This window comes from Globicephala melas, chromosome 3, assembly GCF_963455315.2.
Source record: "Globicephala melas chromosome 3, mGloMel1.2, whole genome shotgun sequence".
Classification (NCBI taxonomy): Eukaryota; Metazoa; Chordata; class Mammalia; order Artiodactyla; family Delphinidae; genus Globicephala; species Globicephala melas.
Window position 1 is genome coordinate 156,285,787 of NC_083316.1, and position 72,089 is coordinate 156,357,875.

Below are 72,089 nucleotides of genomic sequence, written 5' to 3' on the forward strand. Positions count from 1 at the left end.
AATTATAAAATTTATATGGATTCACAAAACACCCTGAATATACAAAGTAATCACACTCCCTGATTTTAAGCATATTACAAAGCTATAGGAATCAAAATAACATGATATTGGCCAAAAAAAGATATACAAATTAATAAAACAGAATTGAGAGCTCAGAAATAAACCCACACAAATATGGACAATTAGTTTATGATGAAGGAGCCAAGAACATAACGATGAAGACAGGATAGTCTCTTTAATAAATGATGTTAGGAAAACTGGACAGCCACATACTAAAAAATAAAACTAGACAACTATCTCACACCATATACAAAAATCAACTCAAAATGGATTAAAGCCTTGAATATAAAACCTAAATTTTAATTTTTAACCAAATATAAATTGAAAATATATGTATCTGTTCTGTCTTGTTTCCTTCTACTTAACATTTTGCTTGTGAAGTTTTCCCCAAAGTTTTTATTTTAATTATAATTTATTTTTTACCTTTATAAAGTTTTATAGCATTAATATACATAAATTATTCAACTTTCAAATGTATTGGACTTTGGAGTGTTTTCTGTTCTTAACTGTTGTGAACAACTTCACTATCAATACTCGTATACATATATCTTGGTACAAATAGACATGAATTTTAAAAAATTATGCCTGTGAGTAGAATTGCTAGGGAGAAGGTACACACATCTTAAAATTTATGATGTGTATTAAATTTCTAAGGTTACCATAAAAAATCAACACACACTTTGATGAATTAAAACAGAAATTTATTCTCTCACAGTTCTATAGGCCAGACATTCTATTTCAAGTTTTTGACAGGGCCAGGCTACATGTAAAGGTCCTAGTTGGCTATCCTTCTTAGACTCTTTCAGCTTCTGATTGTTCCTCATGTTCCTTGGCTTGTGCAGCATAACTCCAATCCGTCTTTTTCTTCACATGGTCTTCATTCTTCTGTACATTTTAATGTGTTCTTTTCTCTTATAAAAACATTACTCATTTGATTTAGAACCCACTCTAAATCCAAGATGATTTCCTCTTAAGATCCCGAAGTAAGCACATATGCTAAGCTCTACTTCCAAAGGTCCCATTCTCATGTTCTGAGGGAACATGAATTTTGGGGGGAAATATTTCAACCCACTATACTAGGTAATATCAAACTAGTTTTCTAAATTGTTTTACTAGTTCAACACATTCTAGCATGAGTTCCTTTTATTTCACAACCTTAAAACATGCATGATTTTTAAAATAATATATTTCTGCCGATATAGTGAGTGTATTTGTATGATATTGTTGCTATTTATTTTGCCTATTTTTGATTACTAGTGAAGTTGTGAAATTCCTCACATGTTTACTGTATGTTTTTATTTCATTGTTTCAGAGTTGCATTTTAAACAGTTTGCCTCTTTTTATGTTTTTTATTTTTTTAAGTTTTTAATTAATTTTTATTGGAGTATACTTACTTTACAAAGTTGTGTTAGTTTCTTGCTGTTCAGCAAAGAGAATCAGTCATACATGTACATATATCCACACTTTTTTAGATTTCCTTCCCATTTAGGTCACCACAGAGCACTGAGTAGAGTTCCCTGTGCTATACAGTAGATTCCCATTAGTTAAATATTTTATACATAGTAGTGCATATATGTCAGTCCCAATCTCCCAGTTCATCCCACCCCCTTCCCCCCCTTGGTAACCATAAATTTGTTCTCTACATCTGTGACTTTATTTCTGCTTTGCAAATAAGTTCATCTCTATCATTTTTCTAGATTTCATATATAAGTGATATTATATATTTGTTTTCTCTTTCTGACTTACTTCACTCTGTATGACAATATCTAGGTCCATCCAAGTCTCTGCAAATGGCACTATTTCATTCATTTTTATGGCTGAGTAATATTCCATTGTATATATGTACCACATCTTCTTTATCCATTCCTCTGTCAGCTGCTTCCATGACCTGGCTATTGTAAATAGTGCTGCAATAAATATCAGGATGCATACATTCTTTCAAATTATGGTTTTCCCAGGATATATGCCTAGGAATGGGATTGCTGGGTCATATGGTAATTCTATTTTTAGTTTTTTTAAAGAAACCTCCCTACTGTTCTCCATAGTACCAATTTACATTCCCACCAACAGTGTTGGAAGGTTCCCTTTTCTCCACGCACTCTCCAGCAATTATCGTTTGTACATTTTTTGATGATGACCATTCTGACTTGTGTGAGGTGATACCTCATTGTAGTTTTGATTTACATTTCTCTAATAGTTAGTGATGTTGACAATTTTTTCATGTGTTTGTTGACCACCTGTATGTCTTATTTGGAGAAATGTCTATTTAGGTCTTCTGCCCATTTTTGGATTGGGTTGTTTGTGTTTCTTTTGATACTGAGCTGCATGGGTTGTTTGTATATGTTGGAGATTAATCCCTTGTCAGTCACTTCATTTACAAATATTTTCTCCCATTCTGAGGGTTGTCTTTTTATTTTGTTTATGGTTTCCTTTGCTGTGCAAAACTTTTTGTTTCATTAGGTCACATTTGTTTATTTTTTTTAATTTTCATTACTGTAGGCAGTGGGTCGAAAAAGATCTTGCTGTGATTTATGTTAAAGATTGCTCTGCCTATATTTTCCTCTAAGAGTTTTATAGTATCCAGCCTTACACAAAGATCTTTAATCCATTTTGAGTTTATTTTTGTGTATGGTGTTAGGGAGTGTTCTAATTTCATTCTTTTACATGTAGCTGTCCGGTTTTCCCAGCACCACTTATTGAAGAGTCTGTATTTCTGTAGTGTATATTCTTGTCTCCTTTGTTGTAGATTAGGTGGCCATAGGTGTGTGGGTTTATCTCTGGATTTTCTATCCTGTTCCATTGATCTATATCCCTGTTTTTGTGCCAGTACCATAATGTTTTGATGACTGTAGCTTTGTAGTATAGTCTGAAGTCTGGGAGCCTGAGCTAATCTCCTTTAAAATGTATGTGTCTATCTATGTGTGACAAATACTGATAGAACTGCAAGGAGAAATAGGTGAATCCACTATCATAGTTGGAGGTTTTAACATGCCTGTCTCAGAAAGGGAAAGGTCCAGCAGGCAGCAAATCAGTAAGGACTTAGTTGAACCCAACAACAGCATCAGTCAACTGGATATAATGGATATCTACTGATTACTTCATACAACAACAGCAGAATACACATTTTTTACAAGCTCATATGGAACATGAAGCAAGACAGACCACATTCTGTGGTGTAAAACACACATAAGCTAGGGCTTCCCTGGTGGCGCAGTGGTTGAGAATCTGCCTGCTAATGCAGGGGACACGGGTTCGAGCTCTGGTCTGGGAAGATCCCACATGCCGTGGAGCAACTAGGCCCGTGAGCCACAACTACTGAGCCTGCGCGTCTGGAGCCTGTGCTCCGCAACAAGAGAGGCCCTGATAGTCAGAGGCCCGTGCACCGTGATGAAGAGTGGCTCCCGCTTGCCACAACTAGAGAAAGCCCTCGCACAGAAACGAAGACTCAACACAGCCAAAACTAAATAAATAAATAATTTTAAAAATATATTTAAAAAAACACACATAAGCTAAAGAAAGAAGTGCATATTAAATCCAAAGTAAGCAGAAGAAAATAAATAATTAGAATCAGAGCAGATGTCAATAAAATTGAAAATAGAAAATCAGTAGGAAAGGTCAATATAACCAAAAGCTGGTTCTTTGGAAAAAAAATCAATAAAACTGATAAGTCTCTACTTAGGCTAACTAAGAAAAAATAGTGATACAGACATTATTAATATCAGAAATGAAAGAGCGTAGGGCATTGCTGTAGAGTCTATGTACTTTAAAAGAAGAATAAAAGAATACTATGGACAACTCTATGACCACAAATTTAATAACTTAGATGAAATGGGCCAATTCACTAAAAGTCACAATTTGTCAAAACTCATAAAAAAAAAGAAATCGGTGGATGAAAGGCTCTTGGTGCTGCAGCCAGGAGTCAGTGCTGTGCCTCTGAGGTGGGAGAGCCAACTTCAGGACACTGATCCACAAGAGACCTCCCAGCTGCACATAATATCAAACAGCAAAAATTTCCGAGAGATCTCCATCTCAACGCCAGCACCCAGCTTCACTCAACGACCAGCAACCTACAGTGCTGGACATCCTATGCCAAACAACTAGCAAGACAGGAACACAACCCCACCCATTAGCAGAGAGGCGGCCCAAAATCATAATAAGTCTACAGACACCCCAAAACACACCACCAGACGTGGACCTGCCCACCAGAAAGACAAGATCTAGCCTCATCCACCAGAACACAGGCACTAGTACCCTCCACCAGGAAGCCTACACAACCCACTGAACCAACCTTAGCCACTGGGGACAGACACAAAAAACAACAGGAACTACGAACCTTCAGCCTGCAAAAAAGGAGACCCCAAACACAGTAGGATAAGCAAAATGAAAAGACAGAAAAACACACCGCAGATGAAGGAGCAAGATAAAAACCCATCAGACCTAACAAATGAAGAGGAAATAGGCAGTCTACCTGAAAAAGAATTCAAAATAATGATAGTAAGGTTGATCCGAAATCTTGGAGATAGAATGGACAATAGAATGGACAAAATGCAAGAATCAGTTAACAAGGACCTAGAAGAACTAAAGATGAAACAAGCAACGATGAACAACACAATAAATGAAATTAAAAGTACTCTAGATGGGATCAATAGCAGAATAACTGAGGCAGAAGAACGGATAAGTGACCTGGAAGATAAAATAGTGGAAATAACTACTGCAGAGCAGAATAAAGAAAAAAGAATGAAAAGAACTGAGGACAGTCTCAGAGACCTCTGGGACAACATTAAACGTACCAACATTCGAATTATAGGGGTTCCAGAAGAAGAAGAGAAAAAGAAAGGGACTGAGAAAATATTTGAAGAGATTATAGTTGAAAACTTCCCTAATATGGGAAAGGAAATAGTTAATCAAGTCCAGGAAGCACAGAGAGTCCCATACAGGATAAATCCAAGGAGAAATACGCCAAGACACATATTAATCAAACTGTCAAAAATTAAATACAAAGAAAACATATTAAAAGCAGCAAGGGAAAAACAACAAATAACACACAAGGGAATCCCCATAAGGTTAACAGCTGATCTTTCAGCAGAAACTCTGCAAGCCAGAAGGGAGTGGCAGGACATATTGAAAGTGTTGAAGGAGAAAAACCTGCAACCAAGATTACTCTACCCAGCAAGGATCTCATTCAGATTTGATGGAGAAATTAAAACCTTTAGAGACAAGCAAAAGCTGAGAGAGTTCAGCACCACCAAACTAGCTCTACAACAACTGCTAAAGGAACTTCTCTAGGCAAGAAACACAAAAGAAGGAAAAGACCTACAATAACAAACCCAAAACAATTAAGAAAATGGGAATGGGAACACACATATCGATAATTACCTTAAATGTAAATGGACTAAATGCTCCCACCAAAAGACACAGATTGGCTGAATGGATACAAAAACAAGACCCATATATTTGCTGTCTGCAAGAGACCCGTATGCTAACACATATATATGGAATTTAAGAAAAAAAAAATGTCATGAAAAACCTAGGGGTGAAACAGGAATAAAGACACAGACTTACTAGAGAATGGACTTGAGGCTATGGGGAGGGGGAAGGGTAAACGGTGACAAAGCAATAAAGAGGCATGGACATGTATACACTACCAAACGTAAGGTAGATAGCTAGTGGGAAGCAGCCGCATAGCACAGGGAGATCAGCTCGGTGCTGTGTGACCGCCTGGAGGGGTGGGATAGGGAGGGTGGGAGGGAGGGTGACGCAAGCGGGAAGAGATATGGGAACATATGTATATATATAACTGATTCATTTTGTTGTGAAGCTGAAACTAACATACCATTGTAAAGCGATTATGCTCCAATAAAGATGTTTAAAAAAAAAAAAAAGAAATCGACAGTCTGAATAGACTTATCTTTGTTACAGAAATTGAATCAATAATAAATAACCTTTCGAACTACAAAGCATCAGACCTAGACAGGTCTGCTGTTGAAGTCTCCCAAACATTTAAGGAATAAATTAGACACGTTCTCTACAATCTCCTTTAGAAGGTAGAAGCAGAGATGATACTTCCGGGGACTTCCCTGGTGATGCAGTGATTAGAAATCCTCCTGCCAATGCAGGGGACATGGGTTCCATCCCTGGTCCGGGAAAATCTCACATGTCATGGAGCAACTAAGCCCATGTGCCACAACTACTGAGCCTGTGCTCTAGAACCCTTGAGCTACAACTACTGAGCTTATGTGCCACAGCTACTGAAGCCCACATGCCTAGGGCCCGAGCTCCACAACAAAAGAAGCCACTGCACTGAGAAGCACACGCACTGCAATGAAGAGTAGCCCCTGTTCACCACAACTAGAGAAAGTCCACACGCAGAAATGAAGACCCAATGCAGCCATAAATAAATAAAATAAATAAATAAATAAATAAATAAAAAGTGATGATACTTCCTACCTGATTCTATGAAGCCAGCATTACCCTAATACCAAAACCAAAGATGCTACAAGAAAAGAAAACTTCATATCTCATGAATATAGATTCAAAAATCCTCAAGAAAGTATTAGCAAATTAAACCCAACAATGTATAAAAAGAATTATACATCATATCCAAGTGAGCTTTTCCCAATTTATGTAAGGCAAGTTCAACTTTTAAAACATAGTTGATGTAATCCATCATACCAACAGGCTAAAAAAGAAAATCACATGATCATATCAATAGATGTGGGGAAAGTATTTGACAAAATCTAACACCCATTCATGATAAAAACTCTCAGTAACTAGGAATACCTTGACTTGCAGAATACCCACAAAAACCTACAGCTAAAATCATACTTTATGGTGAGAAACTTGAAGCTTTCCCAGTAAGATCAGGTATTAGAAAAATGACATCCCCTTTCACAACTTCTTTTCAACATTATACTGGAATTTCTGCTTAATGCAATAAGACAAGATAAGGAAATAAAAAATATCAGGGAAGGAATAAATAAAAATACATTTGCTACAGATGACATGATTGTCTATGTATAAAATCTGAAAGGACTGACAAAGAAAACCTTTTGGGATGAAGAAAGGTTTTTAGCATGGTTACAGGATAGAAGATTGATATAAAATGTCGATTGCTTTTTATATACCAGCAGTCAGCAAGGAAAAATTAAAAACACAGAACCATTTACATAAGTACCCAAAATGATATACATGGGTATAAATCTAACAAAATATGAACAGGAAGCCTACAAAACTCTGATTAAATCAATGAAGAACTAAATAAATGGAGTTGTTCCATGTTTGTGGGTAGGAATACTCAATATTGTCTTGATATTAGTTTCTTTCAACTTATTTTCTAGATTCACTTAAATTTCGATCAAAATCCCACCAAGTAATTTTGTAGATATCAACAAACTAATTCTAAAGTGTATGAGGAGTGACAATAACTTTATGGCAGTGTAACACATTCATCCTTTTTGTTCCCCCTATTAAACAAGTAATTCTACATCTATCTGCAAAGGAATGTGCTCCTGTGGGTATTATGAAATCCAGCACCATATGCCAAGGAACCCAGGAGGAGTCTTGCCCACCTGTGCATCCAATAATAGGCAGACAGAACTCAGTACAGGCTGCAGAACCAGTGGAGTCAGAAAACACCTCAACCACTCTCATTCACAGTTGGGAAAAATTTGGAGAATGCTGACTTGGGAAGATACCTATGGATGAGGCTTTGTGGAAGTCCAACTTTACTGAAGGGATATTCCAGCACAATATGGAGCAAAACATGTATAAGTATATTACACATTTGTATATGTATATATACATATACATAAATATATATATATTTGAATGCTATATATATATATATATATATATTTGAATGCAATGGAGAGAGTAAAAATGAGCTTTGCCAGTAAAAGGGAGCACTTACTATAAGCCAGGCAATCTTCTATGCTTTTTACATTTATTTACTCACCAACTCTAAAAAGAATGATTTGAAGTTGGCACTCTTATTATCCCTCACTTACAGAAAAGGACACTGAGGCAGATGTATGTTAAGTAAGTCATCGTATTCTAGGAGTAGAACTAATTTTGAAACCCAGGAAATGGGGCTTAGAGTCTTTATCCTTCACTGCCGATACTGCCTCTAATTCCAATGACAGGAAAGATAAATCACAACCCAACTACTGATTCTTCTCAAGACACAAGTTCTTAAGCTCCTGCTAAAACCTTAAAGGCCCCAAATGGACTCCATGAATAACCATTTCATAGTATTTATATGCAGAATACTTATCTACTCTTTATCTCAAAGATACACTTCACTCATTTGATCATTATTCTTGAGGTAATTTTAAAGTATCTGAGTAGATAAGTAATGTATGAGGCGATAAAGTATTACTAAAGCAATATGCACATAAAGTTAATCTCTCCCCCCACCCTCTCTCTCCCTCTGTCTCTGTCTCTCTGTCTCTGTCTGTCTGTCTGCCTGTGTGTGTCTCTCTCTCAGATAGGTCTGGTAAAAAAGACATTTTATTTCTCTTCCAAAATACTATATACTGCTTGAGGGGAAAAATTCACAAAATTTTATAACGGATGATACAACCTGAATGCAATAATTCACATACATGTTCAGAAACCTCTAATAAATTGCAATTCCAAGAACATATCACATTCAAAGAAAATTATGTTTGAGGACACAAACCACAAGTCTTACAGGGAGATACAGAGGAGTAGATTGAAAACATCTTGGGCTACAGTCCCAATCTCCCCTGTCACAATCCCTTAGCCAACAAGATACAATCACAAGATCTTAGAAAGCTCACTTACCTTTACATAGTTTTCTTATCTAAAATGATAATAGTCAAACTACTTTACAGATATGTTTTAATATTTTATTAATATGAAAGAAAGCTGGTAAATATAAAAGTTTATAGGTATGTTACATAAAACTTACGTGACATACAAATGGAATGGGAAAATAAGCCCATGAGACTAAGCATTCTAGTCTAGGAAAATTCTGAAGGAAAAAGAAAAACGTCTAATGAGGAGAAATTATCCTTAACATATATCCAAACATACACTAAAAATATAATAACTAAAACATGACCATTGACAAGGCATTTGGGGTTGGGGAGTGTGGATACCTAAATTACTCCATTCACCAAAACTAATTACAAATCAAATACTTAAAAACGTTAAAAACTACAGCCATTATAAGAAAGCATGATCATTGTTCAATACATCTCTCTCTCTCTTTCTCTCTCTCTCTTTTTTTTCCTCATCATCTTGGATTTAGGTAGATCTCACTAGGCAAGTTGCAATTTTTGAAAGCCATATTGTTTTTCAAATCTATATAGAAAGATGACTAACAAAGCCTAAAGAATAATGTCAGTACTAGAGAAATTCAACATGAAAATTGAAAGGCTACCTTGTTTAATATGTTTTTCAAAAATGGCAAGAAAAGATGTAACAAAATAAAAGAAGGTAATGCTTGAAGAGCAGTTCACAGAAAAACAATTATTTACAACGTGACTTAAAAACATCAGAATTGTTCTCACTGATGATTGAGTATATAAAATTAAAATGTAAATATAAAGATATTTGCTTTTTTAGATATGTAAATATTTAAAGGTATGATATATACAGAGATGGGAAAAGTGTGGGGAAATGAGCCCATTAATTCTTGATAGGAATTTAAATTGGTATAGTATCTTCGACAGGATCTTAGAAAAGATAATTAATTGCGAATAACATATATTTTGACATTCTTCATGTTATTTTAACAAAAGAAATATCTATCCTCCATAAAATTACATGTTTAAGTTACATGTTTAAATTACATGTTTTTTTGACCCATTAATTCTGCATATTGAACTATTTCCTGCATTTATTATTTCACAACATGTAATATAAATCCTCCATAATCTTCATTATAGCATTGATTGAAATGGATAATACTCAGAAACAATGTATATGTCCAAAGTTATTGAAATGATTTTATAAACGATTTAATAAATACGCCTTATGAGCTGGAAACAAACAATGACTAACTGAAAATAGTATATGTTATGTGGCTTCACTTGGAAATTTTTCCCAAAATCTTATTAATTTCAAACAAGGAGAAGGCAAAATATAATATATAGTGAGATTTTATAATAAAATCTCATGTTTGATAAAAACATGATAACCCATGTTTTTGGTCACAGAATCTCTCTATGTATGAATATTTACATTAAAATAGAAACAATATCTAGAAGTATATAGACTGAACTGTCAAAAAGACTCACTTCTAGAGCATGAGATGGAGTTTAAGGGAGACTTTAATGTTTACCTATCCTTCGTTTATAAAGTAGTAATCAATAATCATGAGTCATTAAGAAATTAGAAAAAAAAAGAAATTAGAAAAGAATACATATACATGTATGCATATAAGATGATATGATATTTAGGAAATTTCCCTATGAATGATTTTCTGTCTTTTAAAAAAATCTCTTAATATATCTTTTTAATTTTGTTTTTCCTTCTTTACAGAAATCATTGCCTCATTGCCCTTAAGTGTTTTTTTTGTTGTTGTTTTGGGTTGTTTTTGTTTGTTTTTTTGGTAATTATCAAACTGAAAGGGAGAAAAGTAGGAAGAAAGACAGGAAGTTAGGAAAGAAAAAAGACTGAAAGGAATTTTCCATCTCCATAGTAACACCAGTGTTTTAAAACAAACTGCTGCACAATTTCACAGTCTTAAAACTGTAAATCCCGTGCAACACGAGAAAATTGAGAATGAGGAGCTGAAAATGAGCCAAATGCAGTGAAAGGGCATGAGTTTGGTTTTCAAAAGAACTGGAGTTCCAATCTCCGGAATCGTTTTCACAACTTTGATGTGGAGGTGAGAATGGCTTCTTCACGGAAGGTTTGAGACAATTGAAAGAAAACGTTCTTGCTAATAACTCACAGCTTGTCAGGTTTTAACCAAGGTGTTGCCCCTTTTCTCCTCTTGGAACAAGACTGGAGCACTTGTCTTAGCCACTGGGGATCTGGGATGGATGTTTCTAGTACACACCTCTGTCCATGGAAGAAACCTGTCTCTCAGATGGGATACAGAGTACCTTCACTTTCTAAATGGCCCTGGGAAGGGACAAACAGTTTCTCCCCTTAAATTAAAACTTTGGAAGGAATATAATCAGTTTTCTTTTCTCTGTTTGAGGTCCTTCTCAGCATACTGTTCTAGTATTAACAGTCTCCCCAGCCTTTCCACTTCTCCACCTGCAGTTTACACTTCATAAGTACCTTCTATAGTCCCTGTGAATATCTTCATATTTAATTTAATTGTGTACTTGTTCTTGCACACAATGAGTTTTACTGTATGTCATGTGGATCTGTCATCACTCTCTTGGTGAGGGGAGAGATCGGGCAATAACCATTCATTCATCTTATATACATGGGCATAGCTTGGAAGCTCAAAGAATGAACTATTAGGGACTTCCCTGGTGGTCCAGTGGTAAAGAATCCGCCTTACAATGTAGGGGACGTGTGTTCGATACCTGGTCGGGGAATTGGGATCCCACATGCCACAGGGCAGCTAGGTCTGCACACCACAACTACTGAGCTCGTGCACCGCAACTAGAGTCCACATGCCGTAAACTACAGAGCCCATGTGCTCTGGAGCCTGTGCGGCACAACTGCAGAGCCCACACGCCCTGGAGACTGCGTGCCACAACTAGAGAAGCCTGCACACTGCAATTAAAGAGAAACCCATGCACCACAATAAAAAGCCCGTACGCCCCAACGAAAGATCCTGCATGCCTCAACGAAGATCCCGCATGCCGCAACTAAGACACAACACAGCCAAAAATAAATTAATTAAATAAATAATAAATAAATCTTTTTTAAAAAAGAGTGAACAATTAATTGCTTAATGTGGTAGTACAAGTCTTCTCAGCCTTGGGGAAACACTTTCTCTTCATTGCTCAAAGTTAGAAAAACTGAAAGGCGGTAACAAGTGCTAAACTGGAGAGATCTGAGCTCTCCCCCCACACATGGGCAATGACTCATGGAAAGGTCAGGAAATGAATCCAATGACTGACAACTCACAGCTTTTCAGATATGATTTTGCATGAGTTGGAGACAGCAGAGCAGATCACCTGCATTAAGACTATTGATTTGTAAAACATTTAATTTGTGTATTTAGGAAAGTGTGTGCTAACAGTGTACCAAAAGGTAAACTTTATTTTCCCTGTAGATGCTGGTCAGAGTGTGAGCACTGTTGTCCCCAAATGCACCATTCCGCCTCAGAAATGCCCACACTCAAACAACAAATCAAAGAAATTATTTTGCATTGGTAAATTTATTGCTTTCTTGTGATTAAAAATATGAGTTTTATGTATGTATTTGTCTATAAATTTGTGTCTTGGTATATCAGTCATAATCCACAAACTTTCCAAGAGCAAGGAGGATGTTTCCCATTTTCTATTTTTCTATTTCTTTGATGCATTTCCTATGTTTTTTAAACTTAACAAAACAACAAAGAAGTGCAGACTTATGAGTAGAGCTCCTTTTATGGAGGTTCTGAGACCCAGTTTCCAACGTGGTGGATGGGGAGGGTCTCCACACCAACAAACCTTGGACAGCAGCAGTGTGTCTAAGAGTACAACTCAATTCTGACACTAACTACCCAGGCAAAGTATCAGATTCCACAGGTTAAGTGTTCAGTCCTGTAAGATTTCCTCAACCCCCAAACCACTTCAGAAGCCAGTTGCAAACCCAAGCTGTTACCTGTGCTTCTGACCAATTGGCTACAGACTGGAGGTTCCATCAATCCCCTCCTTGGACTTCAGATTCCAGCCACAAGTCCAGGTTGTTACCTGTGCTTGTGAGCAACTGGCTATAAATCAGAAGTTCCCATGACCCCCTCCTCAGGTTAGATTAATTTGTTAGAGTGACTCATAGAACGCGGAAAAACATTTTACTTACTAGACCACCAGTATATTTTAAAAGGATATAACTCAGGAACAGCCAGGTGAAAGAGGTGCATAGGGCAAGCATGTTGGAAGGGCATTCTCCTTGTATCTCTATGTGTTCACTGACCCAGAAGCTCTCCCAACCCTGTCCTTTTGGGGTTTTATGGAGGCTTCATTCATAGATATGATTGATTGATTACATCATTGTCTACTGGCTATTGATTCAACCTCTATCCCCTCTCCCCTCCCCAGAGGTCTAGAGGTGAGACTGAAAATTCCAGCCCTCTAATCACATGGTTGTCCATTGGCAACAGTCCCCATCCTTAGGTGCTTTCCAAACTCACCTTGTTAATATAACAAAAGACATCTTTATCACTCTCAACACTTAGGAAATTCCAAGGGTTTGGGAGCTGTGAGCCAGGAACTGTGGATGAAGACCAACATATGTGAGAAATATATGTTTGGTCATCTGAATGACCAAACATATATTTCTTACAAGTCACAATATCACAGCTCCTAAATCCAGAAATCTACTCACCGTTTTTACTTGTATGCCACCAGGTATCATTAAAAATCAGAAGCCAAAATGTGTGGATCTAATGGGAGGATTTCCGCGGGATTGTGTGATCTCTTCTTCCCTCCTGTGTGCACACAGGTGGTCCAGCTAGGTGCAATTCCAGATGTGGGAGGAAATGAAGGCATTTCTCCTGGGCTTGACCCATTCCTCTATAAATGAAAGGGGCCATGATATTTGTGCAGAGGAGCATATGGCAATGACAGTAAAATGCAGCTCTCCTGAGGAAAGACTGAGACGGACCTTGATGGTGGTTTGGGTTTCTCAACAGCCCCAAGCTCTGGTGAAACTTCTAAACCCACAGGGGTCATTAGTACATACACTGACGTGTGCTGTAGGTATACATCACAACAAACTCTATAATCTCCCCTAGGGTCCAGACAGAAAATGAGCCCCATGAAAATTTGTCCCTTGATATGGAAAGAATTTATTACTTCATGTAAGTAAAATCAGGGACTCAATCCATTTTTGTTCTATAAACATAAATACTGATGGATCATTTGCTTCCTTCCTCTTTTCCCAAGAATTATTATGTAACTAAAAAACAACTGAGGTATAATCAGTCCCATCCCACTTGGAAAGAATCACTTTTTTTTCCCCTTAGACCTACTGAAAATGGGGCAGAAGTATTCAGACATTGTTTTATTAAGACTTTTATGTATTAAAAAGAAAGAACCCATTGTCCTAGATAGTTGAAAAATTGTTTAGGTGCATCGATCAATTGAAAGTTTATTACTAATTTAAGAAAATGACAGGGACAACAATTTTGCTTTATTTAGTTAGTTAGGATTTATACTTTAGTTTCAAAACCTAACTAGAGGGGAATTGAGCAAGTATCATGAACTCCTAATTTATTAGACTGTGTATATATGACTGTGTTTTTAATGCTCTTACAGAGGCATGCCAAGGCTGAAACAGAAAACGAACAATAATAGATAAATGAATACAAATTGAGTCCCTGCAATCAGCCATGCAATATCAGAGAAAAACAGGCTAGCTTGAATCAATTGGCTAAGAGATTTATCAAAATAATTATTGGGTTCTTTGGAATACACACAGTTACAGAGTCAAGGAGTAAAAATTTACCATATAGGTAAATGTTTAGAACTTGTAGATTTGTGGAATATGTTTTTTATACAGACATATATACATATATGTGTTTATATGCCAACCGCCTCCATCCTTCCCTGTTATAATAAAAGAGTAAATCCACAGAAGACCCCAGAAGCACACAGAAAACATGCATGGAGGGGTCGGTTCTCGGAGAGCAGACAGATTTAATAAATCCCAGTGTTCCCAATTTCTCTGCCCTTTTGGGGCAATAAGTGTCAAATCACCACTGTAAATTAGCTCAGTTCCTTCTGCCTGCTGATGAAGCTATTTTACTTCCTGTTCCCAGCCAGCCCCACATATCACCCTCCTCCTGGTCCCCTTCCTTCAGGGCCTTTCCATCATGCTAGGATAGCTAGTTTAGTTCGTTAATTCACTTGACAAATCAGTCACATGATTGGGTGGTGGGGAAAATGATCAAATTAGTTATTTGAATAAATCAGCCAGTCTTTTGGTAAACTATAAACATAGCTCTGGAGAGTTACAGCTTCGGAAAAACTAATGTTTGAGAACACCTTTTTAATCATTCTTTATGATTTTAATCATTCTTTATAATGATTTGTGCTAGAAAAAAGTCCAGCTGTAACAGAGGGATGCCTGGAAGAAAGGGAGCGATGCTGGGGAGAGCAGACCAAAGACATCCTGTAGGGAGAAGAGGTAGCTCTACCTTGCAGTTAAGATGAAGAGGGGTTCATAAAGCATGAAAGAGTCAATTTCTATAAAATTTTTATTCCATATAATTTTATATAACTTTCCCCACATTCTTAGTGAGTATGAGAATTTGCATACGGAGTGCATACAAGGCAACGCATGAGTCAAAGGTGTCGTATTGTCATAGGGAATCAAAGCTACAGGAGGCTCAGTGGAACCATTCCTGGGCACAGCAGTTCATCATGTCATGAGAATCATTACCTCTATTCAAGTTTCCTCTATTCAAATTTAGCCTTCTATTCAAATTTCCTCTACACTTAAGCATTGATTTTACTCATTTAGAACTTGACATTAAGCTTTATGTCAGTGGTAGTCTAGTTATAAATTAATAATAATACCACTATATTACATTTCACAAAATATTTTCAGACCCAGAATTTAATTCTGTCCACAAAAAGTTAATCATTTATTTATTCAACAAGTATGCATTGAGTGATAACCACATACAAACCAGTACTTGAGGTGTTTGAGATATGTCAGATATATCATTATCAACAGACAATGATCCCTCCCCTCAGGATGCTTACATTCTATCCAGAAAAGGCAAAAGCAAAAATAAATAAATAAATAAATAAAAATAAACCCAATAAATAGGATAACAATAAAATATATTAGAAGCTGATAAGTACTATATTGAAGAAAAGAGCCTCCATTGGGCCCAGTGAAGGGGAGTGGGAGGGTAAGCTCTGGGTGGGTTCTGGGGTAGGTCAGGTTGTATAGTTCTGAGAAGCTGTATTTGAGCAGGCTTAAAGAAAGAAAGGGAATGAATTAAAGAAGCATCTGGGAAAAGGAAATTGCAGGTAGAAGGCACAGCTGGGAGAAAGGCCCAATAGCAGGAAGTGCCTGGTGGTGTAAACCCAGCCAGGAGGCCAGAATAGATGGAGAATAATAAAAGGAGAAGTAAGGGGAGGGAGTCAGAATCAGAGTAGGAACTTGTGCTCAGATCTTCTAGGGTCTGAGAGTTTGTTGTAAAGATTTTGGCTATAACTATAAGTTGGATGGAAGGTAGCTGCAATGGTACTACAATCTTGGGTGCTAAAAGGATCAGTCTGGCTGCCGCATCGAGAAAGGACACAGGAGTGGCCGAGGTAAAGCCAGGATTATTGTTAGGAAACTAATGTAATAACCCAGAGGGAGAGGATGGATGTTAAGACGATGGTTTTAGCAGCAGAGTGGTTAGGTTAGCTCTGGCTGAACTCTAGATATATGCTGAAGGTAGGGCCAACAGGGCTTGCTGATGGACTAGATATGAGAAAGTAAAATCAGGAAAGGAGTTAGCCAGATTGTGGAGTCTTTATCCACTGGGAAAGATTCTGTGTATTGTGTATGAGTGAGTGTGTGTGTGTGTGTGTGTGTGTGTGTGTGTGTGTATGGAATTGGGAAGGGAAGGAGTAGGGACTATAATAGGAGATGCACAAAGCTTTGTGAAACTTGGAATGCAAGGGATGAAGAAAGATTTAAGTTGGTTTAGTAACTAACATACCTCATGATAAGATGCACATTGGGATAATAGGATTAAAGGGTGACAGTGGAGACTAGGATGTTAGCTTTCTTGGTAGGGAGGAGGCATTCGTGGGATTCCCTTTTCGCCCCTTGAAGAGGGTAGCAGGCCTGAGGCCATGAGGCTTCCTTGTCCTGGTGAATGGGTGGAGCCCCCAGGGGTGACATGATCTGAGACCAGTGACCCTGTCCCTCTTGATCCCTATGGGGAAGGGGCTCTACTGCTCTGAGTGTATGTTCTCTGCCATGACTCCTCTCATAATTGCTGGCCCTATAGTGACATGGACACTCAAGTGTTACCGCAAGTTGCCATGCCTCATTTAAGCCCTGATCATGGGGAAGCATGAGCTGAGACCCACTGCATGAGCCAGTTTCTACTTAGTTCATGAACAGAAAAGGCCTAGAGAATTCATGGTGTATAAAATATCAACAAGAGGGATGTAAGGGTACATTATTATTACCTCTGTTTCCAAAAGAGACAAAGAGGGGAATTGTTTGTTCATGATCAAACATACATGTATCAAATATGAATATACAGAAATCTTTGTTTAATACAAGGCCCCTTCAATAAAATATGTAAAGCCATCTGGAAATACAGTTTGATAAAATTTTGCTATTTCTAAAATTATTATACTCCATAATGTTCCTCCAAATGTAAAAAGTCTGAAAAGAAATATACTAATAAATATAGAAAGAAAACTATATTAGTAATGTTATTGCAAAGTATGTGAAAGATTTTAGTCAAAGAAATCTCTCTAGATGAGAAAAGCTCCTTAAAAGTCAAGGTAGAGTTAAAGCAGAGGATTAAAGTCTTGGTGGATTATTATCAGGATTAGGTTATCTAAATTTTCTATTAATTAATAATTATTTAGCATTTAAGCATTTTAGCATTTGGTTAGCAATCATTTATTAGACATAGATATAGAGAAAGATGGTAGCAGAGTTAGCTTTCAATAATTTTTAAGAATTTTGTTGGAAATGTACAGAATATACTTTTAAAATAAGTCAAATGTTATTATCATTTCATCATTCTGGTCATTTTTACATTGTATTTAAGTAGTAAAGTTGAATTTAAACCAATCATATAAATCACAACCTTACTTATTTCCCAAAACATTGGGAGGTCAATATCATTGTTCCATGTACAGGAATCATACTAAGTAGCTGAGGCTGAGAGAGAGAGGTTGCTTGTTTGAAGTCTTACAACTAGGTAATGACTGGGTCAAAGAACTAGTTGAATCAGAATTCTGAGAAATTTCTACTCTAAAAAATGTATCGATGCTGTACACCTGAAACTAACACAATACTAACACAAACTAACACAAAATCAACTATGCTTCAATTTAAAAAAATGTATCCAAAGATAAAGGAAAAAGTTGTAAGGGATAAGGCATGAGGCTCAGTGATATTAGAATCAGAGGAATGAATTTCATCATTCTCAAAAATTGACCCCTGAGTGAAGAGGATTTAAAGGGTAATTGAATAGTCACAGGAATCATGAATATAAAAAGGGATGGTTCTGAATATATTAATCTAGAAGGAAATGGAAGGTTAAACAATAAGAGGTATAAAGCAAGAAAAGAAGAAAGAAGCAATAAAGAGCAAAAGTGAGAGAGACAGAGACAGAAAGATGCAGAGGCAGAGAGACAGAGAAAGAGGAGAGAATAAGAGAAGGAAAATAAGGAGGCAGAAAAAGAATTACGGAGCTGATGCTAGAACAATATTGGACTGTTCTGAACCAATTTAAGAATTGCCATTTCTAATTCTTAATATATGGAAGATTGGAATGAAGAGATATTAAAAGGAATGAGACATTAAAATAAATGTATAGATATCTTTGTTTAATATGAGGTCCATTCATTTGAAGAAAACACATCAAGAAAGTATGTGGAGCCATTTGGGAAAGGAGTGGTAAGACTGCTCCATTTCTAAAATTACTATTCTATACAATCCTTGTCCAAACACAAATATTTTATATATTCTCTTTTGCCCCTATGGGAAAATGTCCATAGTGACAAGGAATGAGGTGCTGACCTAAATGGGGACATCTGTTGAGCCTTCACATACGTATACCCTCCATTCTACTCCAGGAAACTTTGCTAGGCTTGGGGTGTATCTTAGCAACAGAATTTTAGGAAGGATCGTCTCTAATGTTAGAAGCAGGGTGAAAATGACCCCTGGATGCCCAATTTTCTAACTCCACTTCTGTCATAGGTGGTAAGATAAGAGGAGTCGTGTCACAAATGAAAAAATAAGGTCGAAGAAAACCAGAGAAAAGGTGATTGAACGTGTAAATATAAGACCCATGTGTGATGTTGTAAAAGGAGATTTCACCTGCTTCATAGTCCAAGAAAATCCCAATGCAGCGAGGCCGTTCCAGGTGGAGGAGAGGAACTGATGGAGAGGCAAGGACCATGTACTCACTCCCTTTCAGTAGCCACATGGCCCAGACCCCGTTCTCAGGAGATGGTGTGGTTTCCCCCTTTCTTGACACTGTGTCTTGACAGACACCTAACCCCCATTCTGCTCTTTCTCCCACCATGACTTCCCAGTAATGCCTCCCTGATGAGAAGTTCTGCAAACCCAGGATACAAGGCCATGTGTCAAATCGCTCAGGGTTGTTGGGGACATCCCTCCATAGTTCTCCATCCTGCACACTGCGCAGGTCAGCAGTCAAGAGGAGGCTAGGATGTGCTGTGGCAGGATCCAGTTTTATGTCAACTGCAGAAAGAATTTTGTGGAACATGTAAAAGAACAGAAAAGACTGGTGAAAACTTAGGAAGCCATGATATTGAGAACTGTCACACCATTCCTCACTCTCCCTCTAATAACTCCTAGAGATAACAAAATATGTATTTCACCTTGCAGGTCGATGAGTATATGCTTCATTGCTTTTGAGTGTATTCCACTGCTATGTCTGCATAATCCAGGACTCGTTACTGCCCCAGTTCAAACATAACCATTGATGATAAGACAAACCATGTGCATGACCATTTAGATTCCTTTTATCTCTATCCAGAGCACTTTGGAAGATCTTTGGTGCTCTTTGGAAGATCTGCATTTAGAATAAAATTTACAGCTCCCTTGGGATTTTTTTTTCTCCTCAAAGCCTATAGGAAAAATTCATTGGTATAAAATCCACCACTTTCAAAGCTATGTTACTATGGTGGGAAGAATTCTAAGATGAGCCTCATGACCTTCAGACCCTGGTGGTACTCTCATGATTCTGTTATATTATGTGACAAGAGGGAGGTTATCTGAGTGGGTCTAATAAAACCACCTTTTAAAATCAGAGAGGTTTCTTTGGCTATCAGGCTGCCACCAGAAGTGAAAATCAGAGAGATTTGGATTTGATGTGTCATTGCTGCCTTTGAAGATGGAGTGGGCCACAGCTGAGGAGAAGGGTGAGTGACCCCCAACTGATAACCAGCAAGGAGATAGAAATCTCAGTCCCACAACTGCAAGGAACTGCTTTACATCAACAAACTGAATAAGCTTGCAAGTGGACTCTTCCCTGGATCCTTTAGAGAAGGCCAGCCTGGCCAACACCTTGATTTCTGATCTTATGAAATCTTAAGCAGAGATGCCAGCTGATCCCATGTGATTATCTGATCTGAAGAACTGTGAGCCAATAAATGGATGTGGTTTTGGTAGCTAAGTTTGTGGTAATTTGCTATGCAGCAATAGAAAACTACTACTGATACTGTGAAGTCCCAGTGAGATTGATATGAAATTTTATTTGTACATATAATTAATAAATACATCTACAAATGAAATGACCTCAGTGAAGAAGGGAGGATGTAAAATATTCAGTGTCTTTTTTTTTGGTAAACATTCAAAATTAGTAAATTTCATTAATCATATTTTAATTTTTAATATACTAATAACAAATACTAATATGCTGACTGTTATTCTTATTTGTCTCTAAACCACTTCTAACCATCTTTTATTGATGCTCAAACCTGAATGGGTCACATAAGTAGTACATCATCTATACTATCCCATGGAACCCCACCCTCAAGGGTGCCACTATCATCCTCATATTGTAGATAAGGAGACTCAGAGCCCAAGAGATTATATGATTTTCCCAAATTATATGATTTTCCTGTCATAAATAATGGGAATTGAAAAGTGGGTCTCTGTGGAATTGTGTTAGGCCTATTTAACAGATTTCATGTCATCATGCATCATTCCCACTCCAGCACACTTATTTGCTCCATTTATAAGAAAACATATCTGTGAAATAGTTGTTAATACATCTATCTCCAGTTCCTCTCCCTACCTCTTCTTTCTTAAACTCAGTTGCTCACCAAGATAGAATAATACCTTAAGCAAACTACTCCTTCTTCCCAGTGCCCCATGCATTGATAAATGATCAGTCCTTAAAGTTCACCTTAAATGACTTTTCTGTAGCACTCAACACTGTTGAGAATCCTTTTGTCCTGGGAAACTTCACTTCTCTTTCCCAAAGACACCAGTCATCGTGCTTTCCCTCCCTCTCCACTGGCCTCCCCTTCTTGGTCTCCTTTGCTGTTTTCTCCTCTTCTCCTCCATCACTGCTATTCGAGAAGCCAATGGTCTCAGGATTGGGACCTCTTGCCACTTTCTCAGATCACTTCTGATGTGTTCTGGGGCTGGCAGGCACATTGCATTCATTAAATTCCATTCATATGCTTACTAATTCCAAATATATATATATCTAGCCTAGACTTTTCTCCTGGAACTCCATATTTGTAAATTCATCTGTGTACCTGACATCAACATTTGGATATTTAACATTCATCACAGCATTGATGTGTCTAAAACCCATTTCCCTTTTTCTGCCTCACCTGCAGCTTTACCTGTCAATGTAAACAGCAATTTCATTACCCAATTCTGGAGATTTAAACCTTGGAATCATTCATGACTTTTCTCCTTCTCTGACACCTCATATCTAATCCAACAGCAGATCTTGCCAGCTTTGCCTTCAAAATACCAAGATTCTGTCCATTTCTCTGCACCTCCAGTACTACTACCCTTGTCCAATGGACAATCGTCTCTGATTGGATTATTACAACGGATCCTAACTGGCTTTCCCACATCAAGACTTCCCCTCTGTAATTTATTCTCAATAAAGCACACAGAGTGATCGCCACAAAACAGTAATCCAATCATCCTATTCCTCCATTTACAGCTTTTAACTGATGTTCTATTTCACTTGGAGGTAAAGCATTGCTCACAGTGGCCTGCCTGTTGGGTCCTGTGCTACTTGGACTTTTCTTGGCCTCCCCAGCTCTCCCCTCACTCACTCCACCACAGCCGCACAGAACTCCTCATAGCTCCTGGAATGCATCTTCCATATTTCCATCTCAGGCCTTGGCACTCATTTCTGATGCCTGGAATGCTTTCCTCGATGATCAAATTCCAAATTAGATGCCCTAACCCCAGAACTTCCAGCCACCCTTAATTTATTCTTTTTTTCAATATTCTGTATCATCTTCTAACATTCTGTGTATTTTGCATAATTTAAGCAAATATATGCAACATGAAGCTGTAGATTTGTAAGTTGATGTTATTGTTCAATTTTATATTCTAATGTTTAGAAGAGTTGCTGTCATAAAATACACAATATTTGTGGAATTGATTAGTTAATTCAGTAAAAATAAGTGGGAATATGGAGACACTGATTATGAGAGTGTAGTAACTTGCAACATTTCATGCAGTTAGTACGTATTACTTTGCCCATCAGAACATTGATTAAATCATTGAACAGGACTGATAAGATGGGTTTTCTCATCATGGGACAAAGTGGTTTCCCTGTAAGTAATAAAGCCACTATTTAGCCACTGTCTGTTTTCATTACTTGGTATAAATTGAATATAAAAAAGAAATTAAAAGTATTGAACCGTTACTGTTTTAAAAAACAACATAATAGGACCAAACAAACTAATTATAACACCACAGAGCCTACAGAGAGTACTTAAATATAATTGACTGAATATTTTTGGCTTTATTAACTATCTAATTTAAGAAATTCATCAAATTGCCAGATAATAAAATAATCCAAACCTTATATTATTTGATACACTGCAATGCTTTCATATATTGATGATTTTTTGTTTTCAAATGTTTCATTTTGTCCTCCAAACAATACAATTTTTTAGCATTTTATAAACAAGGAAATGGAGATTGATTAGAAGTAATGTTACTTATATCACAGCTAATATCACTTTCAAGCCCACCATTCTAACCAAATGTAGCTTATATGGGTGTCAGTGACTCTGATATTCTTTCAGACTATTCAGAAGTATCTCAACACTCTTTTTTTTTTATTCTGAGCACGGTGCTCTCTCCCTTCCTCCCTTATAGTTTGGCATAAACGTGTGACTCACTTCTATCAATAAAATCCTCAGGAAAGCCCTGTGTGCCACTTCGGAGTAGTGCATGATTCATCATAATCTTGCCCTTTTCCATGGCTACCAGCAACAGGAAGGAGGTGGGGCTCTGTCTGCACGGGTCCCCAGAGTGAGATTATGTGAAATTAAAGCCTCCACAATCTAGTAATCAACCTAAAACATGATCTCGAAATAAAACCTTTCTGATTTTAGCCACTAAACTTTGGGTCCTGTTTGTTACTATAGCCTGACTGGTACAGTAACAAATTGCAATTAAGAGCCAAATTCCAGGTGTCATAGTTCCTCGAGCGCTAAAATGCAGCCTACCTTGGAACTTTCTCAACATTTCCCTCATCCCAGGGATGCGACACATTGTCTTCAGCTCCATGGGGATGGTCTCCAGATCCAGCCGTGTGACACTCTTACTTCTGAGAAGAGCGCAGAACCCACAGTTCTCAGTAGGGTTATCCACCAACCTCCCCAGCCTCTCCCAACCCATTCTTTGATTCAGAAAGTAAACATACCGGCTCAAGGCTCCTCCCACACCCTGAAAGTGAAAGAGAAACAAGTAGGTGTGAGTTAGACCTCTGAACTGCTTTTGACAGACTGGGGACACACCATGAACATCTCTTTAGGAATTATTGGAAATCATTAACTATTAAGGTAAAACTATAAGAAACATGACTCTCAATAAAAGCTAAAAACAGGCTGTTGTTGAGTTTTCTCATGAATTTAAAATAATATAATCAGTTTGCCTCTATTAAAATAAAATCAGACCACACAAAGTTTAGGTTAATTCCTATAATATCTATTGGTTTAACTATTTTCTGAATTGATAATTCTGACATTTCAATATTTTAGTAAAGAGTTACATTCTGTGAATGCAATTAGGGTAAAAACAGATTCTAAGTATCTTCAGAATTTATTTGAGTAACAGTGAAAGGTTAGACATAAAATGTTGCTCTCAATGTCCTTTTAAGAAAACCCTAAATTCCTCATTCTTTGAACCAACATACCATGTCTAAATGACCTAAGTGGATAAAAATAGAAGTCATTAATATCTAGCAACATTTTATCTCAAAGTAGATTATTAAATAAATCACCTGCATTGCATTTCCCCTCTCCCTCTAAAAAATAGCTACCTGTCAGATTAATTTTGACAGCGCATAAAAACAGGGAAATGATTAGCTTTACTTTTCATCAGAATGACAGGCCTTGTTTTTGGCCATTGTGAGTGAAATATAGCTTACTGGTACTGAGAAAGAAAGGGAAAAGAGGGTATAAAAATGAAACTAAATTATTTGAGAATATATTCCCCCTAAGATTTATAAGACATTTCAACATTTCTTCAGTGCTAATAAACGATAACTTTATATACATTGTGTTTTCAGATATGGTAAGATGAGACAATGAATATTATTGAAAATGCCAGAGTTCTTGTGTTTATTTACTGTCTGAAATTCAGAAAATTTATTCCTTTCTGACAGTTTGCTCACTAGGAAGTGGGCATAGCAATACTAATAAAAATAATAATAACAATACTAATAACAACAACACAAGTTTTACTGATATATAGATATATTGAAGACAAAATGGGACAAATTAAATAAAAATGTTTTGTAAATGCATTCATTTAATGACCCCCCACTCTGTAACCAGTGCTATTTATCACAGTACTTACATGAGGATAGGAATTACTTAGTTCAGAAATCCCTAAATGAGGCACTGGGGATGAGATACAATGAAGCGTGCCCAGAAAATTTCCATTGCAGTGAGTTCTATCATGATAGCATGCATCCAGCAACAACGATGACTTTCTCAATTCACTTGGGATTTAATGCCTTCAAGGAGGATTAAAAGGAAATATTTCCTTTTCCCTGTTATTTGTCTCTTTGTTCTATAATCTCAAATATAGCGTGGGCAAGCTGCATGGAGCCCAGGCAATTTCTCCCTACCACACCTGGAATAGTCATGCAATATGGGCTAGAAAATTAGCATTTGTCTTAAAAATTAACGTGCGAATTTCAAGGTGGACAATTTAAAATATTACTCATACTTTTGGCTATTGACATTTAAATGGGTTAATAAGACTTTTTTGGATTGGCCATCACTGAAATATAGCAATATCATCATTGACCGATTTTGAGGTTATAGATTGTCCTTTTTCTGTTTAATCATATGTAAATCATTAAATTGATTTTAGTTTTAAAAATATTTAAGTTTTGTCTTTAGTATGAACTATTTTATATGATTCTCTAGGGTCCCTTCAGATTCTGATGCTAGGATTAAGAATTAAGATGCTTTCCAAGTAAATTCTAGGGTGCCCTTTCCCTAAAGATCATAAATGCTTAAGCTCTTTGTCTCTGAAAGCTGCTATTTGTCCCCTTGTTCTCAAGTCTACCCATCCCTCCCCTCCCAGGCACCCAGCCCCACCTCCAGCAGACCCAGGGCTGGGCGCTGGCACCTCTCCTCCAGCTCCTCTGCCAGATCCTTCAAGGCTCTGCTCTGCTGAACCAGCCGGTTCTTGCTCTCCCGCAGTCTCTGCAGGGTGGCTCGTTCCTCCTCCTCCAGTCTTCTAAGCTGCAGTTGCTCCTCCAGGGCTAGTAAGCCACGATACTTTTCAAACTCCAACCTGAAGCGTTGCCTCTGCGTTTCCACTTTCTCCTGGAGTGACACAGTGCATCGAATGATCAGCAGTTGGGGCAGAGCCTTTGGCCTCCACCTTCACGGATGGGATGACGAAGCTGGAGAAGGCAATGTCTGGAGTGATCTCATCTTCATAACTCTATGAACGGACCCACTGCATTTTAACAACATGCAGAAGCCAGAGACTACTCATGAGAAGTGGCCTGCTAGAGTTTTCAAACTTAGAGTTTGAGAAATACTGTTGGATTTGGGATCCCATTTCCATGGACTTGAGGACAAGGCACTTTCATATTCAAGTTTCAGTACCATATATAAAATGGGGGAAAAGAAGGGTCTGGGAATTAGAATTAAATATCAAACTGTTGAGCACAGTGACTAACATAGAGTCGTTGCTCAATAGAAGTTAAAATTTACTATTAGTCACTGGAATGAGAACTGTGTGGAAATAACTGAATTATGAAGAGAGATTAGAGAGACCTGGATTTGTAAATGTGAATAAGAAAATGTTTATAGAGATTAGAAAATATTCCTCAATAATGTGGTAATCATGAAACTACATAAGGCTAACATTCTCTGCAGAGCCAAGAAAGAAATGTTATTCTCAGGTCACTTATTGCAAAGCTTCAGGGAATTCATCTTGATTTCTACCCAAATCTCACCTCTATAATTTTTTAATAGACCTAAGGAACACATTTCAGTACAGCATTAATATATCTAAATTTTATTCTCTGGAGACTGGTGTGTGGAAAAGTAGCTTTAAACTAAGAATAAGAGGCAAATTGCCCTCCCATAGTCTCTCCACATTTTGAATTCTCTGGTCCATTATTAAACATTATACCATTTTGGTTCGATTTAAGAACACAAGCTAGTGCCTTTAAAAGAATTCTAATAACGATTTTCCTCAAATTTCATAAGATTCAACTCTTTCCTCCAATTTCCCATTTCTACCTCCTTCTGCCACTTTCTAAACAACTAGATTCATATAATTCTGACCTCTTTAAAGTTAACCAACTGTGAATTCCATATTCTGATCTGAAAGGTACAACTCATTGAATTTCTCCCCCATTCTCCATGTTGGAGGCTGTGCTATTGAGGAGTGGTGCTAATAACTCAGTCATTGAAAAACCGTGGAATTATATTTGGGTCATAAGAGATAACATGGTCCAGAGAGTTTTAGTTGCAATTCACTCTTCTCTCATATCATCCTTCTGAGTACTACAATTATATCTACAGATACAGAAAGGCTAAGGGTTTTCACAGAATTTAGAGTTTATTGAAGCCCATGCTTGTTGCTTTTGGCTCACATAGATACATTTTCAAAGGTAAAAATCATGCTAGTTTATTTGGCCTAGGACAGGGATCTTAGAATCATCTCTACTTTAGAATAATCAGCGGAGGGTTCAAAAAATGAAGGAACCCATATCTCAGATATGGAATTTCTGATTTTGTAAATTTGTGGTCAGGTCAGGATTAAAAACAATTGACTTGGATTGTTAGCATAAAAAGAATAAAAATTATCAATAAACATCACTATCAATGAACTTTACATATAATATACATAACTATGGGAAAAGATAAGACTTATCACAGAAGAAAAATACAGCAAAAATAATCCTTATGAAAATATTGTCAGAAAACAGAGCACAAGACAAAATTTTTGAGAAAAGAAGAAAGAATTATAAAAATAAAAGGGTTCCTTGGAGAAGGACAGAGAAGAGAAATATTCTATAAAATAGATTCTATATATATTATAATACATATTATATAAATAAAAACACCTATGTAATTTCCATATACAGCTTCTCAATATTGACCCTATTGACATTAGACCAGGTGATTCTTTGCTGTGATTTTTTTGGGGGGAAAGGTGACTGTCCTGTGCATTAGGGTGTCTAGCAGCATTTCTGGCCTCTACACATGAGTTGCTAGTAGAGCACCCACCCTCTCCCAGTTGTGACAACCAAAAACATCTACACATATTACAAAATATCTCTTGGAAGGCAGCACTGCACCAGGTTCAGAATCACTCTGTGTATGTTTGTGTGTGTGTGTGTATGTATAAATAGGTAAGAGAAAAAAAGAGCTCATGAGGGGCTTCCCTGGTGGTGCAGTGGTTAAGAATCCACCTGCCAATGCAGGAGACATGGGTTTGAGCCCTGGTCCGGGAAGATTTCACATGCCATGGAGCAACTAAGCCCATGCGCCACTGAGCCTGTGCTCTAGAGCCCGCGAGCCACAACTACTGAGCCCGTGTGCCACGACTACTGAGGTCTGCATGCCTAGAGCCCATGCTCCGCAACGAGAAGCCACTGCAATGAGAAGCCCGCACACCGCAACAAAGAGTAGCCCCCACTTGCCACAACTAGAGCTGTGCCCATGCACAGCAACGAAGACCCAACACAGCCATAAATAAATAAATAAATAAATAAATAAATAAATAAATAAGAGAGCTGATGAGGTATAATAAAGATAAAAAATATTTATGGATGACTGAAAAAGACTGAAAATTCAGACTGTCTTTCTATATGTAAGATGATGACTATTAACCTGTATTTCATGTATATAAGTGATGTGAAATATTTACTATTTCATTCATCTAACAAATATATATTTTTTAAACTAGTACTGACAGTACAAAACTCTGTTCTAGGTGATGCAGTGAGTTAAGATGAGTAAAATCAAGTGAGTGAGTAAGATCAAGATCAGTAAAGTTTATTTACAATTTGGATTGGGGTCATATTAACAGAGATAAAAAGAACACAACTGTACAATATAATTTGAGGGGATGAGGTGATCCAGGGTGAAACTGAGATTTTTTTTCTTGAGTACCTATGTAGATGGAACAAAAGTACTGGAGTGCTGGTGGAAGAATGATTTAGTGACCCAAATTTGGATCCTTCAAATAGGCTAGCCTCCTGAACCCCAATATTCTCTCACCTTCCAAATGACAGTTTTCCTTCCCACACTGGCTTCCTGAGTCAAGGCTTCCTCCATCTCTTTCCTCACATGTTCCTGGGCCATCTGGAGCTTTACCTGTTTGGGAAGATATGCGGCAGCCATTACAGATACCCTCATTCAGTACTTAATATTGACTGGGTATGGGGGGAAATACAAAGATCAGCTAAAACAGGCCCTAGAAAACATATAAAAATGTTCGACCTCGTTAATAACTGTTAAATATGTTTTTAAATGTTGATGCCAGATGGAATCAAAGATGTATCTAAAAGTGTGTTCATTGTATTTTAAATAGTAAAACTGTAATTAACCAAAGTGTTAAAAATACGGGAGTGAGAAAATTTTATTTTCACAGGATGGAATTAAAATAAGGCGTTGCACAATATTTAATGACAAGAAATACAAGTATAAAGAAAATTAAAATAAGTATACTTCATGCAACTTTGCACCAAGTTTGAAAAATAAAAATGCTTATGATGAATATATAAAAACTAGGCAGAGACCAATGAAAATATATTCAATAAACAAAATCTCATATACTAATTCTTGGTTGAAAAGTGATGCTATTCCTTATATCTATATATTTCAACTGCTTACAGTTATTTATTACTTTATAATCAGAAGTGTATTTATTATATTTGGCAGAAGAAAACTTGTAAGTTAATATTTACTAAATGAAAAAGAAATACAGAATGTCATAAATCTTACAAGGGGTAGAAAAATAATTTAATGAAAAGTAAATCTCTTTCAACCCTAGGACCCCTGCTAGAGGTAAACACATGTATTTTATTTACAAAGAACACACACAAAGATAGACACATACACACATTTTAAAACTCTTCTCAAAGTCATTCAATAAGTCTCAGAAAAAACAAAACAAAAACTAACAAACAAAAAATGAAATTCTTCCCAAAGTCACTGAACAAGTCCTACACATCAAGGTTGTTCTTTTTTAAAGATAACATTCTAAGGTAGAGCACATAAAATAGCAGTAGAATCCATGGAGGCATTTAAAAAGATGAAGAAACTAGCAATTTTTTTGGTGTTTGGAAGGAATAGAATACTTCAACACTTATGGACAAAAGAAATTGTAAGCAAAAGTAAGGAGGTAAAAACCTGTGGCATGTTTGGGGACAACAGTGATTAGGCTAGTTTTGCTGGATCGAATGATTGGTTTAGACAAGAACTATAGTAAGAAAACTTAGGGCCTTAGAATGTCTTGATTGATAGGCTAAGGAGTTTAGAAGATATTTATTTGGTATTTAGTTGAAGAGCTACTGAAATAGAGAAAACTTCCTTAGAAATATGACATTATCCATGCAATATATAGTACCTTATGGATTAAAAGAAAAAAAGGCAGGAATATATTTCAAAAGTCTAGCTAGAAAGTAGCTAGCAACTGAATTTTGCAGAAGACAACCAAAATCAAGAAGAAACACTAAGAAAGATATTTCTTGGTAGGTCCAGAGGGAAGTTGAGGGAAAAAAAATCACAAACCTTGATTTAGAACAATCAAAGTTAAAATAATAATAATAATTACTAATTATTTTGTTATTATAAATTATAGTACATAATATAAATATACTAAATATTATATATTATTAATAATAATTTGTTAATTAAATTTATTATTATTTTAGAAAGTTGATATTTGCACTTCATTTCATCGTGATAGTACTTCAGGTAAAGGCCGATAGATTAAAGATGACTTTAACCTCCTTTGTGCTAGCAGCCGTTCCAGATATTGAGAATTTAAATGTGTTCAGGATATGTCTAAAAACTTTTGATGAGCACCAGCAGGGAGAATCTTATTCATAGGGTTTCACAGATGCCACTTTTGTGGGCCAGGTACTCCAATATGAGTCACCTTTTCATTGAGGATGCTCACATCGTAAGTCCACAAATACGTGTTGACTAGAGAAGGGCCTGTGTGCTTAGCTACTGGATTTCTACTTCAGAGTAACATGCATTGGCAGGCTTTAAAGGTGATCAGAGCCCTGTGTCCATCCAGAAACTATTCTTAGCAAATGTTCAAACATGAAGGTTGCTTTATGCACCCCAATGTTCACTGCAGCACTTTTACAATAGCCAAGACATGGAAACAACCTAAATGTCCATTGACAGATGGACAGATAAAGAAGATGTGGTACATATATACAATGGGATATTACTCAGCCATAAAAAAGAATGAAACAATGCCATTTACGGCAACATGGATGGACCTAGAGATTATCATACTAAGTGAAGTAAGTCAGACAGAGAAAGACAAATATCATATGATATCACTTATATGTGGAATCTAAAAAAATGATACAAATGAACGTATTTACAAAACAGAAATAGGCTCACAGACTTCAAAAACAAATTTATGGTTACCAAAGTGGAAAAGGGCGGGGGGGGGGATAAATTAGGAGTTTGGGATTAACATATACACACTACTACATATAAAATAGATAATCAACAAGGACCTACTGCATAGCACAGGGAACTGTACTCAATATTCTGTAATAACCTATATTGGAAAAGAATCTGAAAAAGAAGGGAGATATGTATATATATAATTGAATCACTTTGCTCTACACCTGAAACTAACACAACATTGTAAATCAACCGTACTCCAAAATAAAATAAAAATTTTTTAAAAATGAAGGTTGTTTTGGTGACAATATTAATTAACATAGAGATAAACACTATGCAAAAGCAAGACATTATACAAATGATAGTTATTCGGAAGTGTTTCCAATAACTATGCGCACCTGTAACTAAGAGCCCATTGGACAACACGGCCCTCTACACCAGAGCTCTAGCTGTGGAACCCAGATTACCAACATCAGGAAAATTAAGACCAGCATGAAATTAAATGTCCAGGGAGAATTTCATGGGAGAGGAGGGCAACCTAAAATAATGGTATGTCTGAGCTCCTGAACAGGGGTCCCTAAAGGTGGGGTGTGCACGGAGCAAAGGCATGGAGACCTCAAGGTGAATGTGAGCCAGGAGGGTGGTTGGTGCGGAGGGCACAGGTCATTCAGATCAGGTGGTAGCATTTGGCTCTGTCCCTAGCAAGGCACTTTTCACACCTCTGACTCAGTCGGCTCCTCTGTTACAGATCAGCATTTCCAGACCCAGGAATTGTGGCCCTCCACGTGCCGTGGTAACACCTCTCACCTGGTAGCACCTGGCGGCCTCCTGCAGCGGTGTTGTGCGGTGGCTCCTGTGCTCTCGGGTGGTGTCACAGACCCAGCACAGAGCCTCCTGGTCCTCCTCACAGAAGCGGCTCAGCTCCTCGCCGTGCCTCACACACAGGCGCGCCCCCGAGGGCCCCGCGCCGAGCCCCAGCTGCCGCACGCTGTCCACCAGGCTGGCCAGCTGCCTGTTGGGGCGGAAGCTCTCCAGCCTGAAGGGACCCCGGCACTGCGGACAGGCATAGAGGCCGCTCTGTGCACTGTCGGACTTCTCGCAGAACTCGGAGATGCATCTGAGGCAGAAGCTGTGGCCGCAGTCCACACTGACCGGTTTCTGCAGGAAATCCAGGCACACTGGGCACCTAGCCTCCTCGCACAGCCGCTCCCCGGGCCCCCCCGAGGCCATGGCCGGCCGGGCCTCGCCCGGCCCTGCTGATAGCAGAGCCGCCTTCCCCAGCTGCCTGCGCTATCTCCCCTGGTGGTCTGGCACAGAAGGGAGGAACCCCACAGCGTGAGAAACAGACCCAAGATGGGTTTTATCCGCTGGCTAGAGTCCAAATGAGCTACTCCCAGGGAAAAGTTGTAACTCAGGCACCCTCAACCACAAGGATAAAATTAACATTCTAGTTACCCTAGCCTCCTAGGAAACTGATCATTTCTAACGGAATCCCTCATAGTATATCTTATTGGAACCCGAATTCTCATGTTTTCACTGTCAGTAAATTTGGAGAATTGCTTAGCTCCTTCCTTCCATTATTTTCTAACTACCCCATGACCTTCTTATCCTTATACGGCATAATGATTTCTTAAAGTTTTTTTTTTTCCAAACTTTATTTTTTCTACCTCCTGTTAATTAGCCCATGATAAAAAATTTGGGTAGGTGGGTTGATAGGGAGATCCAAAAAAAATGTGTGTATAATAACGATGGGTCTATAGCCCAACAACAATGCAAAGCATTTAAATAAATACCTGGCCCAGTTCAGTGAGTCCTATAATGACTGCACACATGTTGTGATTGTTGCAAAGCATATCTTGGAGGTGGCAAAGCTGTAGGTTAAGGCATTGGTTCTAAGAAATAATTCAAGCATATGTGGCACCTGTGAGGTGGCGAAGGCTGAGAAAGATATAGAAGAAGAGAGATGATTTGACAGAAAGGATGTGATCCCTACTTGGGATGAATATGGTGAGGTCATTAGGTCAGCCAGAAAGTAGACAAATGTGGAAAGTGTCTGTCAACTGCACAAAATGTAATTTTCATTTTGTTGAGTTTGAAGCAAAGATGCGCATGGCATGCCTGTAGCAAATCCTTCAGTCCTTCAATATGTGTTCCTCAGCACAAACTGCAAGTCTCAGACACAAGGGTAAGCAAAAGACAAATGACCCAGCTCTCAAGGGAACCTTAAGATGCATCAGGAGAACTCATAAAAGTATAAACTAATACCTGGGAGAAAGGACACTCACCAGTGCTGCAAGAATATAACAGGGCTTTGAACTAGCCTGTGGGGTTGGAGTTTGGCCCTTGGGAGTCTCTGAGTTAATAACTGAAGGGTGACTACAGGCTGAGCATAGGAAGGGGACTCTATCAAGCAGAACAGTCAGAGGGCACAGGGTACACAAGATGAACTGCTGCTGGAGGGAGCAGGTTTGCCCCAGGACATGAGGCAGCCAAGCAGGCTGGTATGTGTTCGAGGTGAGGATGAGTGGCAGTGGATAAGGTCCCAGTGGGAGGCAGGGACAGATGACTCAGGTCCTTGCAGCTCCTGTGTGGTTTGTGGGTCCTCATTCTAAGGCCCAGGGCTTGGCCTGGAGCTTTGGTGGAGGGCAGGGCCTAAAGGGTTTTGAAGTTGTCTACCTAAAGGTTAGGTGGATAATTAAAACAGAGAGATTCTTTGAGAACAAGAAGAGACAGTTATGAGCAGAACATCAAAGATGTGAATTTAGAAAAGAAAGGAAAAGGGCAAAAGTCTCAACAATAGAAAAGCAGACCCTGGTCCCAGGCTGAAGACTGTGTCACTTGCTAGATAAGGGGCTTTAGACAAGTTTCTCTACCAAACTTCCTTTAAAATATTAGGACATTGTTAGTGCCACTCCTACAGGGCTGTTCAGAGGACTGAATAAGCTAATAGATGTCACACATTTGATACAGGTTCTGGCATGTAGTATTTATATTTAATTAAAGAAAAAGAGAAGAAATAGCAAAATAAATGGATAATTAGAATGTAAGCAGGAGATTTTTTTTTCTATTTTCTTCAATATTATATCCCTAGTAACTTGAAGAGTAACTGACACATAAGACACCCAATGAATACTGGTTGAATAAATGAGTGTGGGAATGAACGAAGAGAATCAGTATAGTTTATCCTAGAAGCTAATGGAGGATAAAATTTCAGTGACTATGTCAAATGTGAGATCCATATTTTTCTACATTTTACATATATGATTTTGACTTATATTGCTGTGACTCTCTAAGATGCTAGAACACATTTCTATGTTATTTGGAGACATAATAAAGCATCATATTGCTCAAATGTATAGAGGAATTAATAACTCAGCTCACTTGAATGCAGATTTCCGAGTGCCTAAAAGGCTAAGGGAAGGTCACTGACCTTGGATGTGGGGGTCAAAGTGGTTTTCAGGAGGGTGAGATGGACTGGGTGAGCTGACATCAGATGGCACTTCTTCCCTGACTGGTTCTAGGGTCACTGAATTTAAGCTTGGCTTTGTCTCTAGCATTGGGAGGCTAGGAATGACCTCTGTACCACTGTTCTTAAAAAACCAAATTTTCCTTCCAGCGCATTTGTGCAGGTAAGTAGTGGACTGGATTATAAGTAGATGTCACTGTATTTACAAATGCCTTCCTGAGCACTTTCTTGTTTAATAGGATTGGTCTAAATTAAATTTGTGTTTTCTCATGATCATTCTTCTGGGGTGAATAAAACACATCTTAACCACATTTTGGTGCACCCACTCCTGGATCCTTACCCTGACTCCTTTCTCTGATTCATTTGCAGAGTGCATAGTTCTAAATCTTTTAGTTAATATCCTCACCCCTTGCCATCATCCTTCTCTAATACTCCACTTCACATGTGTTCTGCCTTCTCTGACACAGGATTCTCCTCCTCTGACCATTCCTCCCTGCTCACCTTTCCTAACTACTTTGACATGGTGGCTTTGGGCTCCTGAACCATCTCTCCAGGACATCCTTATTTTCTTTCCTAGCCTGAGTCTTTTTCAGCAAGGTTCTCAGATCTCTTGGCCACACCTTTGCCTCAGCTTCGGGAATTTATAATCTCCTAGCCCCAAGCTCAGCCCACTCTGTAATGAAAACAACAAAAAAACAGCCAGCACAAACCTCAAAAGCAACTGACACAGCACTTTCCTTCCTGCTTGTGGTTTTTAAAAAGATCTCTATTGGTTGTTTTTTTTTCTCAGTTTTTCCTCTTTTTTAATTGTTTTTTAATTGAAGTATGGTTGATTTACAGTGCTGTGTTAGTTTCTGGTGTACAGCAAAGTGATTCAGTTACACATACATATGTGTGTCTATATAAGTATATACATATGTATTCTTTTTTATATTATTTTCCATTATGGTTTATTACAGGATATTGAATATAGTTCCCTGTGCTATACAGTAAGACATTGTTTATCTATTTTATATATAGTAGTTTGTATCTGCCAACCCCAAACTCCTAATTTTTTCCATCTTTCCCCTTGGATAACCATAAGTTTATCTATGTCTGTGAGTCTATCTCTGTTTTGTAAATAAGTTCATTTGTATCATACTTTAGATTCTATGTATAAGTGATATCACATGGTATTTGTTTTTCTCTGTCTGACTTACTTAACCTGATAATTTCTAGGTCCATCCATGTTGCTGTAAATGGCATTATTTCGTTCTTTTTTATGGCTGAGTAGTATTTCATTATCTGTTGGTTTTCATTTCAGCAGTTGTATCCCGCATTTTTATTGTTCCTTTTCCCCTGAGTCTATATTGATAATTCACTGAGCTTAAGGTTGTCTAATGTCCTCTGTAGACACAGCTTCAGCTTTCACTGGCTATGTAAGGGGTACTTCTATGGAGGGGATTCAGAGAAAGTTTGGGGCAGAGAAGGCTCCTTGTGACAGTGAGTGATAACTGAAGGTCTCTAAGACACTGATCGGTGCAGTGGGAATAATGCTGGCCCTTGGCCTGTTTCCCATGCATATGAGCTCCAATCAGCACATGTACATGTTAATAAAAGTAGATTTATTCAGTAATGTTATATTCAAAATGAATTTACGTTAAGAATTTTTTAAGTGATTTGATGGGTTCAAGGTTCTTATTCAAATTTTACTCCAAAGTACCTTCACTCTGAGCATGCATAGAGTAAGGGGCCACTATAGCTTCTGGAATAAATTAATACATGCAAGGTCTTGTGTGAGATTTATAACACTCTCTGAAGGAGGTGTTGTAAACCACATCCATATATTAAATGTGAGAAATTCGAGATGTGAGCAAATGCAGGGTTGTAGAAATGAGCCCTGTCTTACCTCTAGTTCTAGGTCTTGTGTTTGATGATGCTTCTGGTGTGCTCGGCAGGCCCTATAAGGACTCTCATATTCTTTCTGCAGACATGTAGGAATTACAAGATCTGGATTTGGGATCAGATATAAAAACCCTACCCCAAAGAGTGGACTATCATGCAGTCCATAAATGGTATTTAATTATTTTTCCAAAATTCAACAGCACGAGAAAAGACCTATGATGCAAATTAGCTGTAAAATTATCTGAAAAAACAGGCCAAGATACAGGCTAAAAAAATTACCTGCACATATGCCAAGCTATAGGCTATAAGTAGTAATGCAGTTATACTACCCCACGTGTGGGACACACAAAAAAAAGTTTGGAAGGTAAGATATGAGACATTTAATTCAGGGAGACAGTACAATAGACATTTAAAAAGATATATATATATATATTTTTTTAAAGATGTGTCTTTTCTTTTTAATTAATTAATTAATTTATTTTTGGATGCGTTGGGTCTTCGTTTCTGTGCGAGGGCTCTCTCTAGTTGCGGCAAGCGGGGGCCACTCTTCATCGCGGTGCGCAGGCCTCTCACTATCGCGGCCTCTCCTGTTGCGGAGCACAGGCTCCAGACGCGCAGGCTCAGTAGCTGTGGCTCACGGGCCCAGTTGCTCCGCGGCATGTGGGATCTTCCCGGACCAGGGCTCGAACCCGTGTCCCCTGCATCAGCAGGCAGATTCTCAACCACTACGCCACCAGGGAAGCCCTAAAAAGATATATTTTTGTCTGTATTTTCTTCTCCAAGTTTCCTAAAAAATATATATACATGAATCATATTATTTTGAAATCATATTATTATGAATATATTTTAAATTATATTAATTAAATCAAACATCAATATATAAGGAATTATGTCAGCCTACCTCATCAGGCTATAGTGTTTGTGTGATTCACTGGTGAATCCCAATGCATGGTGAGCCCCAAGCACATAGTAGGTGCTAAATGCATATTTGCTGACTAAATGGATCATCAAAAACTATCCAAAATAAATGCAATTTTAATTTTTTAAAATTTGTTCAGTCGTTTAATATTTTATTTTAAATTAAAAGAGACAAATTTCATTTAACTAGAAATATTAATAAATTTGGTCTTTAGTTAGACAGACTTCCATACACTTGAATTTTTTTTTTAATCCTGCTATATTATGGATGGGTTAAGAACTTTTTCTTTTCCAATTCATCTCCTAATTCTCAAATTGCATTTTTGTGTTAGATCAACAGATTAACACTCAGAATGAGCTTGGGTACAGATTGCTTTAATTGAATGAATGAATGAATTTGCAGTCATGAGTTTTTAAAATTTAGTCTCACCTGTAATTAAAGCTTGGAGAAATGCCATTCAACAAAAAACAGCTGTCATACATTCAGTCCTCAGGGTAGCCACTCACACTAATTACATGCTTGCTAGATTTAAAAAAGACACTTTTTAAATTGATTTAATTTTTAGTTAAATATCATTGGGACTGATCTTAAGCTAAATTTTAAAATTATACTTCCAAAAGAATGTAAGAATTGCATCTATCCCGAGTGTTACCGACATCTAAGCCTCAGTGGGAAGAGTTGAATCTCAGAAGGTTGGTTCCATGGTTTACTAATTTGATTGGCAAATTACAGAAGAATGTCTGGGGAACAGGATTCTCGGAAGAGCCAAGTCCTCAAGAACACATAGTTATTGAAAGGAGAAGTCTGCTTTCGCAGCATCCAACGCCAGCAAAAGATGGCAAATTCCTGCTCTCAAGAAAAAAAGCACAGTCCGCATTTGGGTTACAAGAGAGCAAGGCAGATCCTGGATCCATGATTTAGGGCTCTTCATGCTGGGGAGACTGACAGGTAGGGGAGGTTCATGTGGACAGGCTCGAAGTTTCTCAGAAGGAAATCCAAATGGTGTGTGTTTTAGTGTTGATGACACAAATTTTGTTATTTTGGTTGTTGTGGCAAGGCAATTTTAGCCTTTGCTGATGCTCTATCTACTTGGAAACAAATTAAATTATCTTGCCTAAATTATTTAGCATATAAAACTGTAATAGCTAAAAAGTAACCAAAAAAGAAATCTTGAGATGCCAAAGCTCATTTAGTTGACTCTAGGAAAGACTGCATATAAGGACAATAACATTCTAGATTATATTTATTTTCACATGTATATAATTTGCATAATAAAGCTACAGCATTAGATCTGAGGTTACACTGGTTATTCTAGTACTGAAGTAAACTCAGCACAGCATTTTAGGAATCAGAATTTTTTTTTAGCTCAATGTAATTAAGGTAATTCTACCACTTGGAAATAATTAGTAAATAATCAGTATTTCATTAGGTGAGTTTCTTATTTCTGAAAGTATTTAAGCAAAGAATGGTGATTAGTAGAGTTTGGTTTCCTTGTGCACTTGAATGTGCATTATAGGAGAGATTTTAGATGACTAGGAAACTGGGCCAAATGCCTGATAAACTTAGTCTCATGATACAATGCTGTTTTGCTTTCCCTGTGGGCTCCCAAACAAGGTCCTTATTGTTCTCCATGTTTAATTATTTTTTTAATCTATTCATTGTTTATTTTAAATCGAGTCCCATGGTATATGGGTATATGGGACTCTCACATAACAAAAAATGAGAGAAGGCAGGCAACAAAGGATCATTTTCCAAAATGGCTTTGTGACTTTACTAAGAGAATTTGTGAGCATTGCTGTCTCAGGAAATCTTCCATCATATCTCTCTTTCTGAACAAATCAATCAATCAAGAAAACAATCAATCAGAATCCCTCCCACAATGCAATTCAAGTGCTCAAGGAAACTGAACTTTTCTTAAATACTTTCTGTAATGAGGAACTCACCATCTATTGAAATAATTTAAACACTGATTATTTCCAAATGCTAGAATTACCTTAATTACTTTGAGCTTAAAGGATCAATCTTTTTTATTAAATAATAATATTCTAGTATCCTTTAGTTGTTCATTCAATGGCTTCAAGTCAGAACTTTTGGAATATTCTGTCTTTGAACCAAGATACACACAAAAAATTTATCTTGAATTGGTGTCACAGGCTCCCAGAATGATGGTAGAGTAGTCAGGGAAGGCATCATGGAGAAGGTGGTATCTGAGAAGAATGGAAGAACATGATATATGAACCATTTAGAAATGTGCAGGGACAATATCCCAGGAAACTGGGATGTGTTGAATAGAAAAGAAGGCAAGACCTGTGTAGTTTGAACAATACTAAGGAAGACAGAGTGTCTGGAGCAGAATGAGCAAGGAGGAACATAGAGAAAGAGATTGGAGAGGCAGTGCATAGAGAGAATAAGTAGGGCCTGGTAAACTGTGAAGGCTTTGGCAATATTTCCCTTTCTAAAGCTTTAAGAAATTTCATACCATACAGTTCAGTATATATTTATACGACAAATCCTTTAATGTGTTCCTGGTAACAAATGCATAGATTTTGTTAAAATACCATTTTTACTCTCCCTGAATTTTTCATTGTCAAATGAAGATAAGATTCCTAGTGATCTTACCCAAGTACAAGAGGAGAAAACAGAACATAGCAAAAATAGAGGACTAAAATAAAAACAATGAATTAGCAGAACAGTGGATTTGTGACATATGAAGAAGCTGATTGGCCACATTGTTTTATTTACTTATCAGGAAGATTTCACAGTACATTTATATTCCCTGTGTAAGCTGGGTGTTGCACTGGGCTTTAAGCAGAGGAATGGCATGCTCTGTTCTAAAAGTTTCACTCTGGCTGCTTTACTGAGTATTTACTGAAGAAGGGCAGATGGATGTGTAGGGGCTGCAAGGAGACTATTGAACAATCCAGGTGAGAGGAGTTGGAACTTTTTTTTTCCCAGGGAGGATGCAATGTTGTTGTTAAATGGTGATCAGCTTCTGGATATATTTTCAGGTGGAGCCAGGCAATTTGGGTAAGAAATCAGATACTGGGTGTGAGAGAAACAAGAATCAAATTCCAGAGCAAGTGGGAGGATGGAGGGACCCAATGAGATGGGAGGAGACTTGCTAAGGGGAGGCTGGTGGGTGAGGCAGGAATGCAGGATAGTTTGTGTTGTTTCAGATGCTGATTAAATGTGTCAGTGTGCATTTCAAATAGGGCGGTTGTTTACATGAGTTTTATATTCAAGTTTGATTCACACTTTAGGGTGTTGAAAGCCAAGTGATGGCATTTCAAGTCAAAAGACTGCATGAAACCATGAAGGAAGTGAGGTAGATTGAGAGGTATTCAGCCCCGAGGTCATACATATGCAGGTTGGAGGATGTAGAGCTGCTAGAAGAAGAAATGGATAAAATGTGAAAAGACAAGCCTGCAGTTGAACTCAAAGAGCATGTAGTCATGCACGTTGATCAACAAGAGTAGATCCAGGAAGAGGGAGGAATCAACTGTGCAATGCTGACAACAAATCAGGATGATTAGGAATGAGGATGGATGATTGAAAGGCAATGGTCCAACAGAGTGATTTTGGTGTACTGGAGAGGGAAAACATAATTCAGTGGATTCAAGTGGGAATACAGGCAACTAGGAGACACAACACTTTCAAGAAGGGAAGGAGTAAAAATGAGCAGAAAAATGCAGGAGAACAGAATAACAACAAGACTTTTTTTTCTCTGTTCTGTCATTTTAAAAGGGAGAGAACCAGCCTGTTGACATGCTGAGGAAATGATCCAACAAAGAGGGGGCCATTATTTATTCAGGGGCATAGGAGGGTGTAGTACCTGAAATACCTTCAACTATGTGAGAGGGTATAACACCAGAAGCATATGTGGAGGGATTTCCCTTAACCTGGACAAATAGATGCACAGGAACTAATGGTAGGTAGTTGGGGATATTAGTAGCCTGAGGGTCTGGATATTCCCATTGGAGGATTTCAGTTTTGTTTTTCTGGATTTGTTGTTGTTGTTTAATAGTACAATAGGTATATTGCTGAGGGTATAGATACACAGCAAGGAAGTGTTGGAAGTTTGAAATGAGAAGAACATTATGAAATAATCATTGAGAAGAATGGAAAGTGATTAGATGAAGGAAATGTAGAATGGTTGCTCCAAGCAATAAGGACACACTGGAATTTACTGGTTGTGAATTTTAAAATGGCTACATTGTTGTCTGTCACCTCCTTTACTGGATGGAAGTTCATGTACGGCAGATGGATGTTGACTAACCAGAACTGGGTTTGACAATGAATTAAATGAAAGCAAAGGAAAGATTTATTGTTGAATGTATACAGGAAGGAGTGATTACAATGGCTGAGCATGGTATCTGGGCAAGAAAGTACAACGATGGAGGTACAGGTTATCTCAGCACAGGGCTTCACACACACGCACATGCAAACACATGCATGTGAAGAGCAGGTTATCCTTAAATATTGTTTGAGGGGAGAATGAATAAACTTCCCCAAGATATTTTAGGATTTATGCTGCATCTGACTTCTTTTTCAAAGAAGCCAATTATGAGAAAAGGAAGGTATTTGCTTCCTTATGTGCTTGACTTTTTTTTAAACTTTGTTGTTATTGTTGGTTTCTAAGTTTGCTTTCAATCAGAGTCCTTTTTGGCCTCTATCTTTCGACCTGAGACCACTTGTAGAGGTCAGAGAATCCAACAAATGGAATTGGCTGAAGTTCTTTCCAAAACCTAATATCCATATTCAGCTTCTGATATCAAAATGTATTTTTTAAAAGCAAACTGAAATTATACATTTGCTCCTCTAAAATGCAGTACATAAAGATCTGAACTAATTTAAAAAAATTAGTCTCTGAAGTTCCAAACATCATTAGTTATATTTTTATGCCTTATGTACAGTGATTTTCCAGAATGTTTTTCTCCTCTACAGGCAATGGAGTCCCAAAATGTGTCCATTGTTACTGAGTTTCAGCTGCTAGGATTCCAGAATGTTCTTGAATGGTGGACGTTGCTCTTTGCCATTTTCTTGTTCATCCACTTCCTCACAGTCACAGGGAATATTGTCATTATTATAGTGGTGAGCCAGGACCAGCGACTGCACTGACCTATGTACACATTCCTCAAACACCTCTCCTTTCTGGAGATCTGTTATACATCCACAATTGTGCCCCTTCTCCTAGCCAACCTGCTCTCCCAGGGCCAAGCCATCTCCTTCCCTGACTGTATAGCACAGCTCTACTTCTTTGCGTTCCTCGGGGCTACCAAGTGTTTCTTCTGGCCATGATGGCCTATGGCTGGTATCTGGCCATCTGTAGCCCACTGCACTACTCTTTCCTGATGAGTCCTGAGGTCTGCACCAAGTTGGTGGCAATCTCCTGGTTGACAGGGATCAGCACAGGATTCCTGCCCTCCTTGATGATTTCCAAGTTAGATTTTTGTGGGCCCAACCAGATCAATCGTTTCTTCTGTGACCTCCCTCCCCTCATGCAGCCCTCATGTTCCAATGTTTATATCACTGAGATGGTCATCTTTACCCTGTCAACTGCTGTGCTGTGCATTTGCTTTTTTCTTACACTTGTGTCCTATGTTTTTATTGTGTCCTCCACATTGAGAATTCCTTCAGCCTCTGGCCGAGTGAAGACCTTTGCCACATGTGGCTCCCATTTGGCTGTTGTCACTATCTACTGTAGAACCACGGTCTCCATGTATGTTTGCCCCAATCCCCACCTGTCACCAGAAATCAACAAGGTTATTTCTGTCTTCTATACTGTGGTCACCCCACTGCTGAACCCTGTTATCTACAGCTTGAGAAACAAAGACTTCAAAGACACTGTTAGAAAAGTCGTGAGAAGGACTTGTGGCATCTATGGAGTAAGAGCGAAGGCAGGTTTCTTTATTGGATAAAGAAAATCAACACACAGAATACAGAGTGGATTAAGTTCAGGGATAAGTGAGGGGCAGGTTCAGAGCCTTCAAACCTAAATGCCATCACTGGCATTACTTTAAATTCCACAAGCCATAATAAAACAGCTTCTTTATGGACCCTTGCCAACAACTGCTCAGAAGATAAATTGCCTCTATCAAAAAGTTTTGGAGACAACTTTGTCCTGGACACTTTGATCTTCTGATGGGAATCTGACTTTATAATTCCAGGGCATGATGTTTACATACACAATATTTTCAGATTCTATGAAAGGATTACTGTTGAGTTCATAAAGCCTATGTACAGAAAATTATACATCTTTTAAGTACTGTTAGGAGACTTGTCTTGTAGACTCAATTCCTGGTGCTCTCAGTGCTTGTTAAATATCTGTGGAATGAATGAATGAAAAAAAGAAAAGATAGGGCTTCTCTGGTGGCGCAGTGGTGAGTGTCTGCCTGCCGATGCAGGGGACGCGGGTTTGTGCCCTGGTCCGGGAAGATCCCACATGCCGTGGAGCGGCTGGGCCCGTGAGCCATGGCCACTGAGTCTGCGCGTCCGGAGCCTGTGCTCCATAACGGGAGAGGCCACAACAGTGAGAGGCCCGCGTACCGCAAAAAAAAAAAAAAAAAAAAGAAAGGAAAGAAAAGAAAAGAAAAGTGAAATATGTGTTGACCAGAATTATCTTTTAGTGACAGGAAAAAACAAAGAAGGATTTTTGAAGTGCCAAAGATTTAGTATAGTCACTTGGAGGGTTTTGTTTGTTTGTTTTGTAAATTCTAAGAAAGAAAAGAAAGAAGGAAGGGGGAGAGGGAGAGAAGATAGGTGGAGGGGAAGTAACTGGTGTAAGGAGAAAGAGAGGGAAAAAGACAAAAGAAAGAAGGGAAGGAAGAAAGGAAGGAAGGAAGGAAGGGAGGAAGACAGAAGGGAAGAAGAGGGAAGAGAAGGGAAAAAAGTGAAGGGAAAGAAAAGCCCAAAGTATTATATGTTCTTGTGAGCTCTAGGAGTCAAAGTCTTTATATTAAAAGGCTTAAAACACTTTTATATTTTAAGTCAATCAATATTTAGAAGACCTCTACTAATCCTGCCCACTATTCTATTCACTAATTCCACAAATATTTTCAGTCCCTTGATATATGCCAATCTCCTTGCTGCAGTCTGGGTTACTCAGGAAATGGCCAGGGAAGACTTTGCCTTAAGGGAGCCTATAGTCTTGAGGGAGAGAGAAATATGTAATGAGTCATCAAAGGAATAATTTATTTCTTTATATTTGTGATGACTGCTATGAAATAAAGTGTAAGCTTATACATTAATATAGAACAATAAGGTCTAAATCATCATTTAACATTCATTTAGCATCATTTAGCATTTAGCATCAATAGCAAAGCATTCTATGTTTATGTAGCACTTTAACCTACAGTTCCAGGATGAGAAGGATAAGAATGGAAATAGTGGTCCATGAAGAGAACATGGCATAAATGGCAGAAGCAACCAGGGGAACCTGGGGATGGAGGAAATAGATGAGTCTGGAGAGAAAGGCAGGAGCTAGTCCATGTAGGTCATTCAAAGCCCTGTAGGGTTTTTGGATTTTACACTAAAAAAAAAATCATTGATTATCAAAGGGTATCCATTTGGAAAGACATTATATATATATATATATATATATATATATTTTTTTTTTTGCAGTACGCGGGCCTCTCACTGTTGTGGCCTCTCCCGTTGTGGAGCACAGTCTCCGGACGCACAGGCTCAGCGGCCATGGCTCACGGGCCCAGCCGCTCCGCGGCATGTGGGATCTTCCCGGACCGGGGCACGAACTGGTGTCCCCTGCATCGGCAGGAGGACTCCCAACCACTGCGCCACCAGGGAGGCCCCCACATGATATATTTTGCATGTGCAAATCCCACTACTGTTTAGAGAAAAGACTGAAAGAGAACAAGAGATTCTGGAGCCATTGCAGTAGCCCACACAGAAGAGTTTGGTTTGATTTAGATTTGATAATGTAACCTATCATAGAAATGCCTCACAATGATGAGTTCAGGAGTGGAAAATCTAGGATCATTTATTCCTGTGAAGTGGCACCAGTCTGTAGTCTCTTCACAAACTTGTGATATGCTCCACATCTACCCCTGAGCTTCAGGGGTAAGTGCAGTTTGACTCTTTAGCTCACATAATTTCATCTCACCACCTGTCCTTGGTTCTTCTTACCTTCCTTCTCCCAGTGCTCAAGTTCACACTTCCTCCTGGAACTTGACTTGTGAGGACTGTTGTTAGTCCTCATCAGATCCATCTGGTTCAAATACTGGGTAGAAGGAAAGCAATGTACTGGAATCTGAGATAGGACAGGAAATGGGTGATATAGGCTGGAAAGTATCATTGATCTGGACCTTTGGACAGAGTATCCAAAAACAATCAAATATCTTATCTTGCAAATCTTTGTCTCTGATTATATTGATTGTGCCTTACATTTAATAAGACTTAAGTTATCTTACCAAAAGATCCTTTCTAATTTTAAACATGATGGGTGCCTGGCTCTGCATATGGGGAAAAAAGATTACTGACCCACATATGAGGATGCTGAATGGACATTTGGATGTATGGATCTGGAGCTCAGAGGAGTAACCTGACTGAGAGGTAAAAATTAGGAATTTTTTAAAACACATAGATCACATTCAAAAATATGGAAATGAATAAGATTTCCAAGAGAAAGAGTGTAAACCAAAAAAAAAAAAAAGTGAAAGAGCATGGAGGATTTTCAAAATATAACTCCATAACTTTTAAGTAGAGGAGAGGAACCTGAAAAGGGACTAAGAAGGAATAACCACAGAGGTGGAAGGGTTATTGTGAAGTGGTTGTATAGACTCTTCTAAGGCAAGAGAATGTTCTGGAAGGAAGAGGCATTGAGCATGGAAGGTGAGGATTAATATGTTTTTCTCAAAGTTCTCAACACAGAGGGTACTGTTGTTCCTGGGAAAGGCAGCATCTTTGGACTGGGGAGAGTGCACATCAGACTGATAACAGTGGGGGAGGGACTGGCTTGTAAGGAAATGCAAGCATTTGTGTATATGCAAAAAATTACCCTGAGAAATGCAATTGTGAAAGAATGAGATAAATATACCTATATTGGAGGGGTTGTTGTATTTTTGTAAGATGTAAGATTTTAGCATCTGATTAAGTTTTGAATACTTGTAACAAGGGTCCACTAGTGAGCAAAAATTTGAGGAATAAATATAGAGACTAATTACTGAAGGCTTGAGGTTGAAAAGTAAGGGATCTGGGGGCAAATGTGAAGATATCCGCATTCAATAGGGAAAACATTTTATTTAGTGTGAGAGGCAGAAGGGAGAGAATAATTTTAATCTGACGAGGGTTCAAAGAAATAGAGTTAGGAGTTGGACAAATTCCCATCCAAGGACTTATATGGCTTGTGTTTCTGAGACAAGGTCAGCAGCTCTTATTTATCACAAAGAATGTAGGTTAAGGTTTGAAGAAAGTGGTAAGGCATTCCAGACTCATTTTTTAAAATGGGATTGATAGCTGGCTGAAGACAGGTGGATTTGAGAGCAAACTTGAGTTCCTAGTTGAAGTAGGATATCACCAGTTTAATGTGATACTGAGCTACCTGTCTGTGTATTCTGCTTTAAGACCACTCAGTTGTTTTAGCTCAGTCCTATTCGGTGAAGGACAAGGTTCACCTTGAATTCAGGCTCAGCTCTATGGATACAGCTGAAGATAAAGGCAAGGAAACAATGGACTTTAGAGTCTCAGATTGTCAACAAGGGAAATAAATACATGGGAGGGAAGTGAAGGAAACACTGACCATAAGTCCAGAGTTTAAAAAAAAATGCAGTTGTAATAGGTATTTGTGCTATGTGGATTGATAGGAAGTGATACATAGATGTTTAGTGGTTCAAAATAGCAGTGTAATACAGGGTTTAGTTTTGGATCACAGAAAAGTCAAAAGTATAAGAAAAAGTGAGATAAATCAGGTCATGAGAAGAAAGATGAATTGGCCACATGGCTGAGGTCCAGAATTCTGGGAGGAAAGAAAGTCATAATCCTGCATCACCTGTAAATGAGAGGGAGTGCTCAGTAGCTTTAGTGAATTGTCTCAACGAGGGGAGAGTGGGTTCTGTATTCCCCTAGCATGAGCCTTAAAGGATTTTTTTTTTAAGGAGTGGGATAACAATAGCCAGGGCAAAACATTAAGTAGCAAGGAATGTATCATTCCAGACTGACTCTGAATCAAGGGGAGGGAGATGTGAAGCAATTCCACTTGAGAGAGTTACTGCTCAGTTTCCATTCAAGCAAGGAAGTGGGGTAAGATTAATAAAAATGTGATGACTAACCAAGGAACATAAGTTCCAAAGGGGGGAATGACTATGATTGACCCAGAGCTATCAGAGCTTTTCAAGACCTCTCCTGGGCTGGAGTTATCCCTGTCCTCTAAAGCTGTTACTCCAGCTTTGAGTGGAATCTGCCAGGTGTGATATCTCTGAGTCTCTGATGAGTAGATTTAACATGTTTTAAATTAAACACAATTTAATTAAGTTCCTTTTAAAAGGGTCTCTAGACCACTGTGTTATAAAGATAAAGGAACCAATATTATGTTTTGTTGATTATTTCTATTCTCAGTTGTTTAAGAATTAAGTATCATTCTTTAAGGAATCATTTCATAAATTTGAAATGGTTTTGTCACTGTATGGACTAGGAAAATCGTATGGAAGTTTCAATAAATCCATCACTACTACTGTGAATAAATTCCTGCAACTGCATGTTTTACCAGTGGAACAAAACAATACATCATTTTTATGGTTGTTTTTTAAAACTTTGAATCATGTGATTGATCTATTAAGTGTACAAAATTTTAAAAAAATACATTTTATATGACATAAATATCTTTTTTTATTAAATATACCACCTTACAAACAGTTTAATAATGATAAAGAAAAGGCAGCAGTACAAATAAAGAAGACAATCCATTTTCATAAAAATTATGGAAAACTGATGTTATTAACATCCCTTTTACATTTACTCTTCATAACTACCAAGTAACATGTTTTATTACAAAAATAAGAAAACTGAATGGGATGTGAATCCAAAGTCTCTGTTGGACTTCTATCTCTTCTCTTACTCATAACTTTGTGTGTTTGGTTTTTTTTTTCTTTTCCATTTTTATTATTACTTTTAAAAATTTCTTTATTATTTTATTTGTATTTATTTATTTTAACATCTTTATTGGAATATAATTGCTTTACAAAGGTGTGTTAGTTTCTGCTGTATAACAAAGTGAATGAGCTATATGTATACATATATCCCCATTATCTCCTTCCTCTTGCATCTCCCTCCCATCCTCCCTATCTCATCCCTCTAGGTGGACACAAAGCACTGAGTTGATCTCCCTGTGCTATGCAGCTGCTTCCCACTAGTATGTATTTTACATTTGGTAGTGTATATATGTCCATGCCACTCTTTCACTTTGTCCCAGCCTACCCTTCCCCTTCCCCATATCCTCAAGTCCATTCTCTATGTCTGCATCTTTATTCCTCTCCTGTCGTTAAGTTCTTCAGAACCATTTTTTTTTCTTTTCTTTTTCTGATTCCATATATATGTGTTAGCATACGGTATTTGTTTTCCTCTTTCTAGCTTACTTCACTCTGTATAACAGTCTCTATATCCATCAACCTCACTACAAATAAACCAGTTTCGTTTATTTTTATAGCTGAGTAATACCCCATCATACATGTATGCCACAACTTCTTTATCCATTCACCTGTTGATGGACAATTAGGTGCTTCCATGTCCTGGCTATTGTAAATAGAGCTGCAATGAACACTCCTCACCACAGCCACCCCATGATGACCACGGGACCCAGCTTCGGGCGGCCCTGCACAAACATCTTCTGGGGGTTCATCATCCACAAATTCCACCGTGGGCACCCATGCCAGCACACAGCTGGGTTTGGGGAGCAGAGCGGCTGCCCTAGATGATCTGAGCTGCATGTTTGCAGATCTCATCGTTACATCAAGAAAGAGGGGGCCCCCGAGCACCACACACAGCAATGGGGGAAGCGTGGGCCTGAACTCCTGGGGCCCTCCTCACCAGAGCCACCCCACGGTGACCACGGGACCCAGCCCTAAGAAGCAGCCTGGGTTTGGAGGCACTACTGACCCCATCTTAATTAACATCCCTGGGAGCCCTGATTGGCAGCAGCGAGGATCCCCCGCCTGTCGCAGCTCTCCCCAGGATAGGAAACGGAAAACTCCAGCCTTTGCCTCAGCTCCAGGCCACCCAGCTTCAGGCGGCCCCGCACAAGCATCTTATGGGGGTTCATCATCCACAAATTCCACCATGGGCACCCATGCCAGCGCACAGCTGGGTTTGGGGAGCAGAGCGGCTGCCTTAGATCTCAGCTGCATGTTTGGAGCTCTCAGCATTACAGCAGGAACGAGGGGGCCTCCGAGCACCACACACAGCGATGGGGGCAGCGTGTGCCTGAATTCCTGGGGCCCTCCTCACCAGAGCCACCCCATGGTGACCACGCGACCCAGTCGTAAGAAGAAGCCTGGGTTTGGAGGCACTACTGCCCCCATCTTAAGTCACATCCCTGGGGGCCCTGATTGGCAGCAGCGAGGAACCACCGCCTGTGGCAGCTCTCCCCAGCATAGGAAACGGAAAGCTCAGGCCTTGGCCTCTGCTCCAGGCCCCCCAGCTTCGGGCGGCCCCGCACAAGCATCTTCTGGGGGTTCATCATCCACAAATTCCACCGTGGGCACCCATGCCAGCACACAGCTGGGTTTGGGGAGCACAGCGGCTGCCCTAGATGATCTGAGCTGCATGTTTGCAGATCTCATCGTTACATCAAGAAAGAGGGGGCCCCCGAGCACCACACACAGCAATGGGGACAGCGTGGGCCTGAACTCCTGGGGCCCTCCTCACCAGAGCCACCCCATGGTGACCACGGGACCCAGCCCTAAGAAGAAGCCTGGGTTTGGAGGCACTACTGACCCCATCTTAATTCACATCCCTGGGAGCCCTGATTGGCAGCAGCGAGGAACCACCGCCTGTGGCAGCTCTCCCCAGCATAGGAAACGGAAAGCTCAGGCCTTGGCCTCTGCTCCAGGCCCCCCAGCTTCGGGCGGCCCCGCACAAGCATCTTCTGGGGGTTCATCATCCACAAATTCCACCGTGGGCACCCATGCCAGCACACAGCTGGGTTTGGGGAGCAGAGCGGCTGCCCTTGTCTAAGCTGCAGTTTGCAGATCTCATCGTTACATCAAGAAAGAGGGGGCCCCCGAGCACCACACACAGCAATGGGGGCAGCGTGGGCCTGAACTCCTGGGGCTCTCCTCACCAGAGCCACCCCTTGGTGACCACGCAACCCAGTCTTAAGAAGAAGCTTGGGGTTGGAGGCACTACTGCACCAATCTTAAGTCACATCCCTGGGAGCCGTGATTGGCAGCAGCGAGGAACCACCGCCTGTCGCAGCTCTCCCCAGCACAGGAAACGGAAAGCTCCAGCCTTTGCCTCTGCTCCAGGCCCCCCACCTTCGGGCAGCCCCGCACAACCATCTTCTGGGGGTTCATCATCCACAAATTCCACCGTGGGCACCCATGCCAGCACACAGCTGGGTTTGGGGAGCACAGCGGCTGCCCTTGATCTAAGCTGCAGTTTGCAGATCTCATCGTTACATCAAGAAAGAGGGGGCCCCCGAGCACCACACACAGCAATGGGGGCAGCGTGGGCCTGAACTCCTGGGGCCCTCCTCACCAGAGCCACCCCATGGTGACCACGGGACCCAGCCCTAAGAAGCAGCCTGGGTTTGGAGGCACTACTGACCCCATCTTAAGTCACATCCCTGGGGGCCCTGATTGGCAGCAGCAAGGAACCACCGCCTGTCGCAGCTCTCCCCAGCATAGGAAACGGAAAGCTCCAGCCTTTGCCTCTGCTCCAGGCCCCCCAGCTTCGGGCGGCCCCGCACAAACATCTTCTGGGGGTTCATCATCCACAAATTCCACGGTGGGCACCCATGCCAGCACACAGCTGGGTTTGGGGAGCACAGCGGGTGCCCTAGATGATCTGAGCTGCATGTTTGCAGATCTCATCGTTACATCAAGAAAGAGGGGGCCCCCGAGCACCACACACAGCAATGGGGGCAGCGTGGGCCTGAACTCCTGGGGCCCTCCTCACCAGAGCCACCCCATGGTGACCACGCGACCCAGTCGTAAGAAGAAGCCTGGGTTTGGAGGCACTACTGACCCCATCTTAAGTCACATCCCTGGGAGCCCTGATTGGCAGCAGCGAGGAACCACCGCCTGTCGCAGCTCTCCCCAGCATAGGAAACGGAAAGCTCAGGCCTTTGCCTCTGCTCCAGGCCCCCCAGCTTCGGGCGGCCCCGCACAAACATCTTCTGGGGGTTCATCATCCACAAATTCCACCATGGGCACCCATGCCAGCACACAGCTGGGTTTGGGGAGCAGAGCGGCTGCCCTTGTCTAAGCTGCAGTTTGCAGATCTCATCGTTACATCAACAAAGAGGGGGCCCCCGAGCACCACACACAGCAATGGGGGAAGCGTGGGCCTGAACTCCTGGGGCCCTCCTCACCACAGCCACCCCACGGTGACCACGTGACCCAGCCCTAAGAAGCAGCCTGGGTTTGGAGGCACTACTGACCCCATCTTAATTAACATCCCTGGGAGCCCTGATTGGCAGCAGCGAGGATCCCCCGCCTGTCGCAGCTCTCCCCATGATAGGAAACGGAAAACTCCAGCCTTTGCCTCTGCTCCAGGCCCCCCAGCTTCAGGCGGCCCCGCACAAGCATCTTCTAGGGGTTCATCATCCACAAATTCCACCATGGGCACCCATGCCAGCGCACAGCTGGGTTTGGGGAGCAGAGCGGCTGCCTTAGATCTCAGCTGCATGTTTGCAGCTCTCAGCATTACAGCAGGAACGAGGGGGCCTCCGAGCACCACACACAGCGATGGGGGCAGCGTGTGCCTGAATTCCTGGGGCCCTTCTCACCAGAGCCACCCCATGGTGACCACGCGATCCAGTCGTAAGAAGAAGCCTGGGTTTGGAGGCACTACTGCCCCCATCTTAAGTCACATCCCTGGGGGCCCTGATTGGCAGCAGCGAGGAACCACCGCCTGTGGCAGCTCTCCCCAGCATAGGAATCGGAAAGCTCAGGCCTTGGCCTCTGCTCCAGGCCCCCCAGCTTCGGGCGGCCCCGCACAAGCATCTTCTGGGGGTTCATCATCCACAAATTCCACCGTGGGCACCCATGCCAGCACACAGCTGGGTTTGCGGAACACAGCGGCTGTCCTAGATCTCAGCTGCATGTTGCAGCTCTCAGCATTACAGCAGGAACGAGGGGGCCTCCGAGCACCACACGCAGCAATGGGGGCAGCGTGGGCCTGAACTCCTGGGGCCCTCCTCACCAGAGCCACCCCATGGTGACCACGGGACCCAGCCCTAAGAAGCAGCCTGGGTTTGGAGGCACTACTGACCCCATCTTAATTAACATCCCTGGGAGCCCTGATTGGCAGCAGCGAGGAACCACCGCCTGTCGCAGCTCTCCCCAGCACTGGAAACGGAAACCTCCAGCCTCTGCCTCTGCTCCAGGCCCCCCAGCTTCGGGCGGCCCCGCACAAGCATCTTCTGGGGGTTCATCTTCCACAAATTCCACCGTGGGCACCCATGCCAGCACACAGCTGGGTTTGGGGAGCAGAGCGGCTGCCCTTGATCTAAGCTGCAGTTTGCAGATCTCATCGTTACATCAAGAAAGAGGGGGCCCCCGAGCACCACACACAGCAATGGGGGCAGCGTGGGCCTGAACTCCTGGGGCCCTCCTCACCAGAGCCACCCAATGGTGACCACGGGACCCAGCCCTAAGAAGCAGCCTGGGTTTGGAGGCACTACTGACCCCATCTTAAGTCACATCCCTGGGGGCCCTGATTGGCAGCAGCAAGGAACCACCGCCTGTCGCAGCTCTCCCCAGCATAGGAAACGGAAAGCTCCAGCCTTTGCCTCTGCTCCAGGCCCCCCAGCTTCGGGCGGCCCCGCACAAACATCTTCTGGGGGTTCATCATCCACAAATTCCACGGTGGGCACCCATGCCAGCACACAGCTGGGTTTCGGGAGCACAGCGGGTGCCCTAGATGATCTGAGCTGCATGTTTGCAGATCTCATCGTTACATCAAGAAAGAGGGGGCCCCCGAGCACCACACACAGCAATGGGGGAAGCGTGGGCCTGAACTCCTGGGGCCCTCCTCACCACAGCCACCCCACGGTGACCACGGGACCCAGCCCTAAGAAGCAGCCTGGGTTTGGAGGCACTACTGACCCCATCTTAATTAACATCCCTGGGAGCCCTGATTGGCAGCAGCGAGGATCCCCCGCCTGTCGCAGCTCTCCCCATGATAGGAAACGGAAAACTCCAGCCTTTGCCTCTGCTCCAGGCCCCCCAGCTTCAGGCGGCCCCGCACAAGCATCTTCTAGGGGTTCATCATCCACAAATTCCACCATGGGCACCCATGCCAGCGCACAGCTGGGTTTGGGGAGCAGAGCGGCTGCCTTAGATCTCAGCTGCATGTTTGCAGCTCTCAGCATTACAGCAGGAACGAGGGGGCCTCCGAGCACCACACACAGCGATGGGGGCAGCGTGTGCCTAAATTCCTGGGGCCCTCCTCACCAGAGCCACCCCATGGTGACCACGCGATCCAGTCGTAAGAAGAAGCCTGGGTTTGGAGGCACTACTGCCCCCATCTTAAGTCACATCCCTGGGGGCCCTGATTGGCAGCAGCGAGGAACCACCGCCTGTGGCAGCTCTCCCCAGCATAGGAAACGGAAAGCTCAGGCCTTGGCCTCTGCTCCAGGCCCCCCAGCTTCGGGCGGCCCCGCACAAGCATCTTCTGGGGGTTCATCATCCACAAATTCCACCGTGGGCACCCATGCCAGCACACAGCTGGGTTTGCGGAACACAGCGGCTGCCCTAGATCTCAGCTGCATGTTGCAGCTCTCAGCATTACAGCAGGAACGAGGGGGCCTCCGAGCACCACACGCAGCAATGGGGGCAGCGTGGGCCTGAACTCCTGGGGCTCTCCTCAGCAGAGCCACCTCATGGTGACCACGGGACCCAGCCCTAAGAAGCAGCCTGGGTTTGGAGGCACTACTGCCCCCATCTTAAGTCACATCCCTGGGGGCCCTGATTGGCAGCAGCGAGGAACCACCGCCTGTGGCAGCTCTCCCCAGCATAGGAAACGGAAAGCTCAGGCCTTGGCCTCTGCTCCAGGCCCCCCAGCTTCGGGCGGCCCCGCACAAGCATCTTCTGGGGGTTCATCATCCACAAATTCCACCGTGGGCACCCATGCCAGCACACAGCTGGGTTTGGGGAGCACAGCGGCTGCCCTAGATGATCTGAGCTGCATGTTTGCAGATCTCATCGTTACATCAAGAAAGAGGGGGCCCCCGAGCACCACACACAGCAATGGGGACAGCGTGGGCCTGAACTCCTGGGGCCCTCCTCACCAGAGCCACCCCATGGTGACCACGGGACCCAGCCCTAAGAAGAAGCCTGGGTTTGGAGGCACTACTGACCCCATCTTAATTCACATCACTGGGAGCCCTGATTGGCAGCAGCGAGGAACCACCGCCTGTGGCAGCTCTCCCCAGCATAGGAAACGGAAAGCTCAGGCCTTGGCCTCTGCTCCAGGCCCCCCAGCTTCGGGCGGCCCCGCACAAGCATCTTCTGGGGGTTCATCATCCACAAATTCCACCGTGGGCACCCATGCCAGCACACAGCTGGGTTTGGGGAGCAGAGCGGCTGCCCTTGTCTAAGCTGCAGTTTGCAGATCTCATCGTTACATCAAGAAAGAGGGGGCCCCCGAGCACCACACACAGCAATGGGGGCAGCGTGGGCCTGAACTCCTGGGGCTCTCCTCACCAGAGCCACCCCTTGGTGACCACGCAACCCAGTCTTAAGAAGAAGCTTGGGGTTGGAGGCACTACTGCACCAATCTTAAGTCACATCCCTGGGAGCCCTGATTGGCAGCAGCGAGGAACCACCGCCTGTCGCAGCTCTCCCCAGCACAGGAAACGGAAAGCTCCAGCCTTTGCCTCTGCTCCAGGCCCCCCAGCTTCGGGCGGCCCCGCACAAACATCTTCTGGGGGTTCATCATCCACAAATTCCACGGTGGGCACCCATGCCAGCACACAGCTGGGTTTGGGGAGCACAGCGGGTGCCCTAGATGATCTGAGCTGCATGTTTGCAGATCTCATCGTTACATCAAGAAAGAGGGGGCCCCCGAGCACCACACACAGCGATGGGGGCAGCGTGGGCCTGAACTCCTGGGGCCCTCCTCACCAGAGCCACCCCATGGTGACCACGCGACCCAGTCGTAAGAAGAAGCCTGGGTTTGGAGGCACTACTGACCCCATCTTAAGTCACATCCCTGGGAGCCCTGATTGGCAGCAGCGAGGAACCACCGCCTGTCGCAGCTCTCCCCAGCATAGGAAACGGAAAGCTCAGGCCTTTGCCTCTGCTCCAGGCCCCCCAGCTTCGGGCGGCCCCGCACAAACATCTTCTGGGGGTTCATCATCCACAAATTCCACCATGGGCACCCATGCCAGCACACAGCTGGGTTTGGGGAGCAGAGCGGCTGCCCTTGTCTAAGCTGCAGTTTGCAGATCTCATCGTTACATCAACAAAGAGGGGGCCCCCGAGCACCACACACAGCAATGGGGGAAGCGTGGGCCTGAACTCCTGGGGCCCTCCTCACCACAGCCACCCCACGGTGACCACGTGACCCAGCCCTAAGAAGCAGCCTGGGTTTGGAGGCACTACTGACCCCATCTTAATTAACATCCCTGGGAGCCCTGATTGGCAGCAGCGAGGATCCCCCGCCTGTCGCAGCTCTCCCCAGGATAGGAAACGGAAAACTCCAGCCTTTGCCTCTGCTCCAGGCCCCCCAGCTTCAGGCGGCCCCGCACAAGCATCTTCTAGGGGTTCATCATCCACAAATTCCACCATGGGCACCCATGCCAGCGCACAGCTGGGTTTGGGGAGCAGAGCGGCTGCCTTAGATCTCAGCTGCATGTTTGCAGCTCTCAGCATTACAGCAGGAACGAGGGGGCCTCCGAGCACCACACACAGCGATGGGGGCAGCGTGTGCCTGAATTCCTGGGGCCCTCCTCACCAGAGCCACCCCATGGTGACCACGCGATCCAGTCGTAAGAAGAAGCCTGGGTTTGGAGGCACTACTGCCCCCATCTTAAGTCACATCCCTGGGGGCCCTGATTGGCAGCAGCGAGGAACCACCGCCTGTGGCAGCTCTCCCCAGCATAGGAATCGGAAAGCTCAGGCCTTGGCCTCTGCTCCAGGCCCCCCAGCTTCGGGCGGCCCCGCACAAGCATCTTCTGGGGGTTCATCATCCACAAATTCCACCATGGGCACCCATGCCAGCACACAGCTGGGTTTGCGGAACACAGCGGCTGTCCTAGATCTCAGCTGCATGTTGCAGCTCTCAGCATTACAGCAGGAACGAGGGGGCCTCCGAGCACCACACGCAGCAATGGGGGCAGCGTGGGCCTGAACTCCTGGGGCCCTCCTCACCAGAGCCACCCCATGGTGACCACGGGACCCAGCCCTAAGAAGCAGCCTGGGTTTGGAGGCACTACTGACCCCATCTTAAGTCACATCCCTGGGAGCCCTGATTGGCAGCAGCGAGGAACCACCGCCTGTGGCAGCTCTCCCCAGCATAGGAAACGGAAAGCTCAGGCCTTTGCCTCTGCTCCAGGCCCCCCAGCTTCGGGCGGCCCCGCACAAGCATCTTCTGGGGGTTCATCATCCACAAATTCCACCGTGGGTACCCATGGCAGCACACAGCTGGGTTTGGGGAGCAGAGCGGCTGCCCTTTTCTAACCTGCAGTTTGCAGATCTCATCGTTACATCAAGAAAGAGGGGGCCTCCGAGCACCACACACAGCAATGGGGGAAGCGTGGGCCTGAACTCCTGGGGCCCTCCTCACCAGAGCCACCCCATGGTGACCACGGGACCCAGCCCTAAGAAGCAGCCTGGGTTTGGAGGCACTACTGACCCCATCTTAATTAACATCCCTGGGAATCCTGATTGGCAGCAGCGAGGAACCACCGCCTGTCACAGCTCTCCCCAGCATAGGAAACGGAAAGCGGAGAGCTTTGCCTCTGCTCCAGGCCCCTAGCTTCGGGCGGCCCCGCACAAGAATCTTCTGGGGGTTCATCATCCACAAATTCCACCGTGGGCACCCATGCCAGCACACAGCTGGGTTTGGGGAGCAGAGCGGCTGCCCTTGTCTAAGCCGCAGTTTGCAGATCTCATCGTTACATCAAGAAAGAGGGGGCCCCCGAGCACCACACACAGCGATGGGGGCAGCGTGGGCCTGAACTCCTGGGGCCCTCCTCACCAGAGCCACCCCATGGTGACCACGCGACCCAGTCATAAGAAGAAGCCTGGGTTTGGAGGCACTACTGACCCCATCTTAAGTCACATCCCTGGGGGCCCTGATTGGCAGCAGCGAGGAATCACCGCCTGTCGCAGCTCTCCCCAGCATGGGAAACGGAAAGCGGAGAGCTTTGCCTCTGCTCTAGGCCCCCCAGCTTTGGGCGGCCCCGCACAAGCATCTTCTGGGGGTTCATCATCCACAAATTCCACCGTGGGCACCCATGCCAGCACACAGCTGGGTTTGGGGAGCACAGCGGCTGCCCTTGTCTAAGCTGCAGTTTGCAGATCTCATCGTTACATCAAGAAAGAGGGGGCCCCCGAGCACCACACACAGCAATGGGGGAAGCGTGGGCCTGAACTCCTGGGGCCCTCCTCACCAGAGCCACCCCATAGGGACCACGGGACTCAGCCCTACGAAGAAGCCTGGGTTTGGAGGCACTACTGACCCCATCTGAACTGACATCCCTGGGAGCCCTGATTGGCAGCAGCGAGGAACCACCGCCTGTGGCAGCTCTCCCCAGCATAGGAAACGGAAAGCTCAGGCCTTGGCCTCTGCTCCAGGCCCCCCAGCTTCGGGCAGCCCCGCACAAGCATCTTCTGGGGGTTCATCATCCACAAATTCCACCGTGGGCACCCATGCCAGCCCACAGCTGGGTTTGGGGAGCGTAGCGGCTGCCCTAGATCTGAGCTGCATGTTTGCAGCTCTCAGCGTTACAGCAGGAACGAGGGGGCCGACGAGCACCACACACAGCGATGGGGGCAGCGTGGGCCTGAACTCCTGGGGCCTTCCTCACCAGAGCCACCCCATGGTGACCACGCGACCCAGTCGTAAGAGAAGCCTGGGTTTGGAGGCACTACTGACCCCATCTTAAGTCACATCCCTGGGGGCCTTGATTGGCAGCAGCAAGGAACCACCGCCTGTCGCAGCTCTCCCCAGCATAGGAAACGGAAAGCTCCAGCCTTTGCCTCTGCTCCAGGCCCCCCAGCTTCGGGCGGCCCCGCACAAGCATCTTCTGGGGGTTCATCATCCACAAATTCCACCGTGGGCACCCATGCCAGCACACAGCTGGGTTTGGGGAGCAGAGCGGCTGCCCTTGATCTAAGCTGCAGTTTGCAGATCTCATCGTTACATCAAGAAAGAGGGGGCCCCCGAGCACCACACACAGCAATGGGGGCAGCGTGGGCCTGAACTCCTGGGGCCCTCCTCACCAGAGCCACCCAATGGTGACCACGGGACCCAGCCCTACGAAGAAGCCTGGGTTTGGAGGCACTACTGACCCCATCTTAAGTCACATCCCTGGGGGCCCTGATTGGCAGCAGCGAGGAACCACCGCCTGTCGCAGCTCTCCCCAGCATAGGAAACGGAAAGCTCCAGCCTTTGCCTCTGCTCCCTGCCCTCCAGCGTCGGGCGGCCCGCACAAGCATCTTCTGGGGGTTCATCATCCAGAAATTCCACCGTGGGCAGCCATGCCAGCACACAGCTGGGTTTCGGGAGCACAGCGGATGCCCTAAATGATCTGAGCTGCATGTTTGCAGATCTCATCGTTACATCAAGAAAGAGGGGGCCCCCGAGCACCACACACAGCAATGGGGGCAGCGTGGGCCTGAACTCCTGGGGCCCTCCTCACCAGAGCCACCCCATGGTGACCACGGGACCCAGCCCTAAGAAGAAGCCTGGGTTTGGAGGCACTACTGACCCCATCTTAATTCACATCCCTGGGAGCCCTGATTGGCAGCAGCGAGGAACCACCGCCTGTGGCTGCTCTCCCCACATAGGAAACGGAAAGCTCAGGCCTTGGCCTCTGCTCCAGGCCCCCCAGCTTCAGGCGGCCCCGCACAAGCATCTTCTAGGGGTTCATCATCCACAAATTCCACCGTGGGCACCCATGCCAGCACACAGCTGGGTTTGGGGAGCACAGCGGCTGCCCTTGATCTAAGCTGCATGTTTGCAGATCTCATCGTTACATCAAGAAAGAGGAGGCCCCCGAGCACCACACACAGCAATGGGGGCAGCGTGGGCCTGAACTCCTGGGGCTCTCCTCACCAGAGCCACCCCATGGTGACCACGCGACCCAGTCTTAAGAAGAAGCTTGGGGTTGGAGGCACTACTGCACCAATCTTAAGTCACATCCCTGGGAGCCCTGATTGGCAGCAGCGAGGAACCACCGCCTGTCGCAGCTCTCCCCAGCACTGGAAACGGAAAGCTCCAGCCTTTGCCTCTGCTCCCGGCCCCCCACCTTCGGGCAGCCCCGCACAACCATCTTCTGGGGGTTCATAATCCACAAATTCCACCGTGGGCACCCATGCCAGCACACAGCTGGGTTTGGGGAGCACAGCGGCTGCCCTTGATCTAAGCTGCAGTTTGCAGATCTCATCGTTACATCAAGAAAGAGGGGGCCCCCGAGCACCACACACAGCAATGGGGGCAGCGTGGGCCTGAACTCCTGGGGCCCTCCTCACCAGAGCCACCCCATGGGGACCACGGGACCCAGCCCTACGAAGAAGCCTGGGTTTGGAGGCACTGCTGACCCCATCTTAATTAACATCCCTGGGAGCCCTGATTGGCAGCAGCGAGGAACCACCGCCTGTCGCAGGTCTCCCCAGCATAGGAAACGGAAACCTCCAGCCTCTGCCTCTGCTCCAGGCCCCCCAGCTTCGGGCGGCCCCGCACAAGCATCTTCTGGGGGTTCATCTTCCACAAATTCCACCGTGGGCACCCATGCCAGGACACAGCTGGGTTTGGGGAGCAGAGCGGCTGCCCTTGATCTAAGCTGCAGTTTGCAGATCTCATCGTTACATCAAGAAAGAGGGGGCCCCCGAGCACCACACACAGCAATGGGGGCAGCGTGGGCCTGAACTCCTGGGGCCCTCCTCACCAGAGCCACCCAATGGTGACCACGGGACCCAGCCCTACGAAGAAGCCTGGGTTTGGAGGCACTACTGACCCCATCTTAAGTCACATCCCTGGGGGCCCTGATTGGCAGCAGCGAGGAACCACCGCCTGTCGCAGCTCTCCCCAGCATAGGAAACGGAAAGCTCCAGCCTTTGCCTCTGCTCCCGGCCCCCCACCTTCGGGCAGCCCCGCACAACCATCTTCTGGGGGTTCATCATCCACAAATTCCACCGTGGGCACCCATGCCAGCACACAGCTGGGTTTGGGGAGCAGAGCGGCTGCCCTTGATCTAAGCTGCAGTTTGCAGATCTCATCGTTACATCAAGAAAGAGGGGGCCCCCGAGCACCACACACAGCAATGGGGGCAGCGTGGGCCTGAACTCCTGGGGCCCTCCTCACCAGAGCCACCCCATGGTGACCACGGGACCCAGCCCTAAGAAGAAGCCTGGGTTTGGAGGCACTACTGACCCCATCTTAATTCACATCCCTGGGAGCCCTGATTGGCAGCAGCGAGGAACCACCGCCTGTGGCAGCTCTCCCCAGCATAGGAAACGGAAAGCTCAGCCTTGGCCTCTGCTCCAGGCCCCCCAGCTTCGGGCGGCCCCGCACAAGCATCTTCTGGGGGTTCATCATCCACAAATTCCACCGTGGGCACCCATGCCAGCCCACAGCTGGGTTTGGGGAGCGTAGCGGCTGCCCTAGATCTGAGCTGCATGTTTGCAGATCTCATCGTTACATCAAGAAAGAGGAGGCCCCCGAGCACCACACACAGCAATGGGGGCAGCGTGGGCCTGAACTCCTGGGGCTCTCCTCACCAGAGCCACCCCTTGGTGACCACGCGACCCAGTCTTAAGAAGAAGCTTGGGGTTGGAGGCACTACTGCACCAATCTTAAGTCACATCCCTGGGAGCCCTGATTGGCAGCAGCGAGGAACCACCGCCTGTCGCAGCTCTCCCCAGCACTGGAAACGGAAAGCTCCAACCTTTGCCTCTGCTCCCGGCCCCCCACCTTCGGGCAGCCCCGCACAACCATCTTCTGGGGGTTCATCATCCACAAATTCCACCGTGGGCACCCATGCCAGCACACAGCTGGGTTTGGGGAGCACAGCGGCTGCCCTTGATCTAAGCTGCAGTTTGCAGATCTCATCGTTACATCAAGAAAGAGGGGGCCCCCGAGCACCACACACAGCAATGGGGGAAGCGTGGGCCTGAACTCCTGGGGCCCTCCTCACCACAGCCACCCCATGGTGACCACGGGACCCAGCCCTAAGAAGCAGCCTGGGTTTGGAGGCACTACTGACCCAATCTTAATTAACATCCCTGGGAGCCCTGATTGGCAGCAGCGAGGAACCACCGCCTGTCGCAGCTCTCCCCAGCATAGGAAACGGAAAGCTCAGACCTTTGCCTCTGCTCCAGGCCCCCCAGCTTCGGGCGGCCCCGCACAAGCATCTTCTGGGGGTTCATCATCCACAAATTCCACCGTGGGCACCCATGCCAGCACACAGCTGGGTTTGGGGAGCGGAGCGGCTGCCCTAGATCTCAGCTGCATGTTTGCAGCTCTCAGCATTACAGCAGGAACGAGGGGGCCTCCGAGCACAACACACAGCGATGGGGGCAGCGTGGGCCTGAACTCCTCGGGCCCTCCTCACCAGAGCCACCCCATGGTGACCACGCGACCCAGTCGTAAGAAGAAGCCTGGGTTTGGAGGCACTACTGACCCCATCTTAAGTCACATCCCTGGGGGCCCTCATTGGCAGCAGCGAGGAATCACCGCCTGTCGCAGCTCTCCCCAGCATCGGAAACGGAAAGCGGAGAGCTTTGCCTCTGCTCTAGGCCCCCCAGCTTCGGGCGGCCCCGCACAAGCATCTTCTGGGGGTTCATCATCCACAAATTCCACCGTGGGCACCCATGCCAGCACACAGCTGGGTTTGGGGAGCACAGCGGCTGCCCTTGTCTAAGCTGCAGTTTGCAGATCTCATCGTTACATCAAGAAAGAGGGGGCCCCCGAGCACCACACACAGCAATGGGGGAAGCGTGGGCCTGAACTCCTGGGGCCCTCCTCACCAGAGCCACCCCATGGGGACCACGGGACCCAGCCCTAAGAAGCAGCCTGGGTTTGGAGGCACTACTGACCCCATCTTAATTAACATCCCTGGGAGCCCTGATTGGCAGCAGCGAGGAACCACCGCCTGTCGCAGCTCTCCCCAGCATAGGAAACGGAAAGCTCCAGCCTTTGCCTCTGCTCCAGGCCCCCCAGCTTCGGGCGGCCCCGCACAAGCATCTTCTGGGGGTTCATCATCCACAAATTCCACCGTGGGCACCCATGCCAGCACACAGCTGGGTTTGGGGAGCACAGCGGCTTCCCTTGATCTAAGCTGCATGTTTGCAGATCTCATCGTTACATCAAGAAAGAGGGGGCCCCCGAGCACCACACACAGCAATGGGGGCAGCGTGGGCCTGAACTCCTGGGGCCCTCCTCACCAGAGCCACCCCATGGTGACCTCGGGACCCAGCCCTAAGAAGCAGCCTGGGTTTGGAGGCACTACTGACCCCATCTTAATTAACATCCCTGGGAACCCTGATTGGCAGCAGCGAGGAACCACCGCCTGTGGCAGCTCTCCCCACCACAGGAAACGGAAAGCTCCAGCCTTTGCCTCTGCTCCAGGCCCCCCAGCTTCGGGCAGCCCCGCACAAGCATCTTCTGGGGGTTCATCATCCAAAAATTCCACCGTGGGCACCCATGCCAGCCCACAGCTGGGTTTGGGGAGCGTAGCGGCTGCCCTAGATCTGAGCTGCATGTTTGCAGCTCTCAGCATTACAGCAGGAACGAGGGGGCCGACGAGCACCACACACAGCGATGGGGGCAGCGTGGGCCTGAACTCCTGGGGCCCTCCTCACCAGAGCCACCCCATGGTGACCACGCGACCCAGTCGTAAGAGAAGCCTGGGTTTGGAGGCACTACTGACCCCATCTTAAGTCACATCCCTGGGGGCCTTGATTGGCAGCAGCAAGGAACCACAGCCTGTCGCAGCTCTCCCCAGCATAGGAAACGGAAAGCTCCAGCCTTTGCCTCTGCTCCAGGCCCCCCAGCTTCGGGCGGCCCCGCACAAGCATCTTCTGGGGGTTCATCATCCACAAATTCCACCGTGGGCACCCATGCCAGCACACAGCTGGGTTTGGGGAGCAGAGCGGCTGCCCTTGTCTAAGCTGCAGTTTGCAGATCTCATCGTTACATCAAGAAAGAGGGGGCCCCCGAGCACCACACACAGCAATGGGGGAAGCGTGGGCCTGAACTCCTGGGGCCCTCCTCACCACAGCCACCCCATGGTGACCACGGGACCCAGCCCTAAGAAGCAGCCTGGGTTTGGAGGCACTACTGACCCAATCTTAATTAACATCCCTGGGAACCCTGATTGGCAGCAGCGAGGAACCACCGCGTGTCGCAGCTCTCCCCAACATAGGAAACGGAAAGCTCAGACCTTTGCCTCTGCTCCAGGCCCCCCAGCTTCGGGCGGCCCCGCACAAGCATCTTCTGGGGGTTCATCATCCACAAATTCCACCGTGGGCACCCATGCCAGCACACAGCTGGGTTTGGGGAGCGGAGCGGCTGCCCTAGATCTCAGCTGCATGTTTGCAGCTCTCAGCATTACAGCAGGAACGAGGGGGCCTCCGAGCACCACACACAGCGATGGGGGCAGCGTGGGCCTGAACTCCTGGGGCCCTCCTCACCAGAGCCACCCCATGGTGACCACGCGACCCAGTCGTAAGAAGAAGCCTGGGTTTGGAGGCACTACTGACCCCATCTTAAGTCACATCCCTGGGGGCCCTGATTGGCAGCAGCGAGGAATCACCGCCTGTCGCAGCTCTCCCCAGCATCGGAAACGGAAAGCGGAGAGCTTTGCCTCTGCTCTAGGCCCCCCAGCTTCGGGCGGCCCCGCACAAGCATCTTCTGGGGGTTCATCATCCACAAATTCCACCGTGGGCACCCATGCCAGCACACAGCTGGGTTTGGGGAGCACAGCGGCTGCCCTTGTCTAAGCTGCAGTTTGCAGATCTCATCGTTACATCAAGAAAGAGGGGGCCCCCGAGCACCACACACAGCAATGGGGGAAGCGTGGGCCTGAACTCCTGGGGCCCTCCTCACCAGAGCCACCCCATGGGGACCACGGGACCCAGCCCTAAGAAGCAGCCTGGGTTTGGAGGCACTACTGACCCCATCTTAATTAACATCCCTGGGAGCCCTGATTGGCAGCAGCGAGGAACCACCGCCTGTCGCAGCTCTCCCCAGCATAGGAAAAGGAAAGCTCCATCCTTTGCCTCTGCTCCAGGCCCCCCAGCTTCGGGCGGCCCCGCACAAGCATCTTCTGGGGGTTCATCATCCACAAATTCCACCGTGGGCACCCATGCAAGCACACAGCTGGGTTTGGGGAGCACAGCGGCTTCCCTTGATCTAAGCTGCATGTTTGCAGATCTCATCGTTACATCAAGAAAGAGGGGGCCCCCGCGCACCACACACGGCAATGAGGGCAGCGTGGGCCTGAACTCCTGGGGCCCTCCTCACCAGAGCCACCCCATGGTGACCACGCGACCCAGTCTTAAGAAGAAGCCTGGGTTTGGAGGCACTACTGCACCCATCTTAAGTCACATCCCTGGGAGCCCTGATTGGCAGCAGCGAGGAACCACCGCCTGTGGCAACTCTCCCCAGCAAAGGAAAGGGAAAGCTCCAGCCTTTGCCTCTGCTCCCGGCCCCCCACCTTCGGTCAGCCCCGCACAAGCATCTTCTGGGGATTCATCATCCACAAATTCCACCGTGGGCACCCATGCCAGCACACTGCTGGGTTTGGGGAGCAGAGCGGCTGCCCTTGATCTAAGCTGCAGTTTGCAGATCTCATCGTTACATCAAGAAAGAGGGGGCCCCCGAGCACCACACACAGCAATGGGGGCAGCGTGGGCCTGAACTCCTGGGGCCCTCCTCACCAGAGCCACCCAATGGTGACCACGGGACCCAGCCCTACGAAGAAGCCTGGGTTTGGAGGCACTACTGACCCCATCTTAAGTCACATCCCTGGGGGCCCTGATTGGCAGCAGCGAGGAACCACCGCCTGTCGCAGCTCTCCCCAGCATAGGAAACGGAAAGCTCCAGCCTTTGCCTCTGCTCCCGGCCCCCCACCTTCGGGCAGCCCCGCACAACCATCTTCTGGGGGTTCATCATCCACAAATTCCACCGTGGGCACCCATGCCAGCACACAGCTGGGTTTGGGGAGCAGAGCGGCTGCCCTTGATCTAAGCTGCAGTTTGCAGATCTCATCGTTACATCAAGAAAGAGGGGGCCCCCGAGCACCACACACAGCAATGGGGGCAGCGTGGGCCTGAACTCCTGGGGCCCTCCTCACCAGAGCCACCCCATGGTGACCACGGGACCCAGCCCTAAGAAGCAGCCTGGGTTTGGAGGCACTACTGACCCCATCTTAATTAACATCCCTGGGAACCCTGATTGGCAGCAGCGAGGAACCACCGCCTGTCGCAGCTCTCCCCACCACAGGAAACGGAAAGCTCCAGCCTTTGCCTCTGCTGCAGGCCCCCCAGCTTCGGGCAGCCCCGCACAAGCATCTTCTGGGGGTTCATCATCCACAAATTCCACCGTGGGCACCCATGCCAGCCCACAGCTGGGTTTGGGGAGCGTAGCGGCTGCCCTAGATGTGAGCTGCATGTTTGCAGCTCTCAGCGTTACAGCAGGAACGAGGGGGCCGACGAGCACCACACGCAGCAATTGGGGCAGCGTGGGCCTGAACTCCTGGGGCTCTCCTCAGCAGAGCCAGCCCATGGTGACCACGGGACCCAGCCCTAAGAAGCAGCCTGGGTTTGGAGGCACTACTGCCCCCATCTTAAGTCACATCCCTGGGGGCCCTGATTGGCAGCAGCGAGGAACCACCGCCTGTGGCAGCTCTCCCCACCACAGGAAACGGAAAGCTCCAGCCTTTGCCTCTGCTCCCGGCCCCCCACCTTCGGGGGTGCCGCACAAGCATATTCTGGGGGTTCATCATCCGCAAATTCCACCGTGGGCACCCATGCCAGCACACAGCTGGGTTTGGGGAGCAGAGCGGCTGCCCTTGTCTAAGCCGCAGTTTGCAGATCTCATCGTTACATCAAGAAAGAGGGGGCCCCCGAGCACCACACACAGCAATGGGTGAAGCGTGGGCCTGAACTCCTGGGGCCCTCCTCACCACAGCCACCCCATGGTGACCACGGGACCCAGCCCTAAGAAGCAGCCTGGGTTTGGAGGCACTACTGACCCAATCTTAATTAACATCCCTGGGAGCCCTGATTGGCAGCAGCGAGGAACCACCGCGTGTCGCAGCTCTCCCCAGCATAGGAAACGGAAAGCTCAGACCTTTGCCTCTGCTCCAGGACCCCAGCTTCGGGCGGCCCCGCACAAGCATCTTCTGGGGGTTCATCATCCACAAATTCCACCGTGGGCACCCATGCCAGCACACAGCTGGGTTTGGGGAGCAGAGCGGCTGCCCTTGATCTAAGCTGCAGTTTGCAGATCTCATCGTTACATCAAGAAAGAGGGGGCCCCCGAGCACCACACACAGCAATGGGGGCAGCGTGGGCCTGAACTCCTGGGGCCCTCCTCACCAGAGCCACCCCATGGTGACCACGGGACCCAGCCCTAAGAAGAAGCCTGGGTTTGGAGGCACTACTGACCCCATCTTAATTCACATCCCTGGGAGCCCTGATTGGCAGCAGCGAGGAACCACCGCCTGTGGCAGCTCTCCCCAGCATAGGAAACGGAAAGCTCAGCCTTGGCCTCTGCTCCAGGCCCCCCAGCTTCGGGCGGCCCCGCACAAGCATCTTCTGGGGGTTCATCATCCACAAATTCCACCGTGGGCACCCATGCCAGCCCACAGCTGGGTTTGGGGAGCGTAGCGGCTGCCCTAGATCTGAGCTGCATGTTTGCAGATCTCATCGTTACATCAAGAAAGAGGAGGCCCCCGAGCACCACACACAGCAATGGGGGCAGCGTGGGCCTGAACTCCTGGGGCTCTCCTCACCAGAGCCACCCCTTGGTGACCACGCGACCCAGTCTTAAGAAGAATCTTGGGGTTGGAGGCACTACTGCACCAATCTTAAGTCACATCCCTGGGAGCCCTGATTGGCAGCAGCGAGGAACCACCGCCTGTCGCAGCTCTCCCCAGCACTGGAAACGGAAAGCTCCAGCCTTTGCCTCTGCTCCCGGCCCCCCACCTTCGGGCAGCCCCGCACAACCATCTTCTGGGGGTTCATCATCCACAAATTCCACCGTGGGCACCCATGCCAGCACACAGCTGGGTTTGGGGAGCACAGCGGCTGCCCTTGATCTAAGCTGCAGTTTGCAGATCTCATCGTTACATCAAGAAAGAGGGGGCCCCCGAGCACCACACACAGCAATGGGGGAAGCGTGGGCCTGAACTCCTGGGGCCCTCCTCACCACAGCCACCCCATGGTGACCACGGGACCCAGCCCTAAGAAGCAGCCTGGGTTTGGAGGCACTACTGACCCAATCTTAATTAACATCCCTGGGAGCCCTGATTGGCAGCAGCGAGGAACCACCGCCTGTCGCAGCTCTCCCCAGCATAGGAAACGGAAAGCTCAGACCTTTGCCTCTGCTCCAGGCCCCCCAGCTTCGGGCGGCCCCGCACAAGCATCTTCTGGGGGTTCATCATCCACAAATTCCACCGTGGGCACCCATGCCAGCACACAGCTGGGTTTGGGGAGCGGAGCGGCTGCCCTAGATCTCAGCTGCATGTTTGCAGCTCTCAGCATTACAGCAGGAACGAGGGGGCCTCCGAGCACCACACACAGCGATGGGGGCAGCGTGGGCCTGAACTCCTGGGGCCCTCCTCACCAGAGCCACCCCATGGTGACCACGCGACCCAGTCGTAAGAAGAAGCCTGGGTTTGGAGGCACTACTGACCCCATCTTAAGTCACATCCCTGGGGGCCCTGATTGGCAGCAGCGAGGAATCACCGCCTGTCGCAGCTCTCCCCAGCATCGGAAACGGAAAGCGGAGAGCTTTGCCTCTGCTCTAGGCCCCCCAGCTTCGGGCGGCCCCGCACAAGCATCTTCTGGGGGTTCATCATCCACAAATTCCACCGTGGGCACCCATGCCAGCACACAGCTGGGTTTGGGGAGCACAGCGGCTGCCCTTGTCTAAGCTGCAGTTTGCAGATCTCATCGTTACATCAAGAAAGAGGGGGCCCCCGAGCACCACACACAGCAATGGGGGAAGCGTGGGCCTGAACTCCTGGGGCCCTCCTCACCAGAGCCACCCCATGGGGACCACGGGACCCAGCCCTAAGAAGCAGCCTGGGTTTGGAGGCACTACTGACCCCATCTTAATTAACATCCCTGGGAGCCCTGATTGGCAGCAGCGAGGAACCACCGCCTGTCGCAGCTCTCCCCAGCATAGGAAACGGAAAGCTCCAGCCTTTGCCTCTGCTCCAGGCCCCCCAGCTTCGGGCGGCCCCGCACAAGCATCTTCTGGGGGTTCATCATCCACAAATTCCACCGTGGGCACCCATGCCAGCACACAGCTGGGTTTGGGGAGCACAGCGGCTTCCGTTGATCTAAGCTGCATGTTTGCAGATCTCATCGTTACATCAAGAAAGAGGGGGCCCCCGCGCACCACACACGGCAATGAGGGCAGCGTGGGCCTGAACTCCTGGGGCCCTCCTCACCAGAGCCACCCCATGGTGACCACGCGACCCAGTCTTAAGAAGAAGCCTGGGTTTGGAGGCACTACTGCACCCATCTTAAGTCACATCCATGGGAGCCCTGATTGGCAGCAGCGAGGAACCACCGCCTGTGGCAACTCTCCCCAGCAAAGGAAACGGAAAGCTCCAGCCTTTGCCTCTGCTCCCGGCCCCCCACCTTCGGTCAGCCCCGCACAAGCATCTTCTGGGGGTTCATCATCCACAAATTCCACCGTGGGCACCCATGCCAGCACACAGCTGGGTTTGGGGAGCACAGCGGCTGCCCTTGATCTAAGCTGCAGTTTGCAGATCTCATCGTTACATCAAGAAAGAGGGGGCCCCCGAGCACCACACACAGCAATGGGGGCAGCGTGGGCCTGAACTCCTGGGGCCCTCCTCACCAGAGCCACCCCATGGTGACCACGGGACCCAGCCCTAAGAAGAAGCCTGGGTTTGGAGGCACTACTGACCCCATCTTAATTCACATCCCTGGGAGCCCTGATTGGCAGCAGCGAGGAACCACCGCCTGTGGCAGCTCTCCCCAGCATAGGAAACGGAAAGCTCAGGCCTTGGCCTCTGCTCCAGGCCCCCCAGCTTCGGGCAGCCCCGCACAAGCATCTTCTGGGGGTTCATCATCCACAAATTCCACCATGGGCACCCATGCCAGCCCACAGCTGGGTTTGGGGAGCGTAGCGGCTGCCCTAGATCTGAGCTGCATGTTTGCAGCTCTCAGCGTTACAGCAGGAACGAGGGGGCCGACGAGCACCACACACAGCGATGGGGGCAGCGTGGGCCTGAACTCCTGGGGCCCTCCTCACCAGAGCCACCCCATGGTGACCACGCGACCCAGTCGTAAGAGAAGCCTGGGTTTGGAGGCACTACTGACCCCATCTTAAGTCACATCCCTGGGGGCCTTGATTGGCAGCAGCAAGGAACCACCGCCTGTCGCAGCTCTCCCCAGCATAGGAAACGGAAAGCTCCAGCCTTTGCCTCTGCTCCAGGCCCCCCAGCTTCGGGCGGCCCCGCACAAGCATCTTCTGGGGGTTCATCATCCACAAATTCCACCGTGGGCACCCATGCCAGCACACAGCTGGGTTTGGGGAGCAGAGCGGCTGCCCTTGATCTAAGCTGCAGTTTGCAGATCTCATCGTTACATCAAGAAAGAGGGGGCCCCCGAGCACCACACACAGCAATGGGGGCAGCGTGGGCCTGAACTCCTGGGGCCCTCCTCACCAGAGCCACCCCATGGTGACCACGGGACCCAGCCCTAAGAAGCAGCCTGGGTTTGGAGGCACTACTGACCCAATCTTAATTAACATCCCTGGGAGCCCTGATTGGCAGCAGCGAGGAACCACCGCCTGTCGCAGCTCTCCCCAGCATAGGAAACGGAAAGCTCAGACCTTTGCCTCTGCTCCAGGCCCCCCAGCTTCGGGCGGCCCCGCACAAGCATCTTCTGGGGGTTCATCATCCACAAATTCCACCGTGGGCACCCATGCCAGCACACAGCTGGGTTTGGGGAGCGGAGCGGCTGCCCTAGATCTCAGCTGCATGTTTGCAGCTCTCAGCATTACAGCAGGAACGAGGGGGCCTCCGAGCACCACACACAGCGATGGGGGCAGCGTGGGCCTGAACTCCTGGGGCCCTCCTCACCAGAGCCACCCCATGGTGACCACGCGACCCAGTCGTAAGAAGAAGCCTGGGTTTGGAGGCACTACTGACCCCATCTTAAGTCACATCCCTGGGGGCCCTGATTGGCAGCAGCGAGGAATCACCGCCTGTCGCAGCTCTCCCCAGCATCGGAAACGGAAAGCGGAGAGCTTTGCCTCTGCTCTAGGCCCCCCAGCTTCGGGCGGCCCCGCACAAGCATCTTCTGGGGGTTCATCATCCACAAATTCCACCGTGGGCACCCATGCCAGCACACAGCTGGGTTTGGGGAGCACAGCGGCTGCCCTTGTCTAAGCTGCAGTTTGCAGATCTCATCGTTACATCAAGAAAGAGGGGGCCCCCGAGCACCACACACAGCAATGGGGGAAGCGTGGGCCTGAACTCCTGGGGCCCTCCTCACCAGAGCCACCCCATGGGGACCACGGGACCCAGCCCTAAGAAGCAGCCTGGGTTTGGAGGCACTACTGACCCCATCTTAATTAACATCCCTGGGAGCCCTGATTGGCAGCAGCGAGGAACCACCGCCTGTCGCAGCTCTCCCCAGCATAGGAAACGGAAAGCTCCAGCCTTTGCCTCTGCTCCCTGCCCTCCAGCGTCGGGCGGCCCGCACAAGCATCTTCTGGGGGTTCATCATCCAGAAATTCCACCGTGGGCACCCATGCCAGCACACAGCTGGGTTTCGGGAGCACAGCGGATGCCCTAAATGATCTGAGCTGCATGTTTGCAGATCTCATCGTTACATCAAGAAAGAGGGGGCCCCCGAGCACCACACACAGCAATGGGGGCAGCGTGGGCCTGAACTCCTGGGGCCCTCCTCACCAGAGCCACCCCATGGTGACCACGGGACCCAGCCCTAAGAAGAAGCCTGGGTTTGGAGGCACTACTGACCCCATCTTAATT

General features: G+C 45.2%; 2 protein-coding genes across 2 annotated transcripts; one reads left to right on the plus strand and one right to left on the minus strand.

Moving 5' to 3' along the window:
• Positions 1 to 19,015: 19,015 nt before the first annotated feature.
• Positions 19,016 to 32,447, minus strand: TRIM58 (tripartite motif containing 58). The gene is made up of 6 exons (XM_030844755.2): positions 32,025 to 32,447; positions 28,842 to 28,937; positions 25,692 to 25,922; positions 23,783 to 23,805; positions 23,586 to 23,686; positions 19,016 to 19,605 (listed from the first exon to the last, which is right to left on the minus strand). Exons 1-6 carry the CDS (start codon positions 32,445 to 32,447, stop codon positions 19,016 to 19,018), a joined length of 1,464 nt encoding a protein of 487 aa, XP_030700615.2.
• A 9,986-nt stretch (positions 32,448 to 42,433) lies between these two features.
• On the plus strand, positions 42,434 to 43,404 carry OR11L1 (olfactory receptor family 11 subfamily L member 1). Its single transcript, XM_030844803.2, is given in 2 exon segments — positions 42,434 to 42,767; positions 42,770 to 43,404. Coding segments are annotated over 2 exon segments (969 nt in total).
• Positions 43,405 to 72,089: the final 28,685 nt, after the last annotated feature.

Coding starts and splice junctions, on each gene's coding strand:
- TRIM58 (XM_030844755.2), bottom strand. CDS start 32,447: ATGGCCTCGGGGGGGCCCGGGGAGCGGCTGTGCGAGGAGGCTAGGTGC. Junction 25,923..28,841: donor GGAAAACTGTCATTTGGAAG/GTGAGAGAATAT, acceptor GTGTCACTCCAG/GAGAAAGTGGAAACGCAGAG. Junction 23,687..23,782: donor GTGGGAGGAGCCTTGAGCCG/GTATGTTTACTT, acceptor CGCTCTTCTCAG/AAGTAAGAGTGTCACACGGC.